The sequence below is a fragment of the Strix uralensis genome, chromosome 5 (assembly GCF_047716275.1).
Source record: "Strix uralensis isolate ZFMK-TIS-50842 chromosome 5, bStrUra1, whole genome shotgun sequence".
NCBI classification, from domain to species: Eukaryota; Metazoa; Chordata; class Aves; order Strigiformes; family Strigidae; genus Strix; species Strix uralensis.
In genome coordinates this window covers 50,841,455-50,902,402 of record NC_133976.1, presented here as the reverse complement: position 1 = coordinate 50,902,402, position 60,948 = coordinate 50,841,455, and the positions used below count along the sequence as shown (strand labels likewise).

Below are 60,948 nucleotides of genomic sequence, written 5' to 3'. Positions count from 1 at the left end.
CAATTTTAATTCTAACAGACAGGAAATACTGTTGTAGAAGTATCATTAAAATTCATGGGGTTTGGCTAACATAGTTAGGCTGGTAGACTCTCCACTGCATGGAACTCTGGTCTGGAAATATCTTTGTAAAAAATATGTTCAAATGTGTTTAGATGAATCAGATGTTTAGATGCCCATTCTGTGGACAAAGATTATGCAGAAGGCCACATTATAATCCGTAATGATTTTTGCTGTCCTTAACACAGTAGTTGATAAGCTTGTTCTAGCTGTAATCTTGTTTCCCTGCTGCTGATTTCATGCTTCCTCAACTACTAGCACAAATACCATAAGAAACCAACACTTGATTGAGCTCAGGACACTACTTGCCACTGCTGTGACCCCTACTGAGGGTGATGGCCCTGGTTTGGGAACCATTGCCTTCAAACCTAGAGATCAACCTTTCAAGAACACCACGTAATGCGGGATTAAACATGGAACTAAATGTTAGGCCCCTCCCTGCTTCTCTAAGCCGCTTCAGCATCATCAAGAAATGCCTAAGTGGGTTTTGGGATATTCTTCTTCCAGCAGGTAACCTCTGCTGGTTCTCCCTCTGCCTGACCATGGGGGGACCAACAGCCCCGTGCTGATGAACACAGGCTGTTCTGGCAGTCACCAGGCAGTGCAAGAGCCCTTATACAGCCACTATGGACAAGGAAGTTCTGAGACAGTCTCAGACCTTCCTAAAGCTACACTGCAGGCCAGAACAAGCTCTGGGAAGCAGAGAACTATAAACCTCCTTATTACCCCTCCCATCCCAGCTGCACTATGAAAAACTACAGGAGAGGTACAAATTTTGAATTTGAGATTACATCATTTGATTGCAGAGCGTAACAACAAATGGTTAAGTCACTCTTTTCACTTAAAAGCTCCTTTCACTTTAATATTATTGTTAATAACTTCCCCATGCAGGATTGCAATGTCTGATTGTTTACCTCCTCTATATTAGTTTGTCCTGTTTTATTCATAAGTGCATACAAATGAAAAAATGGATGCATAATAATGGTTGTGTATAACTCTGTGTTGTGAGGAGCTCTCTACTGACAAGCTTGTAAATAACCTGCTTCTATTGTCTTCTTAAATTTTGCTGTTTCTGGATCCAAACTATGATTGCTTTGTTAAAATCAAGTGCCCCGTGTGCTGCCACACCTGCTACTACCCCACTTGAAAATAGTTCATCTTTGTAACAAAACCAGAATACTATTTTCTGAATTTGCTTTTTTATCTGCTACATGTGCATGCTGTCACATGTTATTTGCTGAAATCAAAGCAGCAGCATAGGAAGAGCCTTCTGTTGAATCTGTCCTGGCCAGATTCCGGTTTCTGCCACCTGAGGCTCACACCACACTTCTCTGTGAGTAGTCCCTTTGAAATCAAACTTATCCCCCACAGAGCAAGCCTTTTTCTGTATGGAGTAAGTGCAGCAGAGTTTTGTCATTTTTAGGATGTCATGAGCAAGTTTTCCTGAAATTACTTCTGCAGAATGTGCTGTAGTTATAACCAATGTAATGGCCTCAAGTTGCACCAGGGAAGGTTTGGACTGGATATTAGGAAGCATTTCTTTGCAGAACGGGTTGTTAGGCGTTGGAATGGGCTGCCCAGGGAGGTGGTGGAGTCCCCATCCCTGGAGGTGTTTAAGAGTTGGGTTGACATAGCGCTGAGGGATATGGTGTAGTTGGGAACTGTCAGTGTTAGGTTAATGGTTGGACTGGATGATCTTCGAGGCCTTTTCCAACCTAGATGATTCTGTGTTTTGGTGACTCAGGAGACTGTTCATGGACCAGACAATGCTGACAGCTTCCCCTTGCCCCTCCAAGTCTTTCCATCCCCTCTCAAGCTTCCTGCAGTGGCAGAGATGTTTGTTAGACTATAGCTGGACTGCATAATGGGACTTTGGCTTATGGGACTTGTCCCACTTGCTTAAACAGGACTCTACTTGTGTGAGAAACGGTTTGAGGAATTCATTGCCTGACAGACCAGCCTACAAATGCAGAGTGCGTGCGTGTGTGTACGTCTGTGTGTGTGCATGCATGAACATGTTGAAGGAAGAGGGGGGTTCCCAATGTGGCCACAAATCAGACTTTTGCCCTTTCTCTGACTCATATCAGTCTATCTTATGCTTTCAAAAGTAAGACTTCTCCATTTTGGAAGAATATGCGACTGACTTCTTCACCCCCATACTTTTTCAGGATAAAACACTCATTGCTACAACACTGTGGTTACTCTGAATGTCATAATGCTGGGTTGAGGGAAAGCCTTACAATCAGAGCTGAATAGCCTTTATCCCTGCCTCACTGCAGAGTGCTGCTTTACAAGTGGGCTGGCTCCGTAAGGCACTTCTCAGCCCAGGTCTGAGCGCGAGCTCAAGTCCAAACATGTCTTGTGGCAACACAATGGGAATGGCAGCCTGTTCTCAAGGACTGGCTTTAAGGAAAGAAATTAGGCCCAAGATAACCCTTGACAGGCACCAAAGGGCACTCACCCTGCAGCAAGGGGGGATAACCACTTCTGTCTCCATCTTAATCCAAGTTGCATGGCCAAAGTCTTTCCAAGAAGGACTCCAATATCACTGCTGTAGCTTGAGAGGTGTCTGCTTGACAACTTTATGGAACAAGGTGGGAACTCACAACCAGGCCATGGGGTCCTGTGGGGAGCAGCGTGGACATGCAGGGCTGGTTACGGACTCTCTGGGTTACATCTGCCCCCTCGAATAGCAACTTAATGTCTCTACAGATGTAACTAAATATTCAGAGCAAAGACTAAAGAGAGTGAAAACATTAATAAATGTTTTATGCATCCCATGGTAAGCTTTCCTCTGCAGAAACAAAAAAAATAAAGCAGCAACCTCTTGCTATATGCTTTCAGATGTTTGCTAAATGACAAAAATAATGTGGCATTCTAATAACATCAACCCACATGAAAAACAAACTCAATACATAGAATGGATTGTTGTTGTATTTTATGTATTGCAAGCAGTACTCTTCAGCTAACAGGTGAGAAACAGCTTGTGCCAATCTAAGGCACATATAAAGCTTTCTGGAAAAAAAATACCAATTATTTCTCAACTGTTACTTCTTTATTAGGTCAATGCCAAACAGTGCAAAACCATAGCTAGAACTGACTGGAATAGGAAGAGAACAAACCTAATGCTTTTCTACACTGAAAGGCTTTCACAAGATTCTGCATAAGAAGCCTGTAACACCTTCACACTTTCTTGCATTTCCTTATTCTGTCAGGAATAATTTTCTAAACAGGAAAGAAAAAAATCCATGCTGTACATGTAGTGTATTTATTTTTGTAAACAAATATATATTAATTCAGACTCTAGGACCAGATCAAATTTTTTAAAAATCAAATAATTCTAATTCTTCTCCTTTGAACTCTTGAATCTTCCCACTTACCATAAAGAACACTCAGTAGCTTCCTTCAGAAAAAGCTGGGGAAGGAACGTGTTGCAATAGTTGCAGGGTGTGTATGTGTGTGGCACAGATAAAAGTAGTTGTATTTCTATTACTTATTTCCATTACGACAGACTCACAAAGTGCTAGGCTCTCTCCAAACCAATGGCGAGAAACAGTTCCTGCAAAAACAACATGAAAGAAATGTTGTAAAGGTTGCACTGTATCGCTTAAAAGTTAGGAAATATCAGAACAACCTTAATTCAAGCCTTCTGTGCATATTCATTATGATCCAGTCTTCAAGTACATGACACAAACTCTTTTTCTTTATTTTCTCTCCCTAGGGCCTCTGCTTCATTTAAACTATCAGATGGGCTGAATAAGGCAGTTGTTAAATGTTTATATTTATCTTCTTCAGCACCCTGCCATTAATGTATCAGTGAGTATCTTGTGCTATTGACCAGCCTCCTCTGTGTCTGGAGCTGCTGCGGCAGGAGTAGACAGCTGGGACCTGGCCAGAAAAAGTAAGAACCACTTCATATATCCTAAAATGTACAGCTGCTGAAGAAGTTCAGAGCAAAAGAGCATCAGGGAAACACGCTGTCATACTGGCAGGAAGCTAAGGTACAAACCAGCAATGGGCTAAGGTACAGCCAGTTTCTCTGATGTTCTCCACCGAAGTCCTGTGAAGGAAAGCTGACTTTCCCTGATCCAGTGAGCTGTATGCCAAAGTCTTCATCATTGCTAAGAGCTTGCATACTTTAAAGATGAGGATCTTGGGAGCATGTCACAGGCAGGAAATGGCAGCAGCTCCTTTGCTATCCCACCATAGCACTGAGATGGAGGCGGACTTGCCCAGACTGGGAAAACAAGACGGTTCTTTGCATCAGCAGCTCCTGTTACCTTGTTCCCTCCCACAGCTAGGGATGAGGTCTTGCTGGCAGACATCTCACAGAGCCTTGGCCTTGAAGTTACACTTGAACTGCTTGCTGCCTGCATAGTAAGAACACCGAGGTAGTTCATTCCTCACTAGTAGGCTGGATCTGTATGCACGCCATTTACCCTTTCCAGAGACAAGACCCTCTTTACACATGCTGTAACTGTTTGGAAGCAATAGGAACTATCAAATCTTCTTGATTGCTGAAGTGCTCTGATTTTACTGACTTTGCAGGAGATTTGAGGGAAGCCCTTTGATGGTCTAGCAAGCTTTTTTAAAAAAAAAAAATCTTTTAAATTTCTTCCCCTCTTGCAGAGTGTGTCATGAGGTGCACACTGCCACATTATGTTCTTAAAATCACAATTCAAGAGGGATGATTCAAATCTGAACTGAACAGTCTTGCTGTCCATAACAGTTACTGCTGTTGCAAGCTGAGGAGAGCTTTTTAAACCTCATGCTTTGGGGTGCTACCACATGGGGTGCTATCTACTTGGGAGTTTCTAAAACTCCCTCTGAGCATTTGATTTTGGTTGGAACAAAGTAGGAGAGATGAGAAACTGGCCCAGATAAAGCTCAGGCCCAAGCAAAGGTAGCAAACATTATATTCTTTTTTGCTGAAGTATTTCCAGTAGTTATTTTGGTGTAATTGCGAAGCTCTGAGAATAATGTTGATTTTGCACAAGAGAAGTGATATTTTCCAGTAGGATGATGGACCTTGTTGTGAAGGGGAAGACAGGCATCTGCTGCTTCGAGGTTTGAAAGAGAACAGCAAATTCCAACCTATGAACAGAGCAGAAATGGCAGCTCTGGACATCCCTCACATATGCTGCAGAAGCACGGAGAAGACAGGACGACTGGCACCTCTATGGGGCAGCAAGAGGAGGGGCCAGGTTGGCAGCTCCTCCCATCTCACGGGACAGACGGACAGCTCATGGTCATTAATATAATACTCAAGAGTTAGTGGGGGGAAAATAGGTGAGACCCAGCTCTAAAACCCACATCAACGTCTTTAGTATGAAGTAAGACTCTGAGTTTTAAGCTCTCAGAATTATCTTTTGAAGGTGTTTTGCAGGTTTCCCTTGTGTATAGAGAGTCCCTTGAGGTCAGAGTTTAAGATAGAATATATGCTGAGGGCAGAGAAAAGACCAAAAGCACTATTCAGGTACATCTCTAACACCAGACAACCAGAAATGGTGTACTTTCATCTTTTATTAAAATTATTTTACATGTGTAAATATATTTCATTACTGAACTGTTTTTACTGAAGAAGAAATCTTAGGATTGTGTGTTATTATTGTGCCTTTAACGGCCTGATTTCTGATCTTTGACCTGAAGTGTACATGTAAATATTAGGCTGCATTTCATTTGCAGCTTTGCACAGGGGCAGGGGATAGAGCCTAGGGGACAAATGAGTTTTCTATATCAAAGAAGCTACACTTTGTGTACATTTAACAAAAAAAGAAAAAAAAAAGAAAAAGACTTCTGCGGCTTCTTTCGTCTGCCCATTGGTTTTGAAAAAGGGGAGACACATGGCATTAGGAGGCTTGAGGTTTTACACTCTTCTTGGCCATTGCTAGCAGAGTAAAACACACCAGTCCTCCTGTCCACCCAGAGTTTTTCCCTTTCAAAGCAAGTGATAGAAAAGCTGGGGTAATCGTATGGTCCCAAGGGAGAATATGCAGCGTGCATGAGGTGCGTGGAAGCCTAGAAGTTGTATTTCTAGGCTGTCCCCAAAGAACCAGGGCTGAGGTTTGGCCTGTGGCCCGTGAGAAGACACTTGTGCCACTGAGCAGCATGCCCTTCGCTTTGCTCGTGCCCACGGGCCTAGTGGCCCACCAGCTGCCCAGAGGCAGGGGTTCCGCCCCGCGTGGGGCCCTGCCTGGAGACCCCCACGCGAACGTGGGCTAAAGGCCACGGTAAACAACTGCGAGGACAAAGCCGCGCTCGGGGCTCCCGGGGTGCGGGGTAGAGGAGCGGCCGCACTGAGGCTCCGGCAGAAGGGGAAAAGCCACGTCACCTCCGGCGGCTACGGGGGACAAACACACCCGGGCCTCTGCGCCCCCCTGCCCACCCAGCTTAGCGTGGGCAGACGCGGACGAGCCCGCCCCACGCACACACACCGAGCAGCCGCCGGCGCGGCGCCCGGCGCCCCCACGAAGCGCAGACACCAGTTCACCCGCCCGCGCGCTCCCGCGTCCCCTCCCCTCCGCCCCCCGCCGAGCCGGGCGGCCCCGCGCCCGCCCCCGCCGCTGACGTGGCCCTGCTCTCCCCAGATACAGCGCGCCGCCGTGCCCGCGCGCCCGCACTCCTCGCCCGGTTACGCACCCGCGCAGGCAGGCGCGCAGGCACGGGCGCAGGCAGGCGGTCAGTCCGGCCTCCGCGCCGCGCACCCCCACGCCGGTTACGCGAATCGCGGGCGCCGCTCTCCCTCGGGCGGGGCCCGCACCGCACCGGCTGCTTTCCGCGCCACGCGGCGCTGCCGCTGCCCACGCGGCTCCACGGGCGCGAGCCCCCACGCCCCCGCCGCGCGCGCACATACACCGGCGAGGCGCGCGGTCCCCTTGCGCCGAGCTCCGCGCGCCTCCGCGCCCCGGCTCTATTTGTTTACCATCGATTACGTCACCCCCCCTCCGCTCTGCCTGCCGGCCCCACCCCGCCGCCGGCCGTCACGATGGTGTGATCGCTCGATTGGCGGCGGCGCGCCCCCGGCGCCCTGACGCCACTTCCGCCCGTCGGCGGCTATAAGAGTCGGCGGTCGGCGGGCAGCTCCCTTCGCCCCTCGCAGCAGGAGATGCGGGGTGCGCTGCCGCGGCCGCCGCTGCTGCCGCCGCCCCCCTGCCGCAGGAAGAGGAGGCGGAGGCTGCCACCCCCGGGATGTGATCTGGGCTCCACCGCCCGCTCCTCTCCCAGTTAGAGCCGCTCCCGCGCCCCGTCCCGCTCCGCGCTGCTCGCCCCGCGCCCCGTCCCGTCCCAGCGCCGGCCGTCCCGGAGAGCTGGCTGCCGCCCGCCGCCGCCTCCATGCATCCCGCCCTGTACACCCGGGCCAGCATGATACGCGAGATCGCCGCGGCCGTGGGCTTCATCTCCAAGTTCTTGCGGACCAAGGGGCTGATGAACGAGCGGCAGCTGCAGACCTTCAGCCAGAGCCTGCAGGAGCTGCTGGCAGGTGAGGGCGGCGCGGGCGCGGCGGGAGCCGCTCCCCGCCTCCGGCCGGGGGGCCGCCTGCCCGGGCCGGCGGGGCTGCGGGCGGCACCTCCGGCCGCTGCAGCTCCGCGCCCCGCCGGAGAGCCGCGAAGGGGAAGAGCGGCCCCTCCGACGGGCTGGGGCAGGCGCGGGGGGCCAGCGGGGCTCGGCGGCCGTGGCTCGCCCCTTCGGGGGACACCACCCCCCCGCCCCGTGCGAGCCGGCCCCCGGCGGGTGGGGGCGGCAGGAGCGGGCTGTAAACAAAAGGGGCTTGGGTGTCGCGCAGGCAGCCCCCCCCACCCCGGGCTCCGTAGACAAAGCGCTCGGAGCAGCCTGGAGTTGGGCTTAGCTCCAAGGGCTAAAACCGCCCGGTTTCCAGAAGGAAAAATGATCCGAAGTTGTTCTTTTGTCAAGTGAAATTCAGCGGTGGACGATGAGGCTCAGTTCCCCTTTCTTCTGGAAACATCTCATAGCCACCCGACGACCCCGGTTAGGATCATATACCGAGGGTTTCTTCGCTGCCCCGTGGGCTTTGTAAGCCCGAGCCTCTGTCCCGGTGTGCCTCATAGTGGCTACAAGTAGCCTCAGACCGATAGGCTTTTGGGTGGGATAAAACTCCTGAGGTAAGTGAAGTCATTGGTATCTTGCCCTGGAAAACAGGCTGGGAAGAGCGGTGGTGAAATACCGCTTGAGTCAGTCGGTAAATTCTGGCCAGCTCCTTCCCTAGTTATTTTTGGCCGTTCTTAAAACGTGAGGACCTAAGCATGGGTGTGATCTCGAGAGGATGCTGAAAAAGTGGTTTTTTTTTCCTTCTTGGTTTGTGGAGTTTTGAATCCCTTGGCTTTTTTCTGCTGTATATGTAATCACTTCTGTATATTCGTTTCTACAAATGCCAGGAAGTTGCATTTCACTCCGTTCAGATGGCAAACCTTGTTCTTTGTGTATGGTAGCATGAAACAGTAACTTTATACATGAGTACTTCCCAAGGGACACTGCACTTAGGTAAATCATCAACAAAAATAAAGACTATAATGATTTTTCAGGTCACTTGATGCTAAAGTAATAAGCTTTCCAACATGGAGAGCAATGATCACTGCACATCTCTTTGAATGCAGAATTAAGGAGGATAATCTTTTTTTTTTATTTTATAGAACATTATAAACACCACTGGTTCCCAGAAAAGCCATGCAAGGGATCAGGTTACCGATGTATCCGGATCAACCATAAAATGGATCCTCTCATTGGACAGGCAGCACAGCGGATTGGATTGAGCAGTCAGGAACTGTTCCAGCTTCTTCCGAGCGAACTCACTCTATGGGTTGACCCGTATGAAGTGTCCTATCGTATTGGAGAGGATGGCTCAATCTGTGTGCTGTATGAAGCTGCACCAGCAGGAGGTAGCCAAAATAACACCAACATGCAAATGGTAGACAGCAGAATAAGCTGTAAGGAGGAACTTCTCTTGGGCAGAACTAGCCCTTCCAAAAGCTACAATATGATGACTGTATCAGGTTAAGATATAGTCTGTGGATGGATCACCTTAAAATGGATGGATAAATTTGGTTTTTACTTTGGGTGGGCACCTCTGGGGATGGATTATGGAATTTAAACCATGTCACAGCTGTGAAGATCTGGCACACGTTAGAGTCGTATACTTTAAAGTGACAGTGCCATAGTTTGGACAGTACCTTTCAGTGATTTAATAGCCTGTGAGTCAAAATGATTGCAACTTGCTAGGGAGTGAAGAAGATCTAGGAAGGGTCAGTTTCTCCAAGACATCTTACTTAATTTCTACATGAATTTTCAACCCCAATCTGTATTTATAAAGTGATTCTCTGCAGTAGGTCTTGCAGAGTAAATTTGCACTATTACATTTATTAATTGTTAGCATTTTTGGCAGCTCAGTAACAAGACTTATTATGAACACCATAGTACTGGAAATTTTATTTTTCAGACTTTTACCTAGCACTTACAAATATGTATAAATGTACATAAGATAAACTAGTAAGTATGACCTGGGGAAATGGTCAGATCTTTACATTGCCCTCAAAAGTAGCAAGTGATCAGAATCTGCCATGGCAACAGGCTTTAAAAAGACCATATAAAGACACTGTCTGAACTGTGGTGTTAGCACCAGCCAGCTATCTGTACATTTGCTAGCTTGTAGTTTTCTAAGACTGAGTAAACTTCTTATTTTTAGAAAGTGGAGGTCTGGTTTGTAATTTCCTTGTTCTTAATTGGGTAAAAGTCTTTTTCCACAAACCACCATCTATTTTGTGAACTTTGTTAGTCATCTTTTATTTGGTAAATTATGAACTGGTGTAAATTTGTACAGTTCATGTATATTGATTGTGGCAAAGTTGTACAGATTTCTATATTTTGGATGAGAAATTTTTCTTCTCTCTATAATAAATTGTTTCCTATCTTGGCATTTTAATTAATCTCTTGTCGTGATTATATAGGATCAGTTAAACTATTTTTGTCTCACAGTAGAAATAGGTACTATAAAGGCTTAAGAACATCAATAGCACCCTGATGCTAGGGAGCGCTTGGTACAGACATGGATTAATGAAGACCTCATAGAAATGCTTGGGAACTTTAGGGAAACACAATGATGTACATGTCACTTTAAACCTTTTAAAATCAGTCAATGTGGAAATAACTCCAGGGCCAATAATTCAAGGATATGAGGAAAAGGTACAGAAATAACATCCACCAAAGATGACTTGAATAAATCCAGAGGATCAAAGTTTACTTGGCTTCCTGATGAAGGATATAGGAAACCTAAATGTCCATTTTGACCTACTTGCTCACAAGTTCTCAGTTCTTCCCTGATGGAATGATTCCCTGCTCAATAAGAGTTTCTGGGACAAGTGTCCCTTAGCCTTAAGAGCAGGTTAACCACTCTACAGAAAGGTTGCTCGCCTTTTGCTTTCTTCAGATGCAAGACTTTCACTTTAGAAATCATTAAGATGGAATTCAACAAAAGGTATGTAGATCTTTTTTCCCAAACTTAAAAGGTTGGTTGAGGCAAAGTGAGAAGCCCATACTTACATGTGTATTCAAAGTTAATGAATGATGTAGAGATGTGATTCACTTAAGCACCACACTAAATGTCATTTGTATACAGCACAGTGGTTAGTTACACTTGGGAGAAATTCCTTACCCCTTTATTTACACTTGTTAGAAGTGCTGGAGTAAAACTCAAGAACTTTCTGTTCCTTATCTCCTGTGTACTTTGTTCTGTGAGTGTTTAATAAAAGGCCTACCCTACTTGGTCACTTCAGTTATGAGAACTGCTGCTCTTGCTCTGAAGGAAAAGAAAACAATCATTACTTGCCAATTAAACTTGCTAGCTATGGACAGAACGGAGCTTCAGATTTGCCATGCATTGTGGCAGCTCCTGCTCAACAATGCACCTTTACAATGTGGTAGTAATGTGGTGTATCTCCAGTTCAAATCTTTGTCTTCTGGCCTGTAATATAAACTGATTATATATAAGCAAAATGTAAGACTGAACTGTCTAGCTTTTTTTGCCAGTTTCTTTCCCACTGTTTTTTTGAAAGTTCAGCTTTTTCAAATACTATTTTTTTACCATGATCTGCATATGTATGTCAGCATTCAGCACTTTGTATTGCTAGGGCTTCTCCAGTACTATGACTTTCTGGCATAGGCTGGTGGAAGCATAAGTGCTCCTGAAGCAGTATACTTTAAAGAGCTTGCTCAGTATGTGGATCTGGCAATAATAGATCTATTACCAAAGCTTCGGAATGAGCTTGCTGTAAAGTACAGGTGTTACTCGTGTGTAGAGTCAAAGCTTATCTTGATACCTTAAAAATTCCACTACTATTAAGATGAAGCTTTCAAGTTGTTAAGTCTGTAAGCAAAAGATTTATTCAAGCAGTAGGAGTACTCAAAGACATTTCTGTTGCTTTACATGTCCGCAGACAGCATAAGTATATCCAAGTAGAAAGAAAAACATTGAGCTTGGCTTCCTGTAAAGCTATATTAAACTTTCATGAAGCTCACTGCTGACTGAGCTGTGTTTGGTATATCATGGTGCTGCCTGTAATCTTTTCTGCTGCGCAGTGAGAACAGCATCAGAAAGGGTAGCTGTGTAGTTGGTCTTTGACATGAGCTATGCACATTATGAAAGCATTAGCTGTTGGTACTTTCTTTTTGATAAGTTAAGCATAGCCTTGTGAGGCAGCAAGTATTCCATCTGTGAGGCTGGCATGTGACGCTGAACCAAGAATGAGCCTGCTCCCTTAGATGGTTAACATTTTAGTCCTTTTACGGTAGGGTGCTTTCATTCATGGCATAATTTTTTAACTGCAGCTGTAACTAGTAATTGGTACAACCTGTGTCCTCAGAGTTGGGATTTCTTCCAGCTGGAATTTAAATATACTCCAATGTGCACACAATGTGCCCTTGTCTGATTTTGAAAGTACTTAGCATACTGTGGCAGCAGGGCACAGGACAGACTCTGAGAGTCTGTAAGAGGAGGCTGTTGCCAATCCTGTCACTTTTGAATTTCGTTTAAGGTGCCATTATGAAACCAGGAAGGCTTTTATTTTAGTGCAAATATTAGAAGTGAGACAGCAAGATTCAAGACCTGCTTGCCCAGTGCACGTTAGTTAAATTAGTTGGACTACCCTAGTGAAGCACTGAATAATCCTGTTGTTCTGTTGGTGTTCTGAGGGCAGGCGCGGCTGTATGCAGCTTTAATGTTACAGCCCTTCTTAGACTGATGGACCAGTCTGCTAAGACTTGTTGGCCATTCAGGGGATGTCGTTTTAAAGTGTACAATTGCCTTCTAGCTTATGCCAGGTGAGCAAATGTTTCTTTTTCTCACAGCATGTTCCCCCACTGTGCTATGTGTGGTACCAGATCCTATGCCCTTGAGTTTACTTTTGTATTTCATGTTCGGTAACGATGCTCCTCCTATAAAGAGTTGTATTATATGTGTTCTGTAAGAAAATCTGTTCTGTTCTCTTTGCAGTTGTGTGTTTTTTTCCTGCTTATTCTGGAGTTGCACGTCTGGCTTAAGCAGTCATTTGGACCATGATCTTTTTCTTCCTGTAGATCCTAGGGTCGTTCTTAGGTCTGAATAGAGATGTGAGGGCTTTCATTCAATTACTAATAACGCTGATTTTAGTTTTCTGCTTTTCTGTTGGCTCTGCAAAGATCTTCACGTAGATCTGTATGACAGGCCTCATTGTGCCACGGGATTTTCTTATTATTGGTTCATTCTATTGGTCTACATGAGAATGTGGAAATAACCTACATGAGGCACTCTTCAGATGTGAAAATACCATCGCTGGCTTCTACTTTTGTTGTTATCTCGTATTGAATCAATTCATAGGATAAAAAAGTCTCTCCTATTCATCACTAAAAAGAGTCTTCTTGGATCAGAAGATGAAGTTTTGCTGTCTCCTGTCATAGCTAGTGATGACAATTCTGAAGGCTAAATATTATTAAGCCTGTATGCTCTTGACCGCCTTCAATTTAAATGGGCAAAAGAGTAGTTTGAGAGATGATTTAGAAGCAGTAGGACCTTACAAAACAGTTTACTGATGTGCAAACCGTAAAGAATCCAGTTAATGCTCCTGGAGTGGTTGGTTTGTGCTGATGCTTGTAAACATTTCTGTCACCAAATTAAGCAGATGTCTCTGAACATGAACACTAAATCCACATAAGGTGTCCTTCTAATTAACGTTGCTTACTTATGCTGGGAGAATATAATCTCTTGTTATTGTGCAGGTTAGCAATGAATAAAATGAAGGGCATTGCTGCTTTTCTTTTTTGTGTATCTATGTAAAGCTTATTTCTGAATTTCCATAAATCAAGTAGCACTCTACATTTTCCAACGTTTCCTCTACTCGATGCCATAATTTTTAGGGAAAATAGTTTGTATTGGCAGAAGCTGCCACTTGACTGAAGAACATTAAAGCTGTTTTTAGTTTAAAGAGTGAAGCATGTATAGACTGGAGATAAATAGCTCTCCTAAAAAGGAATGTATATTTACACATTCTTGGTGTAATAGCAGAGGTTATTTTTACGTGTTTCAGATTTACATTCCAATGTGGCATAAAGTGAACCATTGTGAAGCAGGATGTTAGTTCAGTGGCTTTCAAGGGTTGGTAGAGCAAGCTGGGCTTAGACAGTAAATGCTGTATTAATGGTTAGCAGTGACAATTTCATCAACATAGGAATTGCAGGGTATAATTAACATCAGTTGCTTTGACACTATACTCTTAATGTATGGTTTCAACCTTTCTTTCAGTAGCAGTTGGAGAATGCACTGTGACAAATTATTGCTGATAAAAAGTAGGTCAACAGTAAAATGGCTGACTTACCATAAATCAACAGAACTAAATTATTGTAACTCAGTGTCCAGTGGCATTTTCTTAGTGGCTAAGTCTTTTGTGTCCTTGTGTTTCTCAAGCATGAACCTTGTATACAGCTTTTCCTAACTCCTTATTTCCTAACCATTTGATGTTTTTGCCTAAACAAGAACACTTCCTCCCAGCTGCTGGGAAGAAATCCACACAAGCAGTAACGCTTCATGCATGACAGCAGATATTTGCCCTTGTAGTATTGTGTTTCTGTGACTGCGAAGCTGGCAAGAAAAAATGACTCGCAAGTAAGGAAAACAAGCAAAAAGCTGCCTCCAAGTTTTGAGGTTTTCTTCACTGAAAGTGACCCATGGCAACACACAAGGAAGGGAAATAGGACTGTGATGATACTGGATGAGAAAAATCCCAGGCTGAGGGAACGTTGAGCATGTTTTTGCAGAGGGAAGCGTTTTTACCTTGTGATTTCTGTGATCAGCTGCTCGGCGTCTCATCACGGCTTGCAACAACCTTTTAAAGTTTTCTTGAGAGGTGTAGCTTTATTTGATGCTTTTACTTCTTGGATGTCAGGAAGTGGCCTCTAGCTTTGCAGTTTCTCTGGGACATCATAAAATCCAACGTGATTGTTTTATGTGCTGATTATATAACTGAATAAAATGATAAATGAATCTGTTAGCATTGTAAGGATGCAAGGAAGGAGAATTTCAGGGTTCTTGGAGCAGCCTTGAATACCTGCAAGGAGCAGCAGTGTCTGAAATGCCCAACGACACGGGCAGGGCTGAGGATGCTGCCCAGGTTGGCTTTCAGACAGTAATGCTTACCTAAAGGACTATAACATGGAGCTAAGGCTTGAGTACAGCTGCTAACTCAAGATCAGCTTAAAGACAGATTTCTAGTACCAATAGTATCATCTGCTGACTAATGATACTTCCAACAGTGTGCCCTTGCTGTTTGATGTTCTATAAAATTAAATTATTATTGCTTTTTGTAAACTAAGAACATGTAATAATTGATATCTCTGGAGTTCTGCTGGCCACAGGTTAATTAACGAGTTTCTTGTACTTTAAAAAGAATATTGAAATACAACATTCCTTCCATGCATTGAAGTTTAAACTGAGTTTTATTTGTATATACACAGGGGCACATATGTAAACTTCTTGTGTAAATATATATTCACACACACATTTTATTATTAGTCTTTTTCAGTGGGTCATCCTGAAGTCCCTGCTTGCTGTGATTTAATTCACAGGTCAATGCAGGTGTTCTGTAGATTGTAAATTCACATAGATGGGGGAAAATTATCCTCCTTATTCACTTTTTATGCCTTAATACATTGGTATTAACAGGAGCATGTATTCCTATTTTTCTCTTTCAATTTTCTGAATGTGAACTTGCAGCTTGACTCAATTTGCTACTCAGTTGAGCAGATTTTCAAGATATTCTGTAGAATTTTAAAGCAAATTGTAGTATTTGCAACATTTTAATCAATTTAATACCAGGCTGAAATGAAATAAAGCTAGAATACTTTTAGAATCTTAATTTTATATTCATGCTAATACTTTGTGATGCAGGAGAGAGATTTCTCTGTTTTCTGGTAAGCAGTTGTCTGAACAATCAGCAAAAGGTCGATTTCAGTTGAGCCTAGCACCCTTTCCCTAGATGGGTGCACCAGAACAGTTGCTGGTGTCTAGTAACATTCAAGTTCTATGGTGTGTAAATTAGAAATTTGTTGGTGTGAAAGGCTCTATATCATAACTGTAAAATAAAATCAAGCTGCCTGTGTGGTATGCCTAATGCTATAAATTTATACTATGTTATTAACCGACCTTTACAATTCCACCTCTAAATTTAGCTTGTATTATAATAATCTCTTTTTTAACCCCTGCTTGCTTGCTTCCTTTGTCATTCACAGCCTATTGTCTTAACTCCCCAGCTTGCAGTCAGTGTAAAGTCATTCTGTTTGTAGACTTCAGATCAGTGGGGAAAAAATAAGGCAGTGGAAATAGCAGTATCAGTCTGAATCATGATGACATTAAAGCAAATGATAAATTTAGTTCTGTGTTTGTAAAAGACCTGTTTCTGTGTGATGAAGGTAGAAGACTCTAAATTTTGATTATATTTATACTTTATTTGTTATCTGGATTTAACATGGGTGAAGCTTTTGTAATATAACTGAGAAAAAACATGTTGCAAATATGTAAGTACTTTTCAGAAGGACAGCTGAACAAATATATCTGCTTGATTGTTTATCCAAATGTTCCTGTGACTATCTTCAAAGCCTGTTACTTGCAGAATTGACAAGACCTGCATCATGAACAGCAGAACACTGACTCTGAATACCGAAAGTGATAGTTTCCGCAATTATTCAGTAGAAAAATATGTGCACGTCATTCAAATTTTGAAATCACTATTTGTAGAGTTTACTGAAGTTGAAGTTAATTCAAAGCCAAGCTGTTATGTGTTCAAAATGTCTCCTGAATTATCAAACTGATGTAACCCAATGACTAATTCTGCAGTACAGATATGTTGATTTCCTTTCCTTGCCCCTTTTGGTACACCCCTTTATCTACAGAGGCATCCCTTTGTAAGCAGTTTACAATCAATAAAAGGAAGACTGGAGTTCCAATGTGATCTGCACTTTTAAAATCTAAGACCCCAAGCCTTTGCACATTCCTAATTTTACCGTTATGAGTACCATGATGCCTTTTGACTTACTCATGTGAATACATCATATGCCCTTCAGTATTTTAGGAGATCAGCTATGTGTCCAAAGCTTTCTCATAGCAGAAATGTGGTTTTTATTATTTCCATAGGCAGTGGAAGGCACAGTAAAATCTTTATTATTGACTGAAAAGAAACTTTCCTCTTTATTACTGTAGAACAGAGATAGTGAATAGGCTGGAAAGAGAATGCTGCACACCTACTGCATCATGATCTCATTCTCAACATGATTGCCTTGGTGCTTGCCAGTTCCAATGTTCATGAGTCACACTCCAGTATGTGATTTGCTTAAAAGCAATAAATGTCAGCACTTTTATTTACAATCTGTCTTTGAAGATTTGGAAGTCATAACTTCAACACATTTTTTCTACGACTGTGAAGGCTAGGAACTAGCTTTACCTTTTTCTTTTAAATGAAAGATGACAGCTTTGACTGATGTATTGCTAGGTCTGACCTAACTGCAGTGGGTTAAGATGTGTTAACTATCCAAACCCACTCCTTCCTCCACTTTGCCAGAAATTACCATCCTGGTAGGTGGGACGGCAGAAATGGCTCTTGCTCAAAAATTAGCTGAAGTTGTTAGGGTTGGTAGATTTGTGTCACATCAGACCGCAATGCCCAAGACACGGTGGAAGCCTCGTGCTGCTGTCACATCTGCTGGGGAGCTGGCAGCCTCTGGCAGACGGCTGCGAGTGTTGGAGACGTGGTGAGCTCAGCGCTTCTATGTGTGAGCCCTGCAGACTGCTGTTGTCACCTGGCTGCAAGAACTGGGGTGTGTGAAGCAAGCACACTCCTGCTGAAATTTTGAGAAGGGGTTATGTATGATCTGTGAGGAGGAGAGTGGAGAGAGCAAAAGACCAGACAAATAATCCATATGGTGCGTCAGTGAGAAAGAACTGAATGTAATTCCAGCCTAATAATGACTCATAGTTCCATTGTTTATAGGTCTTGAGAGTCTCTGATCACATGGGCTGTAATGTACACATTTATATGCTGTCCTTGAGAACAAACGAAGGAATTTACAGGGGGGGAAAAACCCAACAAGCTTTTAATTTTAGCTTACCTCTGTCTTGTGTATATTTGAAAATTTCCATTTATTCTAGATCTCATTGCCCTGGGCTCTTGTGCTAATAAACCTGGCAAATTTTGCTTGTGAACTAAGTGTCCTTGCTAGAAACCTTACAAGCCTTGTATAGCTGCTTTTAAGACACCTACAGGAATGGGGCACTGCACTGCAGCATTCATGTTACCTGCTTGTTAGCACAGCAGCGGTACTTTGCGAAACTGACTTTCCACATTCACAATTCAGTGGATAATCCTATCCTTCATCTTCATGGTCCTTAAATTTGGTATGTGTTTGACTGCATCCACAGTTAGTATATACTGCTCAAGTCCAAGATAAATGGCAGTGCTGGAATGAGGTTCTCAAGTGATTATTTTCTCCACAGCCTACTTTCCAGATGTAACTGTAAGCAGTGTGGATCCAGCCTGGGCTGCAGATAACATAAGGTTAGCAGCCAGGGGAGCTGCAGTGATATAAATTTTATATAAATTGCAAAAAGGCCTTTTTGGCTAATGATTGCTAAAGAAAGAACCCTTTTCAGTGGAAATTGTTCAGGGAGAGGTAACTGTGGTTGGTTGGCTGTTCCCGTGGTGGGTCTGCACACTGCCTTACCTTCTCGAGAATGGTCACGTTACTTAAAATGTTTTAACAGTTCAGTTACTTATATGCTGTATGTACATAGAGGTACATCCATGCAAATATAGAAGAACCTAAATTATAGCTATGAAAGAAGAGATTAGAGTGGCATAAAAAGTGTGAGAAGCTCCTGCAAATACCTTGGTATGGTTAAACAATTATTATTGCATAATATTTACGCAAAAAGTGGTGGACACAACCAAAAGCAAGAAAGGACCCGGTGTCCTCCCTGGAAACATGGGGAGAATTCTTATACTTAGGCTTTTTATCTGAAGTTCTGCCTTTTCTCCAAATGGCAATGAGAGGAGGAAACAGGAGAAACTGGAGGGTGGAAAGTCAAATGAAACTCTAAAGTCAGGGCATGTTAAATCTCATTACAGAATGCTGAAGCCGTGAACAAATGTCCTTTTCTGAACTAACAGTGACATAGGTGTCATCACTTTGAGTTGAAATTAATTTGGTTGATTTTTACCAGATTTGGAGAGACTGATCCACAGGTTGAGAAAATACTTTCAGAGAGGCTTGTTACCTCTTTTACTAGTGCCACGCATCCAGTTGAGAATGCCTCTTCATGGCCTGTTGGCTTCTCTCTCCCAATATTAACTCTCCAGTCATCTCCACACCTGAGTCTTGAGACCTCTTCCCTAGGCTCTCCTTGTGGTCAGTGAAGAGAAACTGACCCTCCATGGGATTATCCTCAAACTGATTTCAGTGTCCTAGACTAGAAGGGATGCAATCTAGAATAAGCACTGGCTTCTCCATATAAAGAGAGTGAAAGCTTGCTCAGATATCACTGACTTCCTTCAAGTTAGGTGAGACTCACCCTGTCCTTCTGAATGGTCCCACATGATTATTTAATGTACTTTAACTTGCAGTATATTGATTAGATACCTGTACCTATTTTATTAACTCCTAATGCCCCAAACAGTTTATACTCTGCTCACATGGTCATTTTGAAATCCACTGGAATTGCAGTACCTTAGAGGAAATCGTTAGCAATATGTTTCCTGAATTTCAGGAACACTGGCTTGGGTAGTTGGAATGACAGAAATTTATTTCTGAGAAGTTGCAGGGTTTGGCTTGTCCCATGGCATCTTCCTGTGCTCTGTGCCTGGGGGCATACACACTTTTCCTCAGGGAATTTTGTACTGCGTGCTAATTTATATGTATTGTTTTCCTGATGTAAAGAAGAAATAAGTATTTATTTCAGTCCTCATCTCATGCTTCTCTCAGTTTTCAAAAGTCAGTTCCCAAACATGAGAAGCCAAATTCTGCTGTTTAGTGTCAAAGTAAAATGGCTCATTTGAAATAATTAGATTCACTTTGGATTGACATCAATGTAATTGCTAATCAAGTTAAGCTCACTAAGCATAAAACTGGACATTTTAAGTGCATCTTCCTTGAGAAGAGATTGCTCTAATAGGACCCAAACACACTTGTGGGTTTTTGTATTAGCTACACTGAGTTTACATGGAAAAAACACTGGAGTGGTTTGGCTTTGTTCCAGTTGCCAGGCAGGAGCCCTGTGTTGTGTGGGGAACCTGGCTGGACTCCTGCTCTTGGGTGGTAGCTGTTGGGGGGTGTAGCTCTGCCAGATGAATTATACCCCCAGCTCAGTTGTGCTGGATTTGGACAGGAGTATCAGGCTGGCAATACACAGTTTGAGGAATCACAAAGTAGGACAGGGTCTCTCTGCTCCTTTCAGGTGGTGTTGCAGGCCCAGAGGAATAGAAAAGCATTATCTGATAGTGGCTACCAAAGTGTAATGGATGTACTCTCACTGCATCCTGGAAAGTGCCTGGTGAAGGGAGTCTCTGCCAGTTTAACAACGTGATTGTTTTTCTGAGTCACACCCCACTGGGCAATAGATGCTGCCTGTAGTACTCTGCAGTCTTGCAAAGACTGTGTATGCCATTTGAGTATTTTTACCAGTATTGCTTCTGGCTTCTTGCGAGTACTTAAGGGACGAACATGACATGACATTTATGTGGTAGCTACAGATCACATACCTGTTTACTTTTTGTAACCGGTTGGTGGAGGTGTCAACAGTTAACCGTAACAAGCCACAATAAGATTAAAATTGACTTTTCTTACACAGTTCCAGGTTATTGCTATCTTTGTCTTCTCAGATATCCATTTTTGCACAAGAGGGGTATGCTGCTGCCAAGCTTTGGGTCTCTAAAATCTAGAAGGGCAGCTGGGGAGCCAGGGCAACTCTGACATCATTGTCATGAAATAGTGAAATAAGTTTTAGAAGTGACAGGGGCTGTCCACATGTTCTCTTACTTTAGGAGACTGCTAACACTGTCCTAAAGTGCTTGTTTTCTTTTTGCTCCATGAGACCAGGAGGATGGTCATATTGAATTGACATCTTGTGAAATGGGGCTGTCTCATGGCACAGAGGATGCTTACTCATGACAGGGAAGGGCAGCCAGGGTCACTAAAGGAGCAGAGAGCAATAGATAGACTCTTAGAGATGTCCCTGTTTTAGGTGGTGCACTGAACTCCTCCTTATCTGTCCGTTAATGTGTTGTAAATAAGGCTGCCTCCTACTCCTGTTTATCTGTCCAGCTAAAACTTCTAAGATCAGTGATGGTGAAAAGAATGAGGCAGTGGACCCATCTTCACAGTAGCCCATCGACTTTCATCGTTTCTCATGTTTTTCACCTGAGTTTCCTTTAAATGGTAGGAGGGGGTCTGTTTGTTTTTATCTTGTGCTGTGCATTTCATTGCACAATGATACTTAAACATCGCCTTTCAGCTGAACGTTTGGATATTCACTGACTGCACAAAACCCTGCAATATCATACTTTTTCCATTATGATCCATTAACATAGTCATGGAGTGAATTTATCCCACTTGTAAATGAATACACTTAGAAATAAATAATTGATGGTTGTTTTGGTTTGCTTTGTTTTGTTTTTCAAAGTAAGTTGCTATTCAGTCTTGGCTTGCTGTCTATACTTGTGAATGCTAATGGATCATTTTAGGTAAATCCACTAAAAACTTCCTCAGTTGACTAAGGTCATCCAGATTACACAGAATAGATTATTGTCACATTGGATTAGAGGGAAAGATGCTGTTGATTGTTGTAAATGAATTTCCTTTCTGCGTGTGGCAATATAGGGGTGAGTTGTTTAATTTTTTTTAGATTGAATCTGCTCCTGCTCTCAACAAAGAACATTCCCAGGCTCTACTTGATTTCAGAGAGAATAGGATTTGTCCCTTGGTGCTCTAACATACAGAGCTTTCATTTGTTTGGATATTTTTTTGAGTCATAATAGCTTTGTTAAGAACTGTGTAATGTGTCATAGAACACAATAAATGGAGTAGAACTGGCTGTTCTCACAAAGACTGTCAATGGAGACTCATCACTGAATGGAAATATTTCCAGTCAAGTTCTGCAGGGACCAGTACTGTAAAAGCACTATTAAGGATTTTCATTAGTGTTTTGAAAATTCATATATCTCTCCTCTTAAAATGCCTATATGCCACGGTTTGGAGGAGGACAATAAAGTGCTGATAGCGAGTGATCTATATTGCTTGATAAGCAGTCCATTACGTTATATTTGACATTATTGAAACATATTCAAAGTCATTCATTCACTTAGGAGTAAGAAATACAGGTCCTCTGTCTATGCAATGGGAAACTATGTCCAGTGGCTGGAATGTATTTACAACTCGGCAGATGAGGAAGAGTAGCAGCTAACAGCACAGTGTTAGGGCAGAAAGTGAGACCTTTAGGTGTATAACAATTGGGGGAAGGAAAGGTGTGATTTTACTTTGAAATGTGGCATGATGGAGGCTAGGAAACTGCTTATCGTGTTGGTGTCAGTGTTGGTGTAAGGACTTCAGAAACTGGGGAGAGGGCAGAGCAGTGCCACCAGGATGACATCAGGGTTGAAAGAGTTCCTGGCAGTTGGACCTTAGCTCTCTATCCTTGTTAGCATATCAAAAGGACACGACTGAGAAGCTGCTTAACAGTCTGAAAGAACCATCCCAGCGTCAAATACTGGGTGACTAAGAATCCTACAGCCTTATTATAGAGAGGGAGATAATGAGATGTTTGGGAAATGGCTGAATCCGGGCATTTTTTGGTAGTATATTATACATTTTTCACAAAGAGGGTTTGATCCTTTGAGCAGGCCATCAAAGGAACCAAGAGCCCCATTTCCTGATGTCTGCAAATCAAGATAGTGTGACTTTCTGGAAGATATATTTAAGTTAAACATAAGTTAGTAGGTTTTAGAAAAACTGGATTAAATATGGAGGTCTGTGATATATGAGAAGTTGAAACAATAGAACAGTTAATAAAATATTAGATCATTAGCCCGTTTTTTTTCTGTTGTTCTTAAACTCTGAGTTTACAAATATGTAAGCTTCTATATTATGGGCATTTTCTCAACTTTTCCCTGCATTCTCTGAGCAGTAACTGGTCATACCATGCTGTCTTGGTAGTCATTCTTTGTATGTGGGTCTATGGTTCATTAAAGGTGTGCAGATTTTTTGTACCTTCTTCCCAAGCTGTGCTTTATGCAGCTGTCCTGATAAAAAAAAAAATTAAAAATCTTAAATATTTTATAAGAATACTTAGGGATCAGCCTTTTCTTAGAGAGGAAGAACCCTCCTTCCATTAACATCAATGATGCATACACATTTAGAGAGACTTCCTTTGTTTTCAAGGATCACAAAGCTCAATTCAGCTCTGATTCTTTAAAAAAGTTGCATGATTAAACAATCTATATATATACCTGTAATCTATGCCTTTTAAAATGCTTGGTGTTGCTCCACTTTTCTGAGTGTTGTCAACCCCTCTATTACTATGGAAGTGAAGGAATGTTAGAAAACTTCTAACAGACATAAAGTAGCATACAGATAGCACTGTGAAAATGAAGCCTTTTGTGTGTTCACCTGAACTGATATAGGAAGCCTGGAGGAAGGGGAGAGGTGCTCAAGGAATCTGAAAGGCAAAGGTACTTTTCCTGCTTATTTGATACTGTTGAAATTGTTACCTTTCAAAAATAACATTTTCATTGCTTTGATGCCTGTTTTTTTGCTTAGGTTATGTTATCATTCTGAGCTCACAGTTCAGTGAATAGAGGATAAGGTAAATACAAAAGGGAAACAAAAACATGCACAGGGCATATATAGGAAAACTGACTGAATGTCTCCAAAATACAGTTGTTTCAATTCATGTTTAAATACGTATTAGAGCCAAATGCATTTCACAAGTGCAGAGCATCAGTTGCAACTTTATAGTGGCAAATCAGTTGCCTGCATCAGATTCCTTGTGGCTTTTAGCCTACTTTTAAGTACAGTATCTCAGAGTGGACCACAGTACTGAAGGACAGAAGCTTGATTGATCTGGTCTTTTATTTTCATAAGTACATTAGTGACTAGAAATGAAAACCAAGATTAGGCTCTAGCTTCTAGGAGAAGAGAGTTCCCCAAGAAAGGAATATATAAGCTCAATAGATGTGATTGAAAAGGAGTTGTGTTTTGCATATGTTGACCAAAACACGGTAGTATAGCCTGCTGTAGGAGACAGGAGAAGAACACAAGTTATCCAGCTGTCTTAACTGTGATGTCTATTGCTTATTTCAGCAGTTACAGAACTCCTATTTGATTTATTTTTGCTTAAACACAAATTCAGACAAGAAACCTAAATGCATGAGAAGCTTTTGTCTGCCACCTGGACTGGCCACGTTTTCACACTTTGTCAATTGCTATTGAACAAATCCAAGTTCCTGTAACCTGGACATTTTTGTGAGGCAGTTAGATCCATGGAAGTGATCCCTGTGTTCAGTCGTGCAGATGTTGCATTACTATGCGCATGATGCTTCTCTCTGCATTTTATTGTCATGATTGGGAAGCAGTTAATTTTGGGAGGTTACAGCAGCAGTTGAGTTTAATGTCAACATTTTGTTTAGGCCTTTTGGTGGCTCAGAAATCACCTTATTTTCTTTCCCAGGAATATTACTTTTTACTATTTTTCTTAAATAAAAGATTTATAGAGTTTTCCATCAGTTTTTGTGAAAGATGCTATATGATAAAGTTTCTGCAACACAGCGAGGAGAAGGGGGCTGAAGTAAAGGCCCTGGACATCCTTTCCTGTCCATGTTCCCTCATACAAAATAGTAATCTTTGCCCATGGTGCATGTCTTTGTCCTGCAGCTGTAATGGTGGAAGTAGCCTTTTAAAAATGGGCTTAAACTGCAATACTGAAAGAGTTTGGCATGCTTGACTAGAGGGACTTATGGGACCTGAAATCTTGTGCACTGCCATGTTGGTAGTGAAAGAAGCGGCTTTGTCCTCTTAGAAGCCACGATCCTGTGCCTTTTTGTGGCTCTTCCTGCAGAAATGTGGCTTGGGAGCAGCCCTGGGGAGCAACACCACAAATGTTACACCAGATTTGCATCATCAGAGAGCCCAGGCTTATTAGAAAGCTCCTTCTATGGACAGCTTTATAGTTTCACACCGCTTTCGGGTAGTGGTGAGGAACCACTGAGAGAGGTGTGAATGCTAGCGAGAGCAACCAACTTTGTACATTCTTCTACTGCGTTAGGTTCACAGTAAACATGAATTTGCTGGTTTCTCAGGGTTACACAAGTGTCATGTCATAATAAATAATCTAAAGAATCAATGTTACAGAAATTATGTATTTAGGGGTCAAACCACACAGTGAAAAAAAGTGTTTAAATTGCCCAAAAGCAAAATCCACTAAAATTCTTACTGCTTGTAAAAAGCTTTAGCAGCTTTCTGAATGAAAACATCCTAAAATCAGAAACCTACATGGTTTGACCAGCTAATGTGGAAAACAAATTTTCCTATGTTTCCATTTTTTTTCCTCATTTCAGCCTGTCAAATTCATTCACAATTCAAATTTGCAAAGCTTTTTGTGTCTCTGAAAGAGTTTTTTAAGCAGTTTATTTTTTCTTTTGCAAACAAAGGGAAAAAAAATCTCAACAGCAAAACCTCACTTATAATTTCACCTGTGTTCTCATGGTTTTCTCTAAATCCCTAAAGAAAATGAAAAACTACTTCTTCATGAACTTCATAGTTCTTATAATCTGAAGACCAATTCAGTATATTTATGATAGTTTCATTGCTGACTTTCAGAGAGAGAGACTGTATTTTCACTCCACAGAGCTTAGTGTTAAAAGCTAATGGGAAATTTCACTTATTAGTAAGTGATTTGTTTCTGTCAGTACTAAAAGAGCAATCTTAAGGTTAATATTCCTGCATGCCTTGTATGACAGTAAATAAAGGAGCTGCCTGTTATCTTGTATCTGAGTATGTTGCCACAGATGTTAAGTCAAGGTCAAAACCTTAGTTTCAAGCTTTAACACACTTCCATTTGCCTTGTTCAAACACTATATATAGGTGTATATCCTGCAAATGGTGGTATGAGGTTCATCCAAGAGTCAGTCCTGGTAAGTGAGTTAGGACTTGGGTCCATACGCACTATAACCCTTGCTCAAACTGGCACAGGAGGAAAGAGCAGAAATCTGGAGTCCTGGCAAAGTTTTCCTCTTTTGCTTCATGTCCGTTCCTGATACCAGGTGGCCAGGGCACTGCTGTTCCCAGTTGGAAATAGGAAAAAAGAAAATAACATGATGGGCAGGGTAGGCTCTGGGGGATGCCAGGCTTTCTGGGTGGCTCTGGTATGAGCTTAAACCATTGCAAATACAACTGCACTGACTGAGCTGTGACACAGTGGGGTCTGCAGGGGGTATCTTAATGGTAATACTGCTGATTCTTTTCTAATATTTTAAATTCCTGAAGATATAGTTAATCTTTAGGTACTGCCACTTCACATATGTTGGTTTTTTGTTTAATTTTAGAAATGTTAGTGCACACATATGGACAGTCTGAAAAATATGTTGACAACAAAGCACACTACATATTGTGGTAAACAGAGATAATCTCTTAACTAGGGTCAGGTTTTGTAGCAATATCTAAAAGATATGAAAAGCAAAAAATGCACTGTGTAGGAATAGTTATGTTCCCTTAGAAGAGGGTGTATCTGTGTGTGCAGCAGCCAGATAGCTATCCTGCAAAACACTCTGCAAAGGGCAGTGCTGGTATCTAACCGCCAGATCAGCAGCTCTGCTTCCTCCTAAGGGTGCATCGTCCTGTAGTCTACTACACAACAAGGTCTTATGGCTTTTTTGTGTGTTTTGTTGGTTATTTGGGTTTTTCTTTTGGGGGCGGGGGAGGATTTTGTTGACCTCTTATTCCCATGAAAAGAAAAAGTCAAGATCATCCAGCATTAACATTTAGAAGAATATTTGAAAATTATCAGCTCAGAAATTCAGTCCTCCTAACATGAAGCTTCAGGCCACACACACACCAGATATAAATACACCAGAACAGTTGATAGCCCGGTGATGAGGCGTTCAATGGGAGGCAGAAGGCTTAAGCTGAAAGTTTATTCTTCTAGTGAAAACTGCCTGAGTATGAAATATTAATTTGGAAATACTCACACTGTACATGGGGATTCGAACTATGAAGCTATTTTAGGGACCTCTCTTATTCATTTTGAATCAAAATTTTATTCTGGCCCTGAGAAACATTTTTTCAAAAGTAAGCCGTTCCCATGAAAGTTTCCACCTCTATAAATTAACATTTTTTTCTTCCATTTTGCACTGCTTTGTAGAATTATGCAGCTCTTTGCCATAGAGGGGTCTTTGTCAGCTGGGATCCCAGTCTGGTGTTGAGGGAGATGATACATTCTTGTCGATATGATACTTGGACTCAGAAAGTTTTGGTCTACAAAGCATTTTGTTTATTTTCAGGCTGCTGAGGGATTGGGGCTAGTTCCCTTCCTTTGTCCTGATATCCTGATTTCCATTTGAAAATGAGAATACTGGTACTGCTCTCATTCATACCAGTCCTCAGAATCTACAGATGGAAATGCTACAGGTGTATTTTATGTATATGACTTACACATATTCTAAGACAACATTTTGTATCAAGATTAAAAGATTGGGCTTTTCTAAACATTTAATTTTATTGGCACTCTTGAATAATTGAGCAATGCAGAAGAGGTACATTATGTTGTCTTCTTGCTGGAAACAAGAACTTTACCCGTAAGACTGCATCCCCTATGGGTCCTTTGCTTTTGGCTTAGAAAATGACATAGTTTATCCTGCAACCAGTCCTGTGTTACTGAGTAGGCATCTGATTTAAGACAACTCTGTTGACTGCCCTCTAGATTCATAGAAGAATTGTATGTCCGGTCTGTGGATATGGTCAAATTACTCTGATATCACTCATAGTTTTGTAGTTGGCTTTGTTTGCTACTGTGAAGTGCAGCTTTGGCTGCTGTGAGGGTAGGGGGTAGGCGGGGAGTGTCCTGTCAGTTTACATCAGCTGATGATTTCGCCTCATGATTTCCCTCTCCTTACTCTTTTCTCTTGGGGTGACACCTTATGGGTGGTGTTGACTCCAGAGCAGTAGCCCCGTGTTAATGCATAAGGCTTTATGCAGGCAGTGGGAACTGAAGTATGCTACCACTGAACACTCTTCCTTCAATATATACCGATGTTTTACCTATTTATGTCTTTTCCTGAAAATGTGAGCATGTCCATCTATGTAATAAAAAACAAAAAGGTGGCTCTTTCATATCCCGACAAAAAGCTTTTCTATTAATTCATGTTAGTAATATAATTTAGTTTATTGTAAACATGTAAAAAAATTGGGGTTTTTTTGTTTTGTTTTGTTTTGTTTTGTTTTTATGTTGGTATCTAAATCGATGTTTTGTCTCTCATTATAATTTTTGTTTATGTGTTTGTTGTCTCCAGACACAGGTACTGTAGTTTTTAAATATCGATTAATCTCTCTTTCTCTCTCACAAGAAATCATGTTAATATGATATCCTGCAGCTTTCTGTTGTTTACATAGTATTAGCACAGGGAAATACGACTTTCAGTTTGATACATAAAGCCCTCCTTGTCTCTTGTGCCTTTTGTCTGTAGGCTATTATGCATGTGACTAAAACCACGCATGACTTGAGCAAATGTTTGAGGGGTTCTTGTGCAGTAGGACTGTATAAGCCATTAGGCATACTTTCTTTAACATGGTGATGAAAACATTGTGGTACATTTGGTAGCACAAAGTAGAGTAAAATTGCTTTTGTGGCAGCAGAATAAATAGCATTCTAATTTGGTTTGTTATTGTGCACATGTGTGTGCTGCATATTTCTGGCAAAATTATCAAGCAGGACCAAGCATGGAAAGTGTTAAGGTTATTGGAGTTTGGTGTGAAAGCTGGTCGGAAAAGAGAAGAAAAACCCTGCTTTTTTCATTCTGAAATTTGAAATCAATATTATTCTGTCATTTTTGTGATCTGAGCCTTGAAATCTGTTATTTGACAGGTGAGGCTGTTGCTAACCATCTTTTTTATTTATGAAGCTTTTTGTAAGAGCATTGTTTCTCTTTCTTCTCTATATGTGATGAATACTACGGTAGGGTCTTAAATTTTTTCTGTGGGAATGTGAAAAACATGGGAAGCTGCTCTCTGCCAAGCTATTTCCTTAAGGATCCACTTTACATACTGCCAAATCAATGACCTGTCAGGTGTAGTTATGTGCCATAGCAATGATATGAGGTCAATCAGATGAAACCAAGGTATGTATTCCCAGCAGATCCCAGCTATCTATTTAACATTGTCAAACTAAATTTTCTTTGGTACAGAGCATCCTCTTTCAGTTTAATTTGTTTCTAGAAATTTGCAACTCTGAATTTGCATCCATTTTGTGAAATTCTAACAATGGAAAAAAATTATTTCATTTATTTTGCTTTGTCTTGAAATACTATACTATATGTTTGCTATTTTGTCTTTCAACACAAACCCCTACTTGTTATATCTATTTGCAACTCTTCCTCATCTAGAGAGTGTGTATTTCATGTAATAAAAGAAACAAGTATTTGCTTTGCTGTAGTGGCAAGGTGATATTTAATTAATCTATCCTACAGTAACATAAATTTAGTGTCGCCTAAACACATAAATATTTTCCTAGAAAATGCCACCTTACAGATATAACACATTTGTTTTGTCTTGCAAGTCCATATTTGTGCAGCAAAAGCAAAAAAATTGGCTCTGTAAGTCAGTATTTTTACATAGAGTCACTTCTCATCGTGTCCTGGAAAACCTGCCTCTTAGCACTGTTTCAAACCTTTTGATACCAGAAGAGGAACTATTTTCTTAAAATGGATTCAAAATTTTCCTTTTTTTTCCTAAACAAAATGAAAAAAAAAAAAAGAATTTTGGTTACCCTAATGACTTCAGAACTGCTAAGCATTAAAAACAAACACACATTTGGTACACTGTGTACTGAACACACTATATCAGTGCTACAGCATTTTCAGTTACTGTGTGTATCTTATTGAAAGCAGAAGACATTAATGGTAATGTAGAAACTAAACTGGATTAAAAATGCATTTCTTAATATTAAGTTACAAAAAAATAGAAGAGGAAAGTGGAGTGTTTTTTTAGGAAAAAAAGAGATAATGAAGTAACAGGAAACTAAACCCAGAAATTTTTAAAAAATATATGTTAAAAATGTCTCATTCAGAAATGCAGACATCTGACTGAAAGCTGCTGAAAGATTTTGTGTGAAAAATCTGTTTTGTTTTCAAGATGTTATAATTCATCCTTAATTTGTTGTCTTGCTAAATATAGTCTAAGCGCTATCATTTGAGCATAAGTTAGTGCAAGTCTGCATTGTGATTTCTTTTTTTCAGATATTTTGAAGTCATCAGTCGATTTTCTGTGCTGGAAGACCAGCGCTGAATCATTTCAACAACTGTACTTTATGTTTCAAAAACATAAAAATTACAGTCCTTCAAACAGAAGAAGCAGAGATCTGGTTCTACAATGGAGCGCTGGAAAAAGAAGACAAAGGTGGGATGTAAGACGATACCCTCATCCTTTCGTGGGGGGTAATTTGTAGCTAACTTATGAAGCTGATACACAATTTGAGGAAACGAGCATCCCACCCATTTTTCTTTATGTGCTCCACAGAATTCACATCCTTCCATTTTTGTTTTTTGTTTCCTTGAATTGTGCCTCATAATTTACTGTCATTGCTTGTTAGCTGTTGATGTGTTAGGAGGGTTGTCCAGACAGTGACACTGCATGAAAATAGCTGAGTAGTTCAGAAGAGAGATTCATAATTCACGGTGACCTTTAATGAAATGCAAAGCTAAAGAAAGCTGCTTTTAGTTTACCACATCTGAAACAAATTGAGAACTATTATTATCTTTAGTTTTTGCTGTCATGATATTTAAAGATACTCTAATGCAGAGGAAACATATCTTCACATGGGAGTCTACTTTTATCATTGTTTTGGTGAATGGGATGCATCATTTGAACTCTCTTTTCCTTCTGACAATCAGATTTAGGACCTGGTTGGCCAGCCCGCAGCCAGGGCTGCTACATGGTTTGAGAGGCAATCATGAGAGACTCAGCATGTTTGTACCTCACCCCTTTCTCCTGGAAGGGAAGAGCTACATGTAACTCTGAATGCAGCACTGTTCACATTTTCTCTTTCTAATTCCTCCCTGTTTTCCCAATAGCAGTAAGGAAATGCCAGATCCAGTCTCCTTTCTCCTTCCTACCATGCCAGAGCCTGCCACAGTAGCAGTTTGGGTTGCTCCAAACCAGCTGGCAAGGAAAAGCATCCATATGACAGCCATGCGGGATGGCAAGGGGGAGGTGGGGGCTGGAGAGGACCCCACTCTCAGAGATAGCTGCGTTTGGGCAAGCTGCAATCTGACCCTCAGCGTGCACCTGCCCGCAGCGAGGGTCTGACAGCATCACTGCCAGGGGAGAGCCCGCAGCGGGGCAGAAAGCGCTGGGGGCCATGTCCTCAGCTGCTGCTCCGCCCCAGCGGGACCACGAAAGCCGGGCCTGCTTTCCTCAGGTGAGGAACCGAGCCTGAAGGCTATCTCAGTGAATTTTTCCCTAATCCAGTTTATCAGAGAGTGAAATTAGCCTGTCCCCCTAGACAAATGTACTGGCAAGATCGAGCGCTTGCCTCTCCGGAGCACAAGCCCCTCTGGAGTCTTTCCCTCCGCTCCCATGGCTGCTCAGTGCCTATGCCCCACAGCTTCGTGCTCCTCAGCTGTGTTTTCCTCCTCCAAACCCCTGTAGAGAGGGGTCTGCTGGCTGCCCACCTCTCTGCAGAAGATGCTGCCCACTGCCTCCCTGAGGGGGATTTTGTCCGGGTGCCATAGCCCAAACGACAGCTTGTGGGGCCACTGGGGTAAAACGCTGCCCATCCAGCCTATCTAGGGACCCTGTTTTACACATTTGGTCCTGAATGGGGAATAAATGCTCATCAAAATGACAAAAGAGGTGCTATCCTATTGCCTTATGCAGATGGGAAACCTACTTGCATTGGTCATATTTCTTTTGAGCAGTTCCCCTAGTTCATCTGCATGAGAATGTCTGTCCCATGAGCCTTATATCTCCTGTGGGCAGCTCATTTGGGACACTTCACAAATCTGTCTGGTGGGGACTTACTGGATACATCTGGCTTGCTTATATTTCTAAAACTGAGCAAAGGACTTCTTTATTTTGTTCCCTCCATTTGCATGGCACAGGGTTGGTTATCCAAGAAGCGATGCCTGCCGTGCTCTAAAATGGGGAAGATTATCTGTGTGTAGCTTGAAAATGAAGCTGTGTCACAGCACCTGTTCAATCCCATTACAAAGAAAGCCAGGATGGCAGGGGTAGAGATGGAGCAGAGTGTACAAGATGCAGTTTTATTTTAAGTGACATTTAAAACCTACTACTAGAAATAAATGCTTTCTTCACAATGCGGTAGCAAGGAAGGGAGAACACATTTTCCAAGCAAATTGCAAAAGTTCAGGAAATTCTTGGCTCACTATTTGTTCCAAGTGATATAAAAGAGAAGGAAGAGACTCTATCCAGTATAAATCATATTTTTAAGAATTTCCCAATATTACTTCCTGTCTTTGTGCTTGGACAGCAGATTGTATACAGAAATAAAACAAATTTGCTTTATTTTTTCAGAAGAAAGTATCTGCTGTATCATTTGCTGGCTCTTGTTCGTTTGTTCATTCAAAAACAGCAGGAAAAGGGTTTTTGTGTTAAGAACAGTCAAGGTCAGGGATTTTTGTTTTTGATGTTGGCTGCCAGTAAGTTGACTTCTCTGACTACTACTTCCAAGTCAGTCTTGGATAACAATCTAATTGCTAGCTTACAGGGAGATATTTCACAGCTACAGGTTAGCTGCCGTGAGCACAGAACAGGAAGAGGTTTCAGGACAAAATTAAAAGTCTTGTACTGTCTCAGCCCCTATTCATGAAATCTCAACTTAAGTTAATCAAGTTTTAAAAGGGCTGCCAAATTTGACCCTGAGTCTGCAAACTCTTTTTCATGCACACTCACCTTGGGAATCTTTATGAGCAAAAGCTTTACCTACGTGACTTGGTTTACAGAATCAGCGTCTTAACATCAGGAGTCACCATACCAAATATTTATTTTCATAGCAAGCAATCAAAAATGCAAAACAATGTTGTGATTTTGTGAAAAACAGAACCAGTGTTCTGCAAGTGATGACCTGCATGTCTGGGGCATTTTTCAAGGCATACTACCTTGACATTGCACAGTCAATTGCTCTGTCTTATTCACGGTCAAGCTACTTTATTTTTAAAACCTCAAGTTAATGGCTAAATGAAAGTAAAATAAATCATTAGACAAAATATCTATGCCATAAAATGTCAGTATGGAAGTATGAACATTTCTTGTTGAATTTATTTTTCTGGCAACAGGGTATTTTGGTGGCGGGCAGGCACAGCAGAGGTAGAAATGTATTGTAGTTTATTCCCTGGTCTGTAAAACCGAGCCACCGTATAAGAGTGCGACTTAATCATACATCCACTGACAACTCCTGTTTAAGCCACTCATTAGCAGTCTGTGGCACATAGCGAGATTTCACTTTTTTTCACCTTTTAATGTAATTCTCAAGATTTTATATATGTATCAGTTAGAGATTTCCGGTAATGGAAAGCAGGTTTCAAACTCTGGAGAGGTACAATAAATCACCAACCATATGGGCTTTTGTCATTAAAAGAAAGCCATAATAAGACAAAAGCTGAAGTAAGTTAAAACAGCCGAACAGTGATCTGAGGCGATCTTATGCAAAACCCACTACCTTGGCTTGTTCACAGGCAGCTTCTTTAGAAGACTGAAAGAAAACCTTTTTCAACTCTTTATTTCTTGGCTACGTTGGAAAGAAAGCAAAGAAAAAGCCATCTCAGTGCTGCTTTTCATGCTCTGCTTACTTTGTTTTCACATGAGATCCTGTGCGCTACCTTTGTTTTTTTCCCCTTGCTTTTTAGAGGGCTCCTTGTGCAAAACAATAGAGAGTCCCAAAAACAACAGGCAGTTGCTCCAAGGCCTAGTTGTTCAGCAGGATTCACTCCAAGAAACGAAGAGGGGTGTGTTGAGTCTTTTTTCCATCACTGGCCTTTACAGTTAGCAGGCCAGATGGCACGAGATGGGCGCAAAAAAATGACAATAAATAATACTGCAACTTGCAACGTGGACCGAGCTCAGTTACTTCCACTTCATCACACTGTTTGGAAGTGCCTTTGATGTATAAAAGCACCCCCTAAGATAATGAAATGCGGTGGCAGCTGGCTAATGGCTGGGAAAGTGCAAACCCTGCATTGAACTCTTCCCACCAGGCTATTCAGCACCCAGGCAATGTCAGTCTCAAGGAGACAAGGAGACGGGAAGAAACGGAGGCTTGTTGCTGTGCAGCCTTTGGGCTTCTGGGCAGGCTGCTGTAGGTGGGGTATTATTTGCCTTGCTGAATAGAAGTGATGTGCCCGAGGCAAAGGGAAAGTTTTTACTGTCTTAACACATTAACCTTACAGACTCTGTCCTAGAAATGTTAAATGAAGCCACAGGGTCATGCTGCTTGAAGAGACACTGCTCTTGGGTAAACTTTAAAATGAGCTATATTTTTTTTACTGCAATCCCGTCAGTCATGCAATCAGGGCTAGTTTCCTTTCAGGGACGACTATCTTGTGGCTCTGCTCCATGGGAAATAAAAAAATAAACATATCCAGACTTTTCTCTCAGCTGCTCCAGGCCTAAATGTAGGGCAGGGTAAATGACAAAGATCCAAAATAGACAGTGGACACAGACAAATATGAAAACCCTATTTGTTCAGGAGCTTTGAAACAGTAGGGGATTTATTCCTCAAACACAAAGAAAAGTTTCTGGTCTCTCTGTTAAATGATCCTGTGTTAATAATATTATAGCAGGGTCTGACCCTGCAAATACTTGATGCACTTATCTTCATGCATGTCATTGGTTCTGCTAACCTCAGTGCCATGGTTTGTCACCAGAAAGTTCAGAATATGCACAGACTTAGCGAGTTTGGGCCTTGCCCCTGCCAAGTGTGGCAACAGCCTGCCTCAGCACAGAAGGTGCATTGCAAGATTTGAAATGAGGCCTCATCATAAAAAAGAGTAAGTGGTTAAAGTCAAATTTAGCAGAATAAATATTTTAGGGAAATAGATATCAGCTCTGTCTGGCAGAAAATTATTATTTTTTTGATACTTAAATTCTGGAATATTAATGCACAATTATAAAATTCAACTGTCTATATTCAGAGGCTGGCTTATTCTGAAATATTACTGTTCTGGGTGTTATGATCTTACAGGCAAGGGCAGGGTCTTGTATGATCATGTTGTGGCACTTTTATCCCCAGAACAGAAGTCCACGATTGCCTGAGAGCTGTGGTAGCCTCTGAATCTGATCGATTGAGGAGAGGGCAGAAGATTAAAAAAGGGACAGTTTGTATACTTTGTCTCAAATAAGTGCACAGATCCACACTCAGGGAAAGGCTGCTGAACCTCAGTGTATATTTTCATTGACTGTGTGACAAAGGTGTATTGATTATTGTCGCTTAGGCTAATGTGTACTGTATACTACAGTACAGCTCTAATATATTTCCTAAGAGTAAGCGTAAGTCAACATCATGAAAATTTTCAGCGCCAAGTGGGAATAGCTCTATTTAATACTAAAGTTATGGCACCAAACTTCTGATCTGTTCCTTATGATCCCTTATCCTGGCAACGTGTAGTTGCTTTTTAGGAAAAGTCTTTTTGTTTCATTAGATTGACGTTCACTAAGAAATCCCAGCCTGGGTGGATATATTGGCTCTATCAGTCAGCCTTTGACCATTCCTTCCACAGAGCTTGTTTTCTAAATCTGGTTTTGAGAGCTGTTTGCTTGACAGACTGCTTCGCAGACTTACGATTGTTTGTTTCTGGCTCTTTTTGATTGCTCTGCTAATCTCTAGACTTTGGCCTTGAGGCTATTATTTATATTGCACTTTTATTGCTGTTTGTTATTTGAAACTTTGTTTTCAGTAGATTTACTGTTTTTCTGATTAAATTTTGTTGAAGAGGTTGGATTGCTTTACCTTTTTTTTTCCCTGTTTGTCCTCCTCCTAATCGTTCAGTTGAGAACTCACCTGCCTTTTGTTTGTGCCTGCCTTTGTGATTTGTTCTCAGATTAGAAGGGGCAGCTGCACAGCTTTTACTTTTATTAGTTCTTTGCGATGGGTCAGGCAAAATATTAACCACTCATGTACTGCTTTCCCAAAACCTCAAGTGGATTACAATAGAAGTCTTTTTTCCACAGTTCAGAAAAAGATATTTTAATTCTTTGACTGTCACCTCATGCAGGCTTTTGTGTGTGTGTGTCTAGATGTATCTGCTATAAGGATAGAATGAGTTTAAGTATCAGAACATATGAAACTAGCCCGACCTTTCCAACAAGTTATCTAAGCTTATTTTTGCAAGAGTTAGAGTGTGAAAGTCAAATCCAAATTTAGGCCTCAGGTCTGCAGCACCAGGAGCTCAGTATGATAAATGCATGCATCCAGTATTTCCCAAGCATACGGCTTTCCAAGGCATTGTGCTTCTTAGCTCTCTTATTCTTTGAGTTTTATCTACCACAAGATGTAGTTTGGTCCTTTTTAGATCTGCTAATAAAGTGGCTTCTCTCCCGGTTGGGTGATTTACAAAGTTTTACTATTTCTCAGTTATTGAGCATTCTGCCTGTTCACATTTACTGCTGATTGCTTGGTCAATGCCTTATCCTTAACACGGAGTCCGCTCTCCTACAATTTACTTACAATAATCTCTGATGTGGGACTTTCTTTCCAATACTTTTCAAAAGTGTGTTTTATTTTTCTTTTGGGCTCTGGGGTAGGTAGGGAGGAGGGAAAAGGGGTGGAATATGCCATAGATCAAGCTAAACTCCTCAAAGACCAATTACTCCTACCAAATTTCAGTTCTTTTGCAAATTTTAGGTTACTATGTTTCAGTTTCTCAAATTTGAGGCTCCAGGACCTTGGCTGAACAAGAAGCTGAATGGCCACAATGACAGCTAAAGCCAACAGTCTCTGCAAGCACTTAATTTTTTCAGGAATTGGACAGGATGTTCAGAACAGGAGCTTCAGTGGGCAGAGTTAAGTGCAGAACACTGCTGACGGTAGATGTTTAAGTGCCTAATATTTGGGATCCCAAATTAACTGATGCACAATAAGTGGGTTATTTTGAAAATGTAGTTCTTGGCAAAGAATGGTAACAGTGTAATATGCTAGTCAGTACTGAATATGTCCGTGCCCAAGTCTGTGTGTCTACATAATGTGAGCTGAGGCTGATGAAGAAGATACATAAACTGGTTTTCTTGTTTCTTTGTATACTGTGCTGAATGGTTCTATACCACCTAGTGGGACCCTGCTTATTGAATTTTGTTTTTCTAATTATGACATGTTTTATAACAGACAGTATATGTCTGTGGTGATTGGGATGTGTTCATTTCCTGAGCGATCCCACTCTTGATATACTAAACCAGGTTACAGGTTCTCTCACTTCTTCACATTTCAGCTACCAGCAGTGGATTTGCTTTGCTCCTTCTTTTTAGGCTGAACACTTAGGTTATTCCCTCAGCTCTGCATTGGCTCTTTTAACCTCATTTCTGTCCAGTTCTGGATAAGTATTTGCCTCACATTTTTCAAAGGCGCATTAGCATTCATCGTTCTCCTGACTCATGCTTTCTAACCTCCTGGCTGAATAGTTTTCTGGGTTCATTTCCATTGCTCATACTTCGTGAATTTTTGGCTGTTTCAGTCTGCATTTTTTATCAGTTCATTCAACCATCCATCTTTAGCTTTTATAATGTGTTAAGTGATTCTTTTGATATCTAGGGTTGCTGAAACAATGCACAGGATGGGTCCCACTCTCTTTTCAGGCTGACGTGGTGATGGTCTCTTGAGGTCCTTTCAGTGAAACCTCCACTTTCTGGACTTCAGCCTGAGCTCATTCCAAGCTCCATTTCATTCTGTTGCAGGTTCCACTAGTGCAGTGTTTCTTTGAACCACTGAAGCTGTTATGTTAATAATTGGATTATAAGCATGTGAGTTGTTTGATCCTTCATGCACTTTTGATGCTAATTCTACTTTAGCATTTTGTTTTGTGTTTAATACAAATACCTTAAATAAAGTTAATTTCCAAAAATATGCACAGATTTGCTCCAGTGGATCAGGCCCTATTCTCTACATTCATTTTGAGTTTTGTCTCCCACCCAGTCTGTCAGAGGTGCATGGCATTTGATAGATATTTTCTTTCTCTCAGGAGCGAGATTCAACATCTGCTGTAGGACTGACTTCAAAGGGTTTCTCCCAGTGCAACGTCTGTAGAAATTTAGCCTACTTAACACCAGCAAATCTATGAACAACTGTATTGCAGTGTCTTATCTGCTGGAGTCCACAAAGCATTTGATAGTATTCTTCAAAAACAATGCATTTAGGTGGTTCATTTCCAAAGAAAAAAAGTCAGAAAAGCATAATTTCTAGAGTTCAGTAAAAAAAACCCAGAATGTTTTGTGGAGTTTTTGTTGTTTGTTTTTTTGTTGTGGTTTTGAGTTTGTTGGTTTTTTTTTTTTAAATCATCCTGAATGCCTTTTCTCACCACTGTGGTAGTGTACATTTGCGCCACCAGGTCAGAGTTTCTCCTGGAGATAGGTGGTAATTGCCTTTGACTTGTAAGTGCTCCAGAGCAGACCTGCCCTCTCCAGGAGTCTTCAAGGGTATTTCTATTGCTCTGATCCACTCACAGTGGGTTGCTGGAAATCTCTGGAGTTGCTGACAGAAGAAATGGGATTGATTAGAAGATCTTCTGTGCTGCAAGAAACTCGAAGCAGAATTCTTTGAGGGGACTTATTACCAGTAAAATGTAGGCACTCTCAAAGTGAGAACAAAGTAAAACTAGCAGCTGTCAGCCACAAGAAGGAAGAAAGGAGGTAAGAAATGAAAAAACTTAGCATGTAGTTTGATAATTAATCTGTAAAGTGCTACAGACTGCACTTAGCCTTTGTAGTATCAGAAGACAGAAAGAAGATGCCATCCATGATCACACATATTCCCCTGTAGTTCCACCAGAAGGTTATTTAGGCCTTACCTCTTCAAAGATTTGTGCACGTATTTAATCTTACTGACTTTTCAAAGGGTAAAATTAAGCATGTAGGTCAATCTTTGCAGGAACCAGATGTGCACTTTTTTTCCTAAAGTGCATGTCAGCCAAACTAAACTACAACAAGAAATCAGGGAGTATTTCCAAACCATTGTGTGTAGACTTCCCTGGAGGGGTTCCTGAATTGCATCTCCCTCAGGTTTCACTGATACTCCTGTGTATCACGAGAGTGATGGATACACATGATTTTATTTATCTGAAGTGCTTTACAGTGAGCCAAATTTCTATTTTCCAGTAACTGAATTTTCAAGAGGAAAAAAGCCCAGTCTTGTGACAAAACATGGAAAACACACTCATTTGGGGAAAAAAAAATGAAAACTTATAAAAATCTGCTTTGATTAAGAAACAAAAGCATTTAATAGGAGGCAGGGTGGAAGTGGGATGACCATTTGGGTGGATTAGCTTGTGTTTTGTGGGCCCGCAAGGATCTTTCAGAGCAAATACATCCATATGAAATTTTCCAGAACGGCTATGTGCCTTGGATAGAATACTTCCGGAAAAAGCTCTAAAGGCAAAATAGTTAAGTCTTCTCTGAAAGTCACTTTTAAGAGAAAAGATGTTTTTCTTAATAAAAAGGAAAGAACCCTCAACCCCTCAGTGAATTCACTGGGGAACACTTGTACCTCTACAGCTCTGAAATGACATTCTGAAACCTGACAAGGTTTTTTATTTTTAAGGAATTTTCTTTTTGCCTTCTCCTTTGGACAAATTGACCGGTTTTGGCCAACCTGAACATTTAAAAAAAATCTCTTCATATGTGCTCTGCTGAGACTTGTTATAGTTTGGCAGCTAAATTCTCAGAAAATGGGAAAAAGAGACAAAGTGAAAGAGGAAAAAATAAAAAAGGAGATAAAGGAGAAAAATAAGACAAAGGAGGAAAAGGAAAAAAAGAAGATAAAGGAGAAAAAGAAGCAAAAGAAATCTGTCATTCACAGACATATGCTAGGTCCAGGGTACCTTGCTCGAATCAGGTCTTTGGTGCTGCTTTTCCCAGTTGAAGGGTGCTACCTGGGTGCCAGGAACCCTTGTAGAAGGTAAGGAGACTGCTCGTGTCTGCTCAGGTGGTCTGGAAGAGGAGTTAATTTGCCTTATATGAGGAGTGATCAAGAGCTAAGGTTCAAGCCTGGTGGTGGTAGAGAGTTACTTCTTAAGATAAGGATCATAAAGTGTGAGCTGGAAATGCTTAGTGGTGGAAAGAGAGTAGAAACATGAGGGTCTGGGAGAGAGAACAAAAGAGGGGCTGTGGGGAAACCTAGGAAATGAATAGGGAAAACTGGATTTGGAATGAAGGGTATTTGCATGAAAAATGTTGGGAAGATTGTGAGTGTGAACAGGGTAGGAGGGAATGTTTGGTCCTTGGATAAGGAGGCTGAAGTGGGAAGGCTGGGGCTGCGAGAGAAAAAAGTAGAAGGCTTAGGGAAGGGACCGACAGGAGTAGGACAGTTTAGTCAGGGCAGGTAGGTCAGGACAAGAGCATATGGTCTTCTCCTGTGCATATCCCTATCTGCAGCCTGGAATGAAATGCTGGTTTCTTCACTGGCAGCAAACGTCTGTGAAATTCACTGCCAGATTATGTGCCCATTCTTCCTTAGTTCAATCAATCTTCAAAAAGAAAGTATGAAATAGAATTTTAAATATCTGTGTGTGAACCTGCTGCACATACTGAGGCAGGGTGGGAGAGGGCGGGGAATAAATATGTGGTTATAAAATTAAGACTATATCTGATTGCTTTCACATAAGCGGGCTGGACTGATGTTGCCCAAGCAGCTTTCATTCTGGCATTTTCAACCTTTTGAATGTTGACTCTGCAACTTTAGTGTAGTTTTAATGCACTTTAATTATACATGAATAGAAAACAGTAGAGATGTGGTACAAAAGGCCATATGGCTGGTCAGAATTAATTATCTAGAGATCTAGTTTGTGATTGGGGAGGCTCTGCAGTACACCTTTTCCTTTCAACTCTTGTTATTCCATGTATTCATTTAATTTAACAATAAGAAACTGAAAACATTACAATGTGGAGTGAGGAAAGATAGATTTTTAATACCATTTGATTGCCAAAGTTTTTGTAAGTGTTCCTGTTAGGACATATTACTATGTACTATATACAGCATATTTATATTCTTACAACATGTTTAAACTTCTCAGTTATGAATTTCTTGTATGTCTAGAATTGCCTGGGAAAGCAAACCTGCACAACCTGCCCTTGTCCTTCTTCCTTGGCAATGTCGATGCACCTTTTGTCAGGTTGGTGGGATCTTGAAGACTAGGTCAGTACTCCATAGCAGACTGAAAATGGGTGTGTTTACAGGGGAACAGGAGAAATTTGGAGAGGAAAGTTGAATGATTTATATGAGATGAAGAGATAGAAAAGTGATAGTAAGAGATCAAAGTATGTTGAATAAGTTGTATAATTTGGCCTCAAGACTATTAAACACAGGTTACAGCTCACCAGGGGAATTTTTTCTGCTAGCCTGTTCTCCTCCCAATTGGAGAGGGAAGGGAGATGGGAAAAGGAAGCAATTTTCAGATCTACCCCGTTGTTTTAATTTCTGCCAAACTGAGGCAGAGCTTGAGTGGGGAGTATTTGGAGCATAGCTGTGTGACATGTTCCTTTCCCAGCCTGTCTTTTTTAAAATTCTTTTATTTCCTTCTCCTTTGGAAGGGGTTGTAGTCAACTCTATTAAATAAGAATGTTTATCACACAATGAATTTTGGAGTTTTTTCATCAAACATAAGGCAAGTTCTTCAAGATACTTTTCTTTGTGAAAAATGACAAAAAGTGTAAATGGGAATACTTATATGATCCTTAATGTTTTAGTGCTAGAAGTATGTGAACAGTAAAACTGTAGACATTCAGAAATGCCAATAGGAATGCACTTCATTGTTTATTCCTCAACAAGTTCCTACATGAACCTATTACCACAGAATGGAGATTTCCTCCTTGTGTCCTTGTCCAGGACTGAAAAAAAAACCCAAAACCCCTCCCTATGTTAAGTTCAAGACAAATGGAAATAAATTGTCCTTAGATAGGCTGGTGCATACTTTCTTAAATTCCTGATGCCATTGAAGTCTCTGGGAACTTTTTGATGATTTAAAGCATGGCCAGGATTTCTCTACTGATGATGAAAACTTGGCTTTCTAATTCTTTGGAAAGTTAGTTTTATTCTTAGCTTTCTCTCATCAAGGGGTTTTTAGAACAACTTTGTGTGACAACACCATCCAACATTTACTTATGATGTGGACCCATAGGACCTGATGGTGTATTGTCCTGCAGCTATTTTCAGCAGTTACAAATGGGTAAGGAATATTGTCTTAAGAGAATGAAGGTGTGCTACAGGCATTGACCCTGCATGAACTGTTTACAATGAGCACAAAGCAACAGGGAATTCAGCAGTATTGTTCTCATAAGGAGCTCTTCTTCCCTTGCCAAGATATTGCCTGTTCTCTTGGAGCATCACTACATTGCAGATTCACCCTATGTCATTGTTCAAACAACATGCATAAATAATAGATGTTTTTGTTCATTGGCCCAAATCTGAAAAGCTAGAGGGGCCTGTGAGAAGAGTCTGAGTCAAGCAGAAAAGGAACTATTCAAATTTTAAGCTAAATTCAAAACCTTTTATTACATTTGTGGGATCTTCAACATCTTTTTCCTTGTCAGCTAGATTGTTTTAAAACAAAAAATTATATTTTGAAAGGAAATTTCACCCCTTCCAAGCAAAACTTTCAATCTAAAAAATGTCAAAATGGAAATGTCAATAGTAATTATTTAAATGTTTTGCTATTACTTTTTAGTCTCTCCCTCTATCAGGTAGGTAAAGCCTGAATTATTTTTTTCCCTTAAATTACTTGGGAGTTGTGGGGAGACACAAATATATTCATCACAAATACTTAGTCCAGCTATAAAACTAAATAATCACTGAAGCATCTTCTGCTTGGGTATTGCAAAGCATGAGATATATTATTTGCATTTTAACCTCTATGTATCATAGGCTGGTGCTGCTTGTGTATAATTCAACCTTCTCTTGCTCAGAAAATCTTGGCAGAGACTTGGATGACTGACTTTCTGCTTCCTTCCATTCTTCCACTGTGTGGGTGCTCATTTTGGTGTGATTTGGGATTTAGAATAGTTTGGGTTGGAAGAGACCTTTACAGGTCACCTAGTCCAACCACCCTGCAAGGAGCAGGGACATCTTCAACTCGATCAGGTTGCTCAAAGCCCCGTCCAACCTGATCTTGAATGTTTCCAGGGATGGGACATCTACAGCCTTTCTGGGCAACCTGTTCCAGTGTTTTACCACCCTCATTGTAAAAAATTTCATCCTTATATCTAGTCTAAACCCACTCTATTTTAGTTTAAAACCATTATGCCTTGTCCTATTGCAACAGGGCCTGCTAAAAAGTCTGTCGCCATCTTTCTTATAAGTCCCCTTAAATCCATAATAAGGTCCCCCCAGAGCCTTCTCTTCTCCAGGCTGAACAACCCCAACTCTCTCAGCCTGTCCTCATAAGAGAGGTCTACCCTCCCTCTGATCATCTTTGTGGCCCTCCTCTGGACCCACTCCAACAGGTCCATGTCTTTCCTGTGCTGAGGACTCCAGCTGGATGCAGTACTCTAGGTGGCCTCTCACCAGAGTAGAGTAGAGGGGCAGAATCACCCCCCTTGTTGTGCTGACCACCCTGCTTTTGATGTAGCCCAGGACACGGTTGGCTTTCTGGGCTGCGAGTGCACATTGCCAGCTCATATCCAGCTTTTCATCCACCAGTACCCCCAAGTCCTTCTTGGCAGGGCTGCTCTCAAGCCCTTCATCCCTCAGCCTGTATTGATACCGGGGGTTGCCCCAACCCATGTGCAGGACCTTGCATTTGGTCTTGTGAACCTCATGAGGTTCACACAGGCCCACTTCTCAAGCTTGTCCAGATCCCTTTGGATGACATCCCATCCCTCAGGTGTGTCAACTGCACCACTCAGTTTTATGTTGTCTGCAGACTTCCTGAGGGTGCGCTTTATCCCGCTATCTATGTCACTGATGAAGATATATTAAACACCACTGGTCCCAACACAGACCCCTGAGGGACACCACTTGTCACTGATCTCCATCTGGATGTTGAGCCATTGACCACTGCCCTCTATTTAGGATATTAGTCTTATAAAGGCTGGAAACTATGATCTTTTGAAAAAGCTCTATTTACAAAAGATGGGTCCAGTAATGTATCTTTATGCCTATTGATTTGCATCCTTCCTGGGCAATCTGTAAAATAGCTGCTTTCTTCCCACCAGAAATTCCTTCTCTGTGAGATGTACTCTTCTCCAGTGTTCTTTGTCCAAAATACTATTAGTAATACCTTTATCCAAAAATGCTAATTTAATTTCTAGGTATCTTTTTTCCTGCAATAATGGAAAGCCACTCAAGTATCTTACCATTCCTGCTACTCTTTGCTGTATCAGTTCCACATACTAATATGATTTCCTGTAAGAGGAGATGAATATATTAGTTCTGCAGTGAAATCAGAGGGAAAAGAAAAAAAAAAAAAAGAAAAGAAAAAGCCTGACCAGTGCTTTTAAAGAGAGTAATCTCAATGAAAATTTTAAAACTGGTTCCACAGTATGAGTGTTAAATATAAAATCTTGCTCTAACACAAGCTGCTGACTTTCTCTGGTTTTCTGGCTGGTGATGGATGTTGTTTCTGCCACCTGTTTGAAGACAATTGTGCAACTGGGACCATAGAATGATGTCCAGTTGCCTTTTTTAGAATATGAATAGGGCTTTTGAATTTGGCTGTGCTGAGCAGTTTGGGGCTGAATCACTCTGTAGACTTGCCAGAGAAAGCGTTTAGCCTATGGACATGAGCCAGAGCCCACTGAATCTGACAGCAAGGCTCTTTTTGGCTTTGGTGGGCTCTGGCTCAAGCTCTATATGAATGACAATTTCTCACTGGAATTATCAAAACCTCATCATTTTTAGTTTCTGTTTTTCTTTTCCCAAAGAGTTTCACCTACAGTTTGGACCACTGCTGCCTGGCTCTCCTCTTCCCTCCTCCAAATGAGATGTTAGGACTGATGGTAACATGGATGCTCTGTCATGAAAAAGTCAGGGGCAAGGAGCCATCTTAGAGCTTAGCTGCCTGAACTGCCTTGTACCTAATGTCCACTTTTACTTGCTTTTCATTTCTGAATGTGTGCTATTTTGAAACGCCTCAAATACTGTCAGACTCCAAGCTATTTTGGACATGAGCATGTCATTTCCCTTCCCTCTGCTGCAATCACAGTTGGATCCTGCAGGCATTTCCTACAACAGGCCTCAGTTATCAATGGCAGGAGTTTTAGTGTATTTCCCTTCGCAAAGACTTTTGTTGCCAGATGGGAGTTGTTAGTTGTTTATATCAGGCTATGAGTAATGCCCTTTTGCTACACAATGTTTTTTCTGACATTTATTCCTTCTGTTGTTATACAATGTTAGCTTTGCAAGTTATAAAGAACAACCTTTTTCCCTCAGGTGTCCTTTTGTGTGCTTTTTGCTCATTTTTTGAGATTCTTTCTTTTCCAATTTTAAAGGTATAAAGAATATATAAAAATAGAAGAATGAACAACAAGCTTAGAGACCTTTCCCAGTCTGCCACTCACTGCTGTGAATAAATGCTAAACATAGATTTGTGGGTCCACATTCAGGTTTCTCAAATTCCATTTCTTCTTGAGTCTCCTTTATATCTTTTACAGGGCCCTACTTTCATGCTGTTTTTTCTTGGCTCTATGGGTCGCAATCTTCACTTCCATTAAACGGTGGGATGAGCCCTTTCTCTGCAGACCTCACTTCCATCATAATTCACACAAGAAGACCTTATCCTGTAGGCCATTGAGCATGTTCTGTGAGAAGAGCCCTCAACTCATGCTTATTCTGAGTATTGACTCAGTATTTGGTCCATCAGCCTGAAGTCATATCTTGATAATGAAAACTGTTCATGATAACTTTATCATCTCTCTCCCGCTCTTTCATTTCACAGATAGATGAAATTTTTTATCCTTCACTCTGATTGCTTCCCAACTTTTTTCTGCCTTTTTATTTCAACAAAGTTGGTTTTAACATGTCTGTATAGACTGTCTGTAAGGTACTATACATTGCTGTAATGGTGTCAAAACCATGTAGACACCTTCAGAGCCAAATTATCATATTTGTGCTACAGTTCTGTATGGAAGATAGAGAGCTATGCCAATCCTGAGTCCTGCAGAAGGCCTTGGACAGACATGCCTGCCACACTATTTCTCTGTGTTGCTTCTTGCACAATAGATGTATAAAAAGTCTGCTCCAAGAGTCCACTCTCAGGAAATGTTCCAATTTCACATGGTTCCCCAGGGACCTATGGATCAGGCTCCTTGTAGACCTGCTAAGAACATGTGTCTCTTTGATCTTCCACACTGGCTAATGCAGTTTCACCTTTTTTAAGTTTATGAACCTGTACACCTTTCCCACCAGAAGTGCATGGCCCATTGCAGTGAACTAGAACCTCCCTGGCTTGCTCTTGCTCACTTCAGTTATCTTTCACATACCTCTTAGAAACAGTCTTTAACAACCATCAAAACCCTTAACCTTAAATATATGGGTAACATCTGCACTGTGCACTCTACAATGACAGTTATTTTAGGAGAAACTTGGCAGAACTTCTGACTGGATCCTAATTATATAGTTGACCTTTTGCCGTTAGCCACTACTTTGGAGGCTCTCCCTATTTAGGACTGTGGAAAGGTCTGTGAGACCATACAAAGAAAAAGATGACTGTTGTTAAGACTCTGCCTTCTCTCTAGCACTAACTCAGCCATGGAGAAAAATAATGGAAAAATATGCCCTCGGGTATGCTTTCCTTGATGTATATGTATTCAGGTCCCATGAAAATATTTATCTGTAAATAAACAGCTTGGTTTAGTCTTGTTTCTCAAGGTTATCTGGTTGCAGGGTATAGCTTGCACTGGGTAATAAGTGAAAAACAAGTTTGATCACTGGAATTCTGTTATTTTCATCTGCAATATTATGCAAGATCAAGGTAACAAATTTTGTTGCCAGCTGGAGCTGCAGGGTAACAGGCTGGTGCTGGTTTTCCCTGTAGACAACAGTAAAGAACACATTTTATGTCAAAGTAATTGCACTAACAGGTGCTGTTGAGCAACTGTGTTTTGGTTGCAACACTGCTGTGGCTCAGTGCTTACCACAAATGTTTATATATTAAAAAAAATCGGTTCTGCTTTTAAATTCCTATTCAACTGACAAGAAAGAATAGGGTAAACAAGAGTGAAGCAATAACTACAGTTTAAAAGCTAGAAAGCCTCCTTCCCGCTTCTGGTGGGTGAACACCTCCTATCACAAGTGCTTCCTTGGGCATTTATCACAGCAACTGTAAACCAGCATCCAGTGCTGACAACACTGAGACCTGTAAGAACTGGGTGAGATTCTTGCAATGGGGTACGTGCTGATGTGATTATGTCACATTTTTAGGGAATAATGCAATTTCATGCACTGAACGCTGGACACTGACTGCTGCATGTGCGGTGGGCAGTCTTCCTGTCTGCCTTCCGCATGCACTTGACCACAGGACTTGGCTGCTCCTGCTGCAGGAGAGGCAGTTGGTGTGAGGTGCAGCAAAGGGAGTGCTGGCAGCACAGTACGTGGGAGCCCGTAGTGATTAGGGAGTACAGAAATGGCAGTAAGCTTGAAGAAGGTTCATCTTAGTCTCGTGAACCCATGTAAGCTAACCTGCTAAAACCGTCACCTGCTTTGTGCCAGGCTCACGACAATGTTTAATTTGAGCTTTTCAAAGCTGTGGCTCCAAATAAGCGTGTGAGCTGAAATACTCCATGCCCAAGCTGAAAACCTTGTGTGAGCTGCCCCAAGGGTGTGTTTACAGGCTTGTAGGTATATACAATAATGTAATGGGATGGGTATAAGATCTCCTAAAGATAGATTCTCCAAATCAAAATTTAACCATCTAAAAATGGGACCAGTGGCTTTAGCTATCTCCTTAGTGTCCCCATAACACCAGTGCATACCTTATACTATCTAACCTAGTTGTCTATTCCAAAATGCAGTGTATCTCTTTTTGGAAGCCAAACATGTATGCCTTCATCCTGCCAAATGCATCCAATCCAAAAGACATCAGCTCCTCCTAACAAACACACTGAGAACAGTCTGGAGACAGTGCAGGAATCCAACAGATTCTTGCTTTCTTTGTTTAGCACCTCCACCTCTCTGTCTTGCTACATCTTCTGCCTACAATCTTCATGCCTTGTTTGTCTGCCTTAGCTGCTTCCTCAAAGCTTCTTTCTTGCTGTTATCATGCGTAGATGACTTCTCCAAGGACTGCAATATTTGGCAAGACCTCCTTCCCATGCTTTCCTCAGCATCCATCTTCTCTGTCTTTTCCTTCTTAGAGGACACTGTGTTTGCTCACTTGTAAGGATTCCACCCAATCCTTCAACTGCTCTCTTTCCTCCATGCATACCCACTAGCCTGATTTTGCTGAGCTTTTCAATCTTGCTGGTTTCTTTTCATTCTGAAGCCAATGACTCTCAATCCAATTACTGTTTCTTAATTTACTGTTCATCATTGCTGCACTAAATGTAGACATGCATGTTCTGAGCCACAGCCGAGGCAAGCGTACCAACTGTTGCTTACACTTCAGTGAATGTGGATTAAGATAATTCATGAAATCATGTTACTTCACATTTTCTAGGGCTAAAGAGTGCTCACAGTAATGAAGGAAGTCTGAACCCTAAATTTGACTCACTCTACATTTTGGTACCCTAAGACTTCTCTGTTCTCATTCCCTTCACCTTTAATTCCTTCTCTCTGTGACTAGTAATTTTCTTTTCTTTTGGACTGGTGTAATACCCACAGTACTATGCAGGTATCTTTCTGAATGGGTTATTTTAGCTCAGTTGACCGAGCTAAATTAGTCCATGACTTTTCCATGTTGTGGTGTCACAATTTGTACCACCAGAAAAGCAGATGACAATTCTGCATGAACCAAACATTAGAGTAATCTCGCAGAGGCTTCCAGGGGGATTCATCCTAGCTCCATCACAGCGTGCCATGAAGCCTCTCCATGTCCTTGGCTGTAAACTCCCACTCCTAGCCCCTTCGCTTCCATGCTTGTGAGAATGAAAAATACTTTCATGGTATAGAACAATGCTTTCAGTTTGGGTGCTCTTTTTAATTAATTTTCCTAAGGAAATATCCCTGCACTTTTGCTAGCAGCTGTTTATATGCATGGGTGTGGAGGAGTCCCCTTGCTCTTGTCTGCTCAGTGTCTTTGCTGCTCTTAGACCACTCTTGTATGACATTATAGACATTACCATTGCCTGGTACTCTTCAGAACACAATGTTTTACAATCTCTTCATAAAATCCCTTTCTTACACAATGCCCATGCTACGGGCATCAATAATACTCCAGTTTTTATCTCTTCATCTTCCTTTTTTTTGTAAACAACTCAATGAAACCACCAAAGCTGGCACGTGTTTCAACTGAATAGCCACAGTACTGCGGTGCTGTGCAATACTTTCCCCATCCTCTCTTCCTATCCCAGATGTCACGTTCCCTTATAGTGACACATGCAAAATGTGGTTGCATACTCCTGGAAGAGACTGAGTTGGGCTACAGATGGGAAACAGTTGAGAACAACTTTCTACCACGACAAAACTGTTATATCCTAAGGGGTACCGAGGGCAATTCTCACCTCAGTGTTTCTGGAAGGGGAAGTCACAGTTGAGCAGTGAAATGTGGTGCCCTTAAAAGGGCTTTCCTTACTTGGGGCTCTCCAAAAGATTTTGGGGCAACTTCAGGATAAGAAGACCTCTGCTGTGTGATATAGTTTGACTTGGTAATTTTTGGGCACTTGATTGGTCTTAATAAGATTCTTATTTTTGTATGTAATAAGGCTAATGTGGACACAACATGGTAGTACCTCTTTTTCTATTTCTTACAATTGCTAGTTGCTTTCAGTTTTGGAAATGAAATCTAATGCTTCAGACTGGGCTATTCTGTTGAACTTCTAAAAATGGCCCTTTCCTGACATCAGCTAACAGGCTGTTGAGACCTTCCTGGGAGTGCAAAGTTGCCCTGGGCACAGCAGTGAAGACATCCCAGCTCATGGCATGCACAGCACCCCTCATCAAACTGAAAACCAGACAAGTTCACTGGAAATAAAAAAAAATCTAGACTTACTGAAAATATTGCAAGACATTTGGATAAAACTGGGGCCATGGAGTGATTAATGGAACCAGATGAGGACAAAGTATAAATTTTGTCATTTAATGCCAAACTTCATGTAAGGGTTCTAAGGGATTATCTGAATGTGAAGCTCAAGCTTAAACCTGTGGGATGTGAGACTATATGAAATTAAAACAAACAAAAAAAGGGATCATACACTTGGGGTAGAATAAGTTGTTTCAGTCCCTTATTGCATTTCCCCATACCAAGAGGGCTTGCTCTCTGCGGCAGTGGTGCAGCAGCTGCCATCTCACTGCACATTACCACTGGTACTGAAGAGAAGAGACAAACTCTGCTCTTCTTTTGTTGAGTTACTGGGCTTTCTTCTTTCTGCCATTTACGTGGCATGGGAGATAAAACAGTCTGATAAAAGGGGAGCATTTTTGTCTATCATTTTGTTAAGCAAAATATCCACTGATTATAACTCATCTGTTTTGGTGAAAATGAAGATGAAGAGGTGATTTACTTTGGTGAAGTCAAAGTAGAACTGTGACTTTCTGCAGCAGGAAACCACCTTCTACAGAAAGAAGGTTGCAGGGTAACATCTAAGCTGGAGCTGGGACTACTGAGGGTCAGAAGGAGTGTTAAAGGCAGGGAGGAAGGGGAGGGAGGGAGCAAGGCAGAACTGGGTCTGGCATGAACTGCTGCATTTGGGGAGGTATCACCTCTGGGTTTCTCTAGGTAGGATCAGGGCAGGGTGGGACATGGGTCACCTGTGGGAGAGGCCCAAAGGCTGGTGCTTCTTCATCTGACCAGGCAGCAGAACACCCTTGGTGATCCCAGCTAGTTACCCTCTCCTCACCCCTGTAGAGGCAGTGGTGGCTGTCACTGAGCTTGCTTCAGATACCAAAACTGCTTCACCGTGGACAGTGCCACCTGTCCCACTTTAGACTCTGGCCAGAGGGCTGCTGCATGCTCTCATATGCCCATTGCCCCCACTAAGGCTTTCTGTCACAACTGAAAAGTACCAGAGGGGAAAAACACTCTTTTCTCTTCAGTAAAAAAAGATCTAGGCAAGCAGTATCACATTTATTCCCTCTAATACTAACAAAAAATAATAATTCCAGTGGAAAACAGCTTCTGTTACCAGGAGTTTGCCACCTCAGTTGAAATCCATCCTAAAACTAATTTTTTTGAGAGGATAGATCATCTCACATGTTCTTGATTACTGCTTATATTTATGATCAGAGTGCTTAGAAAAAAAGAGGTGTCTTCGCTGCCTGTGACTTGGCTCTGCTGCCTCTGGGATATGCGCCTTCATGCTGTGTATCTCCCCATCTGTGGAGGTGTGCAGCGTTGCTGGTAGTGAGGCAGTTGTGCTCTGTGACAATGACTGGTCTTTCTCTCCCCAGTTACAGCTGTGGTAGCTGAGGGGCTGCTGTTTGCTCAAAAATCACGTGGCGAGGCTGGTGGTGGTGGTAGAAGGGAAGAGAAGGAAGGGAGGCATGATTTGCCCAAGAGAAGATGTTTAACTACACAGATTCATCTGCAGCACACCTTCATACAAGTCCACAATTTTTCTGCAAATGCTGTTCCTGGGATGGGAGAGTCTGCTTAAACCATCAGCCTCTTTCTCTCTTTCTGGCTGCAGAATGAGCATTTGCTATTCCTTCTCTGGAAGTGCTCCTTACCTGACCCCGAGAATAAACGTTTGCCCCTGCCCTGCACCAGCACATGTGACAGTACTTTTGCAGCCCCTTCCAAAACTTTCTTGGATGGAGCAGGACTTGGCCCTTACTCAGGAGGAGTGGCTCAGCACTTTTTAGACTTATTGTTCTTTAACTGATGGGCTTTTTCCTATCAGAAGATAAAGATGTTACATGGCCAACCTTTCTGCCTGCAGACTGGAGTTATAAATGGATGGCTCCAATGTTCTGCCCACATCCACAAAGATTGTTAAAAATTATCTCCCAGCCAGGAACTATTCAGATACTTATCTTAATGTTTAAATAGCTGTTTTCCTAATCGTGTCTTTCCCCATGGTATATTCCCACAAATGGTCCGCTTTCATTGTTGTGCAGGGTGGAAACACATGCTGGCTGGCAGCAGCCTGCCGGTAAAACATCAACTGGATCAGTAACAACCACGTATCCTGGCATGATGCAATCCATAGAAATCACTCTTGAGATGTTAACTTGGAGCTGAGTGGGGAGGCAAATAGCAGATGCACCTTCATGATACTTAAAATATGGATGACATTTAAAACTTTTGTCTGTTTTCTTACACCTGATCTGATTTTCTGTTTTCTAAATCTTAAATTCCAGCCAAAGACATACCTGAGCTAAGAAGAAGCAAATAATTTTTCCATCAAAGTCTAGGAGAGACGAAAATTTCAGGGTTTTTTATTCATACAGCTACATCCTCGGCAGAACTCCCTGCTCTCCCCTCCTTCCTCCTCCCCTCCTGCAAAGTGTGCAGTTACAGAGTGATGCCAGGCTGATAAGGTAGGTCTGATTCTGCTCTCACGGACAGCGATGATGTGTTAGGAAGAATGCTGTGAGGGCCTGAAAGTCTGCACCACTCTGGAAATTAAAAGTCGAGGTCTTTGACTATAGCTGGATTACAGCTCTTCCTGAAAACCAAGAATGTGGAAAGCAGTGAACACAGATGCTAATTTCCTGGGAAAGAGGGAGGAGATTTACATTACTGTACCTATATATGTGGGAATAAAGTTCATTTGAAGTATATGAACATTGAACCAAATCTTTTTCCCTTCACTCATGAAAATTCTCCTGCTGACACTGGGGGAACTATTTGTCCCAGATACCAAGTGGGAAGGAATTGCACCTAGTGTCATTTCAGAGCACCCATGTGCTCAGATTTGCTCACAGCAGAATTGATGCAGGTGATTCTGTTATGAAAGCAGCAGGGAGGAGTGCTACAGTCCAGCACAGCTCGGAGGCTGGCTGCCCCTTGTCAGGTGATGGTGCAGAAAACAGGAAGGATTCACATTTTCTCCTCTACTTACACAAGAGAGAATGGCAATGACATTTTGTTCTTTGCCCTTCTTTTAGCACTAATTTGCTTTAACTCTTCAACTTTACTCAGCTCTTTAATAACTAGTCCATTTTTGATAAATAAAACATCATTTATATCTCAATCAAGTCAATTTTTTATACCGATTGCTGGGCTTAAAATGCTACAGGTCTCTGCATGAACCACAAGGAGACAAAAGACATCTCAGATTTCATGGCTGTTTATGGTAGGGCTAATATCAAGTCCTTTAGCCAGCAAAACACATTAGCTCAAAACTCAGAGGACTAGAAAAAATTACTTTGCCTGATTGGCTTTAAGCTGGCATGTCTGAAAACATCAAACAAGAATCAGCCTGCTTTTGAAATTTGTTTCCAGTTATAGAAAATGACCTTCTTGATTCCCAGCAGCATCACATCCTAACTTAAAAGAGCTGTACTTTCCTCTCACATCCACAAAGGTGCCCCCACAGACTCTGATGTTGGATAACACTGCTGGAGACCCCTGCTGAAATCTTCCCATCCATGTTAAGAGGGATGGGGAATCAGGATGATCTCTTTGCTGCCCTCAGATGCAACCCTTTCTGCAGCAGACTCTCCTGAGAGAGGGAAGTTTTTCTTGAGGTGAAGAATTCAGCAGGTAATATTCTGTCATTGGAACCATCCGCATTGTCCCAAAATACAGGATTTTTCAAGTGGATTTGCAGGACATGCCAGGATATTCTGACAGAGTCTCTCTTCATCTTTACATGCCACAAGCCACCAAAGAGGTAATGAGTGGCCTTGTGTGAGCTGCAAGTAGAGGCAGAGCACAGACCTCCTGGCCCAGGCAGATCTATCAACCAAACTGGGAGACACCATCTCCCAGTGTGTTTCTTTTCTCCCGGCTGTCCTCATGTGAGAAAACACAGTCCTCTAGGAGGAGAGCTAGCAAGACATCTCTGACGGACATAGAATATTAAGTATTGAAATGACAAGGGTCCAGGGTCTCATCACAGAAGATGCAGAGGCAGAAGGATTTCCCTGCAAGCCTGCACTTACATAGCTTGGGCTTGCTTGGGCTCTCGGTAGGGGAGGTAGGAGGTAAGTTGTTATGAACAGAGGGAGGTAGAAAATTATTCAAGACTAAGGAAATATGAAATTATTAGGTGTTTCCTTTTGGGGCTATCAAACCCAACAGCACTGCTTTATATTGGGTAATCTCTCCAGCCTGTGCAGCAATTTCAGACAGGTTACTTTAGCTCATACAGATTTCAGTAGACTGAAGTCATATAAAGAGGCAAGGACTAAGAATATTCCAGCAGTTTACACAGTGTAGAACAAGCATCCAGAGGTTTTTTTACAGCGACTATTCTGTGTATTTATTTTTCATTCCCTTTGGCAAAAGTATCAATGAACGGGATTTTAGAACCCAGGCATGAATATACTCTTTACAACCGATATTTTGATATTTACCCAGTCAGGATAACCAGGTCAATTGTTTTTGGCACAAATCCATAAGCATCAGTTCCTCTGTCTGGTAGATGCTGTTTTTGTAGCAATCAGCGAGGCTGCTGTCTAGTCCATTTCCAAAACATCCTGGTAGAAAACAAGGAGCAGATTTAGCAAAACAGCCAAGTTCACTTAGAGCAAAAGCAATCATCTGAGGCAGGTGATTTCCATACACATATGTAAGAGTCCAGTGAACTGGTAGAAATATCTGCAAAAGCAATGAATAGCTCCAGTATCCAATAGGTGGAATTTCCTCCAATGCCATAGTTTAAAAGTGGGACCCATAGTGTACGGTTTGACAGTAACCTTCAGCACATAGCAAAATTTCGTCCTATGACCTGCTTTCATTTTGGCCTTATCCTTAAAATTTATTGGTGAAACTTAGCTATAATATCCGATATTTAATTTGATTGAATATAACTGCTTTATATGTTGTGTGTGATGAGAGTTCTGATGAGTTATCAGAAGTGCAATGCCTAATGCATTCAATTCTCAATTATGTTAAATTTATAATTAATTTATAATCATTATATAGATATCAATACAAAAATAAGACTAACCATTTGCCAAGCTTAGAAGGATGTCTACTTTAAATTTTCGTCCTGAAAAGGGAGCAGACCTCTTTTTATAGTAACCTACTATATTTCAGAAGCTCAAGCAAATGCTTACAAAATTAGTTTTCTAAGACACTTTGTAAATTTTTTTCCTTGAAAACAGTTATCAGATTTTAGGCTATGAAAGTTGTCAAAGAATGAAATGAATCCATGTTCCAAGGACTGTAAAAAGGGCTGGTTTGCATTTTAATTTTAGGCATAGTATCAAAATATGTTTGAGTTCTGTATTTCCATTAGTACTCTAATAATCTAAATCATGCTTACATGATGCTGAACTTGAAATTGGCCATTACTACTCAGAAAAGAGATCTTAGTGTTGCTGTTGCCAGAATCAACTCAGTGTGCAGCATGGCCAAATAAACCCTCAAAATGTTGGGCATCATCAGGAAGGATACTGAGAACAGGACTTTCTGCTATTCAAAACCTGATGTGCCCCTGTCTTGAGTACCATGTACAATCCTGGTCTCTGCATTGCAAAAGGATTTAGTGAAGGTGGAGAAGGTACAGAAAAGGGCAGGTACAATGATCGAGAAGATGGAGCAGCTGCCTTAAGAGAAGAGACTAAAAAATCTGGGAATGTTTAGTTCAGAAAACAGAAGGTTGAGGTTTGTGATAAAGTGAAGGTGATGGATACACTGAGTATGGAACTGTGGGCCTGTGCTACTTGATTAAATTAGTAGAGGATCATCTTAAAGTTAGTAAAAGGTAAGTTTTCTTTCTTCATTGGACAGCAAACTTCTGGAACTTGCTGCAGATGTTATCAGCAGATTCAGAAAAGGATAAGACATATTTGCGAATACTAGATGCAATAGACAAGGAGGTGCCCTCTAGCACCCCCAACAAGGGAAAAGGAGAGAAGAATGTGTCCTCACTCATGTGCACTTCCCAAATAGTAGCTGTTTGAAAACACGGTTTGAAAAAATAACTGTGTTGAAAAAGAATACCGTGCAACATGGACCAGTGGTCTGACTCAGTAGGTACTTGTTATGGTTTTATGCTGTACGGCTGCTCTCTGTGCTGAAGAGGATTTTAGTGCTAGTTGTACAACCCTTTTTTAAAGGAGAGACCAAACAAGCTGACAGCATGACAGGATGGGTTACTGAAATAGTAGCTGGAACTTTTACCTCCAGGAAAGGAGAACATTCCTGGAAATGCTGAGAAATTTTACTAACAACAGATTCTCCCCCATTTTCCCACCATTGTTTTGAAACGATAAGGAGTGATACATAAACCATCCAAATGTAAGGAGAGAGATGTCACAATACCGTATGTCTCCATAAAATCCAGATAAAAGTGTAAACTGTGTGGGTAGAGAAGTCCTTACGGAGTCTTTTCCTTGCGTTTCTCTTTTCACATTTCATGTTTCTGTCCCATTTTTGGTAGATTAATAACATTCTGTCTGCAAGTCCTTAACTTTCAGTTGCTGTCTCTTGTAAAAACCATCCAGCCTCATCTCCCTGAATCTCAAAGCAGCTTGGTGAAAGGTTGTTGCCAATCCTTGGTATAAGGCAAAGAGTGCAACCTGAAGAGTGAAGTAGCCCAGCACACGAGTACCTGTTAAAATCTTCATTGCTCAAATATGTCTTGTGATAGTATTTCCAGACCTTTATCCTTGCACTTCACACTTGTCAGAATTGAAGAGACAATAGCTCATCCTTTCTGGACAAATAAATTCACACTATCCTGTTGTGTGAATCCTATAGGCAGCATGAGAGCTACTAGAGTGTGAATTGTTTGCTTATAGGCTTTTTTCATACAGGAGGTGCACATGGCCTTTTTCCAATTTTTTCCCTTGTTCACACTGTACCACTTACTAAATAGAGGTCGATCATCCTAGAATTTTCTCTTAGCTGTGCCATAAATAATAAATAATAAACAAAGCTGTGTGAAGCTAGGCATGAAGGATATCGATGGCTTGCCATTAATCTTTCAAGCAGCAGACAGATATCTCCTCTTAATTGTTGTGCAGTTTGCTTAGGTAAATTTTATGGTTGTCTTACTGGATACTGTGTGCGTTCACATGTGCGTAGGGACCACTAAAGCTCATTTCAGGTGAGATGCTTGTGGGTTTGCTGACAGAGACCAGCTGAAGGCAACACAGTGAGCTACCAGTGCAGCTGACCTGGATTCTTAACATTTGCTCTGTTTTTTCAGACTTTTGCCAAAGACCCTAGATTTTGCAGCTTCTTATTTCCAGACTGGGGCCAAGTATTATTCAACTCTCTCTCTCAGCAGAAACCCAGAGCTATAAATCTGCATGCCATTACTCCCAATTGCAAATATCCTTACCTAGTCTATGCTTCGCTGATGCAGAAGTTGTAGTCTATAGTCTATGTCTATGCAGTAAAGAAATATTTGAGAAATTAAGTTCAAAACAGAACAGTTCATTGTTCTGAACCAAATGTGTCTCAAAAATAAAAAACATATTCATAAAGGCTAAACCCTCATATATGAAATTTCTCATAGTATTCACACCTCTAGTGGAAAATAGCAGGTGACCTGAAAATTGAAATTAAGTTACAAACCACTGCAGTGTTCTTCCTGTTTGGCTGGGGGGTTTTGTTCATTGTTCTGGTCGCTGCTAACCAAGCCATTAGACCATTCTGTTTTTTGTGTAATATATTAGATGTTGACAAATTAGTAGAAATAGTTACTCATATCAGCAGCATGAGGGGGGTGGAGCCCTACTGGAGGCCCTAGGCAGACCCCAGTGCCCACTAACATTACTGATACTGTTCTTCAGGCTTCCGGAGGCAACTTCTGCCACAGCTGAGAAGGACAATAGTAACAGGACTCTAAGGTATGTCCATGGCAGAGCAGCTATCAAAGTGTCATACTACGTGTTGTGTATTTATTAGGTAGGTCTGCCCAGAGCTGGCATGCTGAGGAAATAAATCTTCAGTTCTTGGATCAGTGCAACACAGTGGCCTCAGAGAAGAGATCTTTGGGTTGAAGCGGGGCAGATGCTACAGCCCTTTGCATTCCTGGTGCAGGATGCTTTTCACAGGGATATCCATGTCACCCAGAGGCAGTTAAGAATGCAATACGGTCTCTGCTGGTGCATGAACTGAACTCTTGTTAACTGTTTGGCCAACTCCTACCTTTTGACATGTCTTTGGACATGCTATCTTAAACTGCAGTAGATCCAATGAATGCAGAAACTGGCCATCTGGATGCTGTAGGTGAGATTTATCCCTGAGCCAAAGCTAACATAAACCTCAGATTTATGCCTTTCTTTGGGATTTCAGTGGGGCTTTGCAGAGCCAGCTCAAGTCTTCTTGTCAATGCTGACCAAAAAATGATAATAATTAAAAAATTTCTTCCTGCCAGAAAGAAGAGCTAGAGGCAGGATGGACATGGGATGGAGACATGTGGGAAGCGCTGTGAAGAGCCAGCTTGCTGCTCTTGCTGCTGCCAGGAGGGCGGAGGGTGGCCATGCCTGCTTCTGACAGATCTCCTCCCTGTTTTCCTCCCTTGCTTTGCAAAGGGAGCAGACACAGCTAGCTCCAGCACAGCTAAAGCTGCCAAGGATGTTTTGTCACTGCCCACAGTTACCGCAAGACTTTGTTCACAGTGAGAGCAAGCTGGGGTGCTTCGGCTTGGAAACAGCAGTTCTCACAAGAGTGAATTTCATCCTGGCCATGCACAGGTGCTCATTCCACATCTTCCATGGAAGGATTTTACAGTGCTGAGGTTTTGTTTGCCTTTTTGAGCTTGGGTTTCCACGTTTCTGTTGTCATTCAGGGGAACGACTCATGACCACTCTCTGTGTGGGCATAGGCACTGGACCACGACTTGCAAGATCTGAGCTCATTTCCTGCATCAAGCCACAGATTTTATGCACAACCTTAGGAAGTTACTTCAGCTCATCCAGGCATCACTTCTGCACTTGCACGTAGCTTTCTGCTTCGGTGGCGATTGCTACAGAAGCTCAGCTTAGATGTGAATGTCTAATAGCAGTAGTCATGATGAAGACACTATAGTTACTAAAATTATTATTTGGAAAAAAATGTTCTCAGTAATGACTGTGTAAAATTTCAAGCAGTTATACAGCAAAAGTCAGAGTGCTGCTTGGAGCAACACAGCAGGCTTTGTGAAGCACTGCTTGTTTCACTGGAAACTGCTACGGCTCCAGAAGGTTTTTTCCCCAGGTTCTTTCCCACTTAAAGCCTAGAATTTTGAACCAGTCACTGCAATGCAAGCTGCTGACAGTTGAGCAATACTGTGTCTGTCCCCCCTTGCCAAGATGAATTAAATTCAAATGTTGCAAATTTTCCAAGAGAATTAATGTATCAACACTAAGCAGCGGTTCACAAGAACTGCACAAAGGCAGTTGGGACTTTGTTAATTACAATGGAAAAGTAGACAAGTGGCAGTGCAGTAGAAGAAGACAGGTATTTGGGGCCATGTGACACTGGGAGCAACTGGAATAAATGTCTGGGGCAATGGGCCAAACTGGTGGTGTTATGACCCTGGGAACCTCTTAGATAAGAAAGATGTTTGCAGTTTCCCAAGATACTCTGCCTCCCTCTCACTTTGTTTTCTTTTTCTCTCTGCTGAATGGATCTGACCGTCCCTGACTCTTCCCCAGCAGCAAATTCCATGTTCTTTGCACACACTGCCCATGAATCGGAGGTCGCCCATCCCTGCTGCAGCCAGCAACAGGGAGTTTGCTAGCCCTCAGCAATGCCATCCCAGGTGCACCCTCCTGTTAGTGTCTGCAGCAAAGTGCATGCCGCGTGAATGGAGCACCCAAGTGTATTTGTCCAGGGAAGAGACGAGGAACCATACTGGCATGGGCTTCAAGTGGTAGCCATCTCCTCGGCTCAGAAAGCCCTGCTTGCTTCTCCACCTTTGGGATTCCTGGTGCTGTTTGTGTGGCTGCAGGGAAGAATCCTGCTCAACACCACCACTGGCAGGTCAATCTCTGGCCTTGCTGGAAAGAAGATGAGGCCCACCTTACTCAAGTAATTGTGTCTATGTATAAAACTTAAAAGATTTAGACCATGGTGATGGAAAGGGCCAGAGGAGGCTTGTCTGGGGGCAAATATACAGCCCTCAAGATATAAAGCAACATTTTGCTTGCTGAAGTAAGTATTTTTGGTGAAGGGAAGGAGTGAGGATTCATAGCTAACAAACTATTTCTAGTAACATCTCAGTTTTGAATAACACTTTTCTTTAGTAGATTTCAAATCACTCCACAAAGGAGCCTGTGAAAATTTGTATGTAGGGAGATTTGCCCTAGCTCTATGAACAAGGAGAGACAAGAGCTTTTCTGAAACTTACTGCATGTGCCACCCCACTGACCCATCGGTGGGAAAAAGTCACTATTTAAGCATTCAGCATTGAAAAGCCTCCCTAGAAAGAGTACAATTTTTGCTCATATTTTCAAAAATGCCTAATTATTTGGGATATCACAGTTCAGGCTAAACTCAATGTGAGCAATGCTAGAGGCTTGACTTTCCAAAAATCCTTACAGTCATTCTCTTAAAAAAATTGGTTTGTTGTCAGACATGCAAAAGGGGATGTACTCAGGTTTAGGAATTGCCTGTTAAAATCTGAGCAAAAAGTAAGACATTTAGAAGATTAACATAAAAGGAGAAGTTCAGGTTTAAAAATGTAGCAAACAGTCCTTTTTGACTAACGCTTTGAAAGCATCCTCATACTGGTCAAGACGTTGCTGGCAAACTA

General features: G+C 41.6%; 1 protein-coding gene across 1 annotated transcript; it reads left to right on the top strand.

Annotated features, from left to right (window-relative positions):
* The first annotated feature begins 7,130 nt into the window (after positions 1-7,130).
* On the top strand, positions 7,131-9,991 carry BTG1 (BTG anti-proliferation factor 1). Its single transcript, XM_074870729.1, has 2 exons — positions 7,131-7,537; positions 8,706-9,991. The coding sequence occupies exons 1-2, from the start codon at positions 7,390-7,392 to the stop codon at positions 9,068-9,070; spliced, it is 513 nt and encodes a 170-aa protein (XP_074726830.1). The 5' UTR covers positions 7,131-7,389; the 3' UTR covers positions 9,071-9,991.
* The last annotated feature ends 50,957 nt before the right edge of the window (positions 9,992-60,948 follow it).

Bases quoted from the DNA above. Each gene is read 5' to 3' on its own strand.
- BTG1 (XM_074870729.1), top strand. From the start codon at position 7,390: ATGCATCCCGCCCTGTACACCCGGGCCAGCATGATACGCGAGATCGCC. The intron at 7,538-8,705 runs GTGAGGGCGGCG...TTTATTTTATAG, and splicing joins CCTGCAGGAGCTGCTGGCAG to AACATTATAAACACCACTGG.